We start from the raw sequence: 72089 nt of genomic DNA on the forward strand, positions 1-72089 counted from the left end.
CAGGACATGCAGCCAAGCAAGAGAGCAACTTTAGACAGAGCCCGTGCTGAGGGCTTCAGCCCCTGCAGGGGACTCTGGGCTGTAACTTACACAGAGTTGGTTCTGAGCAAGAGAGCTGGGCGTTTGTACCCCACGACCTTCAGGCCGTTAAGGACCAGCCAGAGGAATGTCAACTCCCACACTCTTCTGGCAGCTTCAGGTTTTTAGAAACAACAACGCGTGGAAGGAGGAGGATGGGTACCAGAAACAGACAAAAGGTACTGGGGTGCAGGTGTGGTCTGAGTAGAGCAGGGACACTGTCTCCTCCAGTCATTTCTTCAGTTCACAAAACTCCCTTATTTCTGTTCTTGCTGAGAGCCCATGAGCAGTCTTCTTCCCCAGGGGACAGAATCCAGGAAACACCCAAGTCTGTATCTCAGAGGTCCCTGTAGTAACGGGTCTAAGAAAACTGAGTTAAGCACAATCAGCTCATCACACTGAGCTGCACACGGGGAGGGCTTGCTTCAGGCATGGCTGCGTCCAGGGGTCCAAATGGTGCATCAGGGACTCTCACTGTCTCTCGGGTCTGCCTTCCTCTGTGCTGCCTCCATCCTCAGGCTGGTACTGTCCCGAGGGTGGCAAGATGGCCACCAGCAGCGCTGGGCAGACTTAAGTCCAGTGGAAGCGAGCAGTTTGCTCTTAGGCCTACAGTGAATTCTGATTGGGTCACACGCCCACCCCTGAATGAATCTCTGATGCTCTGAGTGTCGTGGCCTGGGTCACCCTCGCCCCTGGAGAGGTGTGTGTGTGTGTGTGAAACTTTCCCAGGGAACATCAGGGCTCTGTTACTAGGTGAAGGTTGGGGCTCAGGCCCCAAAGTCAGGCTTTTGGGGCCATGTGGTTGCAGCACAAGGACCTCTCACCCTGCCCTGGTGCCCATGGTGACCTGTCCCTGACCTTGGAGGCTGGAACCAGGGGCTCAGCTCTCAGGGGCCAGAGCCTGCTCTCTAGCATGGAATGTGTTTCAGTGTGCATTCCTTCACTTCAGTCTTTCAATTTAATATTACAAAAGTTACATGTAGGTGTGTTATAAAAATTCAGATAATATATGTTTATAAATATATTAAATATATAACTATGTTGTATTTTAAATATGTATTATAGAAAATATAAAAACAACATTTATATTACTGATTATATATTATTACATACACAGAAGGTGCCCAAAAATGTATACACATTTTTAGAAAGGAAAACTTAAAATTGTAATAATATATACCGATAACAAAAGATGAATATAAGTCACGTTTGACTTCTGCAGTTACAAGAGGTGCTCAGAGAGGTTGCCATCAGCGTCCAGACACTTCTGATTACGGTGAACTACTGCTTGAGCAACGCTGACCAAAGTATTCACTTGTATATAATTTTTTGGCACCCCTGTTATTTACATTTATACTTATAGTTATTATATATATAAAATGGAAACTATAGAAAATATGAAACTCAAATCACTCATAATTCCACCCCCAGTGGAAATCACTGTTAGTAGGTTTTGGAAGTATCATTCTCTAGATACCGTGCCTCTTTCCCCATCTCAGTGGCTTGAATTTCCACCTTTTTCTTTAATATCCAGACGAAACCACCCCAGACCCTGACCTATAGTGACCGCAGGAAATCATGTCTCCCCTAAGTTGTTGCTTTTTGCCCTGTGTCCATCTATCCATTCATGATTATCTATCCATTTTTGCCCTGTGTCCATAATCTATCCATTCATGATTATCTATCATTTATAATTTGTACTGGGTGCCTCTTAGAGCAGGAGCGTGTTGTAGGCATTCGAGCTTCATGGGCTAAGAGGCTGCCCTTGTGGGGTTCCAGCAGTAAACAGTAAACTAAAGATACTAAGTGCTATGGAAAAGGGAGCGGCTGGAGCAGGGTGAGGGGATGGGATGTGGGCTGGGGGTGGCAGGTGGCAGCAGTCCCTGAAGGAGGACCTCACTGGGGAGGTGGGGTTGGAGCAGAGACTTGAAGGAGGGGAGATGGCCATGTGGGGGAAAGTGTCCCAGGCAGAGGGAACAGCCAGTGCAAAATCCCTAAGCTGGGAAAGTGCCTGGAATGTTCAAGGGTGAGTGAAGAGGCAGGGGTGCTTGGGTGCTCTTGGCTTCCTTCTCCCCTTCGGCCCCCACAGTAGCAGGGACCGCTCGTCCATTCTTACAATCTTAAGCCCAGGCTGACAGGGGATGTAGGGACTAAGTGAGCTTGGTCACCATTTAAATAAAATATGGGCATGTGTAGAATGGGTGTTTCAATGCATAGATATGTACGTAGAAGAATAAAAATGGACAGACGGGTATACAATGCTCGGGCGAGAGCAGAAGTTGGTGCACGTAAGGGGAGACATCCGTGATTTGTTTCTGTATGATGGCTTGGATCTTGTAAAAGATTGCAGCCCATCACGATGCGCCGTCTGGGTTTTCAGAGCGCCTGTCATCACCACCTGACTTCTCTTTCCCTCTGCTCCTGCTTTCTCTGGTTCCAGCTGCTGACCCTCTCCGTAAGTCTCTCATTCATTTTCCCCAAGGCCGAGGACCTGAATGGTTCAGTTACCCACCTGTGACCCTATCCCAGGCCACCTGGTAGTAAAAAAAGGTGTGTGCTATTCCAGCTCCTAGACAGTGTGTGAGAGGCACAGTGTCCTGTCCCACCTTCCACGTGGTCACTAGAGGTCTGAATGCATGTTAGGGAAGGCAAATGTGGGTCAGTTCCTTGGGGGAAAATTCTGCTTTGCTTTTTACTTGTAGCCACTGTTCAAAGAATCTGTGGCTTTTCAAGATTCCTTATGCTATATTTCTCATTTCCATTTGTTTAGTCATTCAACAAACATACCGTGTCTCCCTGAAAATAAGACCTAGCCAGACAATCAGCTCTAATGAGTCTTTTGGAGCAAAAATTAATGTAAGATCTGGTCTTATTTTACTATAATACAAGACCGGGTCTTATATAATAATAATATAATATAATATATATAATGTAATATAACATAATATAACACCAGGTCTTACATTAATTTTTGCTCCAAAAGGTGCATTTGATCTGCTTGTCTGACTAGGTCTTATTTTTGGGGAAACTGTATATGGAGCATCAAGGCTGTATGCAGGATGGTGAAGACATAAAGTTAATCAGACAAAAATTAATCAGAAAATTAATCAGAATCCTGACCCATGGGAGAAACATGCTTGTTGGCTGTGGAAAGTGTTCCGCTAGTGGGTTGTCACCATCATCATGACCACTAACATGTATTTTAACTTTTGTAAGCCTTTCACATACATTAACTTATTTAATGATTGCAACCATGCTTAGCAGCAGGTACCATTACCCTTATTTTACAGATGAGAAAACTAAAGCACAAAGAGATTTAGTGACATGCCCAAGGTCACACTACTAAAAAGTGCCAGAGCAGGAATTTGAATGCTGGTGGTTTGATTCCAGCACCAGAGAAGTAGCTATGGCCCTCAGTGAATTACTGCCTCATTCGGTGTTCTGATGGGCACTGGGTTCACGAGGTATTAAAAGAAGTTCCAGAAGGAAAGGGGTTAGTTAAGCGGTTTAGGAAATCCTGCCGGCCTTCTCAGAGCCTTTAATTTGCTAAGGTATGAGTCTCTCGCAGCGGTGATTTACAAACTTAGCTTAGGACCAGTCACTGGACCATGCCTTTGGGGGTGGCAACACCTACCAACATTGCATGGCCCTGGTATGTCACTGAATGCAATTTAAGAAAGGCTGCATTGTGGCTTGCTTTTTCTCGTCGTTCCTACTTGTAGTTTTCGTACTTTGTCTCTCCATGACAACTGCTTGGGTATCCTTTTCCTACTCACTCTGCTCACGTGACCCACCCAGTGTGGGCGGGTGGATTTCATGTGGAGGACATTGTTGACACTTGCTGCTCAATAGCTCTGGTCACTGGCAATGATGAAGCTGGTGCAGAGGGGGCAGGCACTGAGCTGGCCTGGCAGAGTGGCCCAGAGGGCAGCAGAGCACCAGGAGGTCAGCGGATACACCACGTACGGTCTGTTGAAATTCCACATGGCAAGGCAGGCACAGTGTCTGGGGTCTCAGACAGATGCGGGTCCACATTGAGGTTGGTTTGTAGAATCCAGGGTGGACCCAAAGAGCAGGAGACTGTCCACGAAGTCTGCAGGTCTGGGCCAGGCAGTGGCCTTACCCTTTAATGGAGCTCAGGGTTAATCCCGGCCAGAGCAGCTTTGCTCTCTGGCTTTTGGCACCTTCCTGGATTTGGACCCTGAAGGCTGGAAGGTTTGAGCTGATCCCTGTGTGTGGCAGGAATGAAGCAAGATGCAAGTTTTGATTTCGAGTTGCACTTGTAGTCATCTTCCTGGGACAGTTTCCATGCCTGGTTTCTTAGGACCTTCAGAGTGTAGGCGAAGGCTCACGGGGCAGGAATTTACAGCACGTATGTGGTCCTGACCTGGTGAGAACTAAGCTTGAATTCAGTCTGGCAGTCCAACTTCTCAGAATCCCCACTCTGAAGAAGGAAAAAGTGAAGGGTAGAAAGTGAGTTTTCAAAAGAGAGGATGTGAAAACTGCAACTCTTTAAAACTAGAGCAGTGGCAGTACTGTGTAGTCATTTGGAGTTGTAGCTGCTGGCAGACTTCATGAGAGGGGATCAAGTGCAGTCTTCACTGTGGTCAAAATGCTTAGTGGCTCCCAATGTCCACTTTTTCCAATGTCTGTTCTTCAAGAAGCCCTGCTGCCTAGCTAGTCCCAGACTCCCTTGCAGCTAGGTGAGGTCATCTGACTAAATTCTGTCCAGTGAGTACTGTATGCTAATTCAGGGCATGACCTTAAATGGGAGGGAACATCCTTCATCTCCTCTTTCTTTTGGCTGCTTGGAATGCAGACATGCTGCTTGGACTTGAGCAGCCACCTTGGAACATGGGGTGACATGTCAAGGATGGTGAATTTCAAAGACAGGAGGTCTGTCTCTAGACTACTTTTACGTAAAAGAGAAATAAATGTCTATCTTCTTTTAAGCCCCTGGTATTTTCAGGGGGCTGGCTATGGGGAGTTCTCTTACAGAAACTAAAATACATAGCCATAACTCCACCTTTATATCTTAGATGGGTGGTAGCTCGAAAAGTAAAATTCTAGAGATCTGAGGTCAGAGTAGAAAAACTGAAGTCCCCGGGGTGGTGACACATTCTCCTGACTGGCTCAGGCTGCTGATGTCTAGCCTTGCTGGGTTCCTCCTTTTTGGCCAAAGCAGTGAAAGAGACGGACATAGGATGGTGGGGAGGGGAAGCTGTGACTGGTCCTAGAGAGGCTGGGCTGCCAAATGTCTTGTTCTGAAAAGGGAACAGGTCTCACATGGGCAAGATGGAAGGACTGCTTGTTCCCTCTGGAAAGTTCTATTAAAATGACCAACCCAGACACACTTTAATATTAATGGGAAATTCCTCCCGTTGTTTATGAAATCATCTTAGAGTTGATTTTAAAAAGAGAGGAGAGAGAGAGAAAAAGCTGTTTGTTAGCGAAACGAAGCCCAGACAATTATTTATAGATGCATCGAGTGGCTTGTTTTAACATGGAGCAACTGTCTGAAAAGACTCCACTTTGACACTAGTAAGCACCCCTGACACTAAGAATAAATTTATGAATGTCTTTTATGAGAGTCAACAAGCTAGACAAATAACCCACAGACCCTCCTTCACGCCGAGAACCAGAACAAAGACAGTCGTATTTGTCATTTGCTCAGGTCAGGAGCCGGCCAAGTTGCACAGCCCTCCCTGGGCCGGGTGTTCCCCTCCGGCTAATGTGATTTCTTTGGGCACTGCCACGGTGGCAGGCGGAGGTCTGGTTTATTTCCATTCCTCCAATTCTCTTATTTGTTTGGGTAGCTGAATATCTCTTTCCCAGGAGAACATCTGCTCTTTTAAAAGTGGAAAAAAGCAGGAGGACCTCCAAGCTGTTAGACTGGAACTCACCCTCTGGTGAGACAGGCCAGAACCTCATATAATGCGGCTTCTGAGGCCCATGCCACATCTCCAGAGAGGGCTCATGCTACCCGAGGCCCTTGGGGATCCTGGAACTCTACCCAGTTGAATGGCAGTTCAAAGTCAATGCTCCAAAGCCTTAAGCTTATTCACGGCTTTGACCAAGGTCATGTCATTTTATTTTTGCTGTCTCATTTATGGGTGGATTTTTCACCATCAGTAACGCCATGGTTTGTTTGGAAATGAATCCACAATAATTCAAAGGTTAAAAAAAAAGTGGGCAAACCTCAAACTTATCAGTGAAAGGGAACTTAAATGCTTCTGAATGAAAACAGTCTCAGGCTTTCAGAGCTCCTTCCTCGTCTCCTCCTCTTCCTCCCCTGTCCCCTTTCTTCAGGGGCCTTTGTGGCTGTGTGCGGGACTCTGCACTGCAGCTGTCCCGTGGGCCCTGCTGTGGCATGGCTGACCTGGCTCTGGAACCTGTCTCTGGAACCTCGTGCAGGTTCTGGTCTGTTTGTGGGTCACACCAGCATCCACTGAGGTCTGTGGTCTCTCCACTTCCCTTGGTGAGAATCCTGTGTTTGGAGGCAGCTAGTCGCCACCCCCCAACCCCTCTGGAGCCTCTGTGCGTCCACGGATACTCACATTCCTAGGAGCACCTAACCATGCCAGGTGGCATCTCCACTTTGCTTGGCCATTCAATGTTGCGCTGGGAACATTCTTCGAAATGGTTCCTTTATTCGTTTGCAAAGGCTGCCATAACAACATACCGTAGATTGCATGGTTAACACAACAGTAATGTATCTTCTGGGGGCTGGAGGTTCAAGGTCAAGATGTTGGCAAGGTCAGTTACTTCCAAGACCTCTCTCCTTGGGTTGCAGTTGGCGGCCTTCTTACTGTGCCCTCAGTGGTCATCCCTCTGTTCTCACACACACCTGGTGACTCTCCCTCTTCTTATAAGGACACCAGTCCAGTTGGATTAGGGCCCCATCCTCCTGGCCTCATTTTAACTCGATCACCACTTTAAAGACCTTAAGTGCATTTAGAGGTGCTGGGGTTGGGACTTGATCATATGAATGTGGTGGGGGAGGGGGACACCATACGGCCCACAGCAGTTCCCTTCCCCTCAATGTATCTGGGCTTTCTCTGCCTGCTGGACCCTCCGTGAGTCCCAGCCACAGCGCAGGAAGGGGTAGGATGGCTGGGTCCTTCAGAAATCACGAGGAGGGTGATCCCAGCCATCTCATCTGCATCTCTCTGCATCCTTGGTACCACCTTCAGACCAGAGGGCTTTTCCTCCTGCCTGCTACACAGGAAACCTGGAGAACTCCCCTCCTGTCAAATCCTGACTTTTCTAAATGTGGCTACTATGGTTAGACCACTACATACTATTCTTTGCAAGAAGCAGTTTGGAATTTAGAAATTCCTTTTCTCAACACAGCCAGACTTTCAAAACAATTTTCTTGCTGCTGCCATTATAAGTCTTGTTTGAAATTCAAAGCTCAGCGGTTGGTTGGCCCTTGGAAGCAATGGGTGGATGGGCAGCTGCAGGTCAACGTAATGTACAGGGAATGAGAAATGAATCGATATGATATTGTCAGAATTCTGACTTCTGCTTTATTCGTCATGTGACAGATGCATATAAATAGGAGAAATCATAATTCTGAAAATATTTTAGTTCAGTTTTTAAAAAAGTTCATGTTCTTTTCATTGTGAAAAACCACATGTGTTCATTTAGGAAATTTGGAAAAATAACTTCAAAGGAAAAAAATTCAGGGCCGGCCCGGTGGCTCAGGTGGTTGGGGCGCCGTGCTCCCAATGCCAAGATCTCCGGTTCGATTCCTACCTGGGCCAGTGAGCTGCGCCCTCTACAGCTAAGATTGTGAACAACAGCGCTCTCTGGAGCTGGGCTGCCCTGAGCAGCGGAGGTGGGCATGAGCTGCTGTGTGCTGTCGTGGGCTACCATGTGCCGCCATGAGCAGATGGTGGCCAGTGTGAGCGGCCGGCAGCTGGCGAGAGCTGCCGTGAGCTCCTGTGAGCAGCCGACCGACGACCGGTGACCGGTGACCAACTGCCTCAGCTGGGGGGAGAGCAAGGCTCATAAGACCAGCATGGGCCAGGGAGCTGTGTCCTACACAACTAGACTGAGAGACAACGGCTTGAACCGGAGGGGGAGGGGAGAGGTGGAAGAAGGGGAAAAAAAAATTCATGCTTAGGTTACCATCCAAAGACAGCTGCTGTTATCATTTTGGCCTATTTCCTTCCAATCTTTTTTTCTATGGATAATTTTATTGTCAATTTGTATTTAAAAAAAAATTGGTAATACTTTCAAATGGTTAAAAAATAACGACATACAAAAATATACAGTGAGAAATCTCGCGTGCATTCCTGTCTCTGTTCTCCCCACCCTCTCTGATTAATCACTCACACTAATTTTTTTGGGCCTCTGTCCTTCTCGAGTTTCTTTATTCCAATTGCAATCAAACATAGACTCTTATTCCCCCCCTTTCTTACACACAGGCTATTAGCGTCCTGCAGCGTTGTATACCCAGAGAACTTCTCACATCAACACTTCTTTTGTAGCTCCCTGCAGCCCAGCTGTCCTCGTCCCTAGTGGTGACATTTTCCGCAACACCTGCCTGGGTCAGGCTTCAGCAGGGATGTGGGTCTTGGAGCTTTTCACTGCTGCCCTCAGAGGGGCTTTTCACTGCTGCCCCAGACTTCTGGATTTCTCTTCTGCTCGACACCCCCATTCCCTGTTCCTATCCCAGACAGACACCACACAGCATGGTGCTTTGGTAGAAGCAGCCAAGAGGCTTTCATCCTAGTCCTGGATCCTGAAATCCCTCTGGAAGCTGGTGGGCGTGGTGATGGAGAGGTGTGGGCGGGAGTATTTTGGGACTCTTTGTCCTTTGCATGTATTAAAGGCTGGCCTAGCTGAAAATGTACTTTCCTTTTTTTTTTTTTAATTGTAGTTTTGAAAGAGGGTGGACGATTAGTGTTTGTGCACAGGAGCCTCTCTCGGGGTGAAAAATAAGTCAGTGGACATTTCCATGATTGGGCATGGACGATCTCCAGATGTTGAATAAAGGGGCATAGCAAGATTCTTGGCCTTGTATTTTCTAATTTCTTCAGAATATTTTTAATTGATCTGTTAGCTTTAGATGAGAGTCACAGCGGAGACTCTATTTCATTTAGTTTCATCCCCACGGGAGCAAAGACAGTTGATTGTAATCACAATATGTTGGGAATAAGGGACAACTTTTGTTCTGACAACTGGGAGCTCAGCTAGTCAGTAATTGTGTTGGGCTGGTACCTCGAGTTCCAGTCCCTGTGTGTGAAGTCCCCTTAACACCACCCCCTGCTAAACCTTTCTTTCCCATACCTATGATTTCATTCTCTTTTTTATTATATTTGGTATATTTTTATAAACAGCCTTCAAATCCATTCATCTGCCCATTTATCTACCCATACATAACTAATTTGGGACCAGTTCCCTGTATCTCAATGTGATATTGGAGGCAATAAGCTTTAACCCTATAATTAAGAAGTTAAGTCTCATTAATATTCAATCCAACCGTGTTTAGCTAATATCTTTCAGGTTGAGATTAAAAAGCAGAGATTTATTTTTTCTTTTAAAAAACATTTATTTATTGAAGTATAACTGACTTACAATATTTCCTTAGTTTCAGGGTACCACGTAACGATTCGATATTTATATACAGTAGGAAGTGATCACGGTAAGTCTCGTTACCGTCTGTCACCATACAAAGGTATTGCAGTATTATTGACTATGTTCTCTCTGCTGTTTGTTACCTCCCCATGACTTATTTATATTATAACTGAAAGTTTGTACCCCGTAACCCCCTTCACTTATTTTACCCATCCACCCATGCTTTGTCCCTCTGGCAACTACCAGTTTGTTCTCTGAGTCTATTTCTGTTTTGTTTTGTTTGTTCTTTTTTTTTCAGATTCCACATATAAGTGAAATCATATGGTATTTGTCTTTCTCAGTCTGACTTATTTAATTTAATCTCATACCCATTCAGGTCCATTCCTTTTGTCACAAATGGCAAAATTTCATTCTTTTTTTATGGCTGAATCATATTTTATTGTATATATATCACACATTCTTCATCTGTTCATCTATTGATGGACACCTACGTTGCTTCCATATTTTGGCTATTGTGAATAATGCTTCAATGAACATAGGGATGCATGTACTTTTTAAATTAGTGTTTTCATTTTCTTTGAATAAATACTCAGAAGTGGAGTTGCTGGATCATAGGGTAGTTCTATTTTTAATTTTTAAGGAAAGTCCACATTGTTTTCCATAGTGGTTGCACCAATTTACATTCCTACCAACAGTGTAAGAGGGTTCCTTTTTCTCTTCGTCCTTGCCAACCCTTGTAATTTTTGTCTTTTTGATAATAGCCATTCTAACAGGTGACACTGCATGGTGGTTTTCATTTGCATTTCCCTGATGATTGAGCACCTTTTCACGTACCTGTTGGCCATTTGTATGTCTTCTTTGGAAAAGTATTCAGGTCCTCTGCCCATTTTTTAATTGAGTTGTTTGCTTTTTGATATTTAGTTGCATGAATTCTTTATATATTTTGGATATTAACCCCTTATCAGATAAATCATTTGCAAATATCTTCAGAGAGTTCTTTTAAAGGCCCAGTGTGATTTCTTTGGCTTTGAAACACACTCTTGTGTAGTTATGTTTGACCACACACATCTGGGAATAGATGATCTTATGCACACACACATACATACATAAATATAATGCATACATGTATTTGGAATTCTATCATTTGGTATGATTAGGATTTGTGGGGTATTTTGGTGAGTCAGATGTTCTGGTTTATAAGAAATTTCTTTTTATATCATCTAAAAAGTATAATTAAAGTAAGAATGCGATAAAACATCTAACTCTAAGGTTAGACTGCACATACTTGGATCTTTTTAATTCAGGAGGTACTTCAGTCTTGGGAGAATAAATGTAGCTATGGCAGTGGGCTAGAGATAAACTAACTCTGGACTTTCTGTGACATTAGAGGAATAAATACCAGAGATTACAAGCGTGTGATTTTGGGGCTGTTTTAGACCAATGACACAATAGCATAATGTTTGAAATTTTAAAAATGAGACGCCAACATTTAACAATTGAGAGAGTTCACATAATAGTCTAGATTTCAGGTTTCTCTCGAGTGACCGCTGGTCGTGCACTGCCGAGACCCTGCTCATCTTCTGACCTGCCTGATCCCTGTGGCATTTGAGATTGCAGCTCCTGAACAGACCTTCCGAGCTTGTCTCAAATTCTTACTAAGCAGTGATTTAATGATTACGATTATCTGTGTTTTACATCCTCTATTTGGTGCCTTTTATTTTTCAAAAAAGTTTCAAACCCATTAGCTCCTTGCTGCAGCCCTGTGGGCAGGGCAGAGCAATAGCCCTGCGTCCATTTCCCAGATGGAGAAGTTAGGATTCCTGGACAGCACACAGCGCCATCCGTATTCAAGGCTCCCCGATGCTCGGAGATTTGAAGGACAAGTCCATGCTGCTGGAGTCCTAGTTGATTAAAGTACAAGCTGTGTGCCCAAGGGCATTAAAAACATTCCAACAAATCTTTATTGACCATCTTTTATGTACACTAAGCAATATATTGTATAAAGGCAAATATAACACAATTCTGGCCCTTTTTGAGCTTGACCACTAGTGTAGAAATGTGTGTGCGTGCACACACACATCCACGATTAACTATAATACAACATGGTAGGGGCAGAACTCCAGGCAGATGAGTCCAAAGGCAAAATGGTTTTTATTCTAGACTATTATGTGAACTCTCTCAATTGTTAAATGTTGGCGTCTCATTTTTAAAATTTCAAACATTATGCTATTGTGCCATTGGTCTAAAACAGCCCCCAAAATCACACGCTTGTAATCTCTGGTATTTATTCCTCTAATGTCACAGAAAGTCCAGAGGTAAACTACTTTATCTCTAGTCCACTGCCATAGCTACATTTATTCTATTTTTTCCTGAGAAAGTCACATGATAACATTCCTGCAAAGTCTTGTAGGATGAATCGGATTACGGCAAGCAAAGACAAGGACAGGCGTTTCAGATGGAAAGATCACGTGAGAAAGCTTGGCAGGCGGGGCTTTGGGGAGCTGAGTTCTTATCCTGGGGGGGCTAGATCTTAGCAGTGAGACCTGAAAAGCCTGCCTTGGGGAGTGAGTGTGTAAAAGCTTCCTGAGTGTGTAAAGCTTCCTTGGCCGCATCTTTTTCATTCCTGTGGGTAGTAATTTTGCTTATTTCGTGGGTTTGCAGGATTATAGTAGGAAATAGATGTTCATGTGCTTAAATGGTATCTGGTGCAAACGAAGTGCCCAATAAATGTCACTGTGATTATGGCATCTGGTCCCTTCACAGTCCGTCTGAGCCCTCTTTTTGGCTTTAGTTTTCTCAGCACAAGTCCAGTCATCCGTCTGGGGAGTTCTGTGCCCACTGCGCTAGGTGAGTGCTCTGGACCAGCTCCCGCTCCGTTGCGCGTCTCCTTGAGAATTCCAGGTTCAGGGATGGGGGGACATTGCCCGGGGCTCCCGTTATTTGGTTTCAGTGTCTTCACTCTGACAGTTTGTTTCTGGGCTGAAGACTCTTGGACATCAAGCTGGACTTCTAATTTGGAAATGTGGAAAAGCCATATAATTTCAAGTATTTTCCATGAAGTGCTGTAAAATGTTAGGTCCAGGCAATAGTGCTGTCTCAGGGTGATGAAATGGAAAAACCCACTGGTGTGGGAGACTTTGTTTTGCTACCAGCCGTAGCTGTGTGATCTTGGACAAACCCTTCATCTCCCTGGCTTTAGCTTCTTGATGATATTGCTGATGATGATGGAGGAAGAGGAGAACGCCTACCACAGTGAGAGGCACGTGCCAGACTCTTGACATTTCCTGTTTAACCTTATGTACTTCTCACAACAACTGTATGGGGTTGGTAGTATTATCCCTGTTTTATGGCTCAAGACAATAACTCAAGTTGTTTAAGACCATTTCACTAGTAAGTGTCGAAGTCATATTCCAATCCAGGGCCACTTAACTCCAGAAATCAGCGATCCTTACCCCTTCCTCCCTATGCTTTTACTTTGGGGAAAATGAAGAGATTTGGTGAGATGATCTCAAAGGATGCTTTGAACTTGAGAATCCAGTCGATGGAAATGTGCCCACCCCCATCCGAATGTTGTTGATGTTATTGACTATAAGGTGGGATTTTTGTCACAAATGTGTTATTCTAGCCCACCTGGGAGAGCAGGGCAGGGCAGCGTGTACGGAGGGTGGAAAGTCAGTGTCATGGATGGGCATCTATATTTATCCTGCCTTAGAGTAGGAAGGGTGGAGGGTTCGGTTCTTGTCCACGCTCCCGTTGCCAGGTGGGATTAAATTCATCATTTGATTTGGGAGGTTTCGTCGTTGGTGGTTTCAGCCACACCTTCTGAGCTAGTTGCTTTTTATAGATGAGGGAGCTGGGGGGTGTTTTCTGCAGGCACCGGGGAGCCAGCACAGACTCGGGAAAGACACCAGCCCCAAATTACCCAGGTTGTTAATTTGTTGAGCCACCCCGGTTAAGAGAAGCCAGTAGCTGCAGCCCTCCCTGGCAGGATGGAGGCCGTCCTCGGCCTAAGCAGAATTGGATTTACTGGCTTAGTAGAGAAGGTGCTTTATGGGAGGTGTCTTTATTCCTGTCCTCTGGATTCACAAGCCTGAGTTTGAATCAGGACCTGTCACACTGCCTGACCAGGTACCCTGGATGTGCTTCCTGACCGAAAAAGGTATTTAGAACTTCGTGTCAAGGGGCTCGTTATGTTTCCTGTAACAAGCATCCAGAAAGTGTAACAATCTTTTCTTGGTGTGGCAAAATATATATAACACAATATTTACCATTTTAATCATTTGTAAGTCTAGTACACAATTTGGTGGCGTTAAATATACACACACTCTTGTGTATCCCTCGCCAGTATCTATACCCAACCCTTTTCATCATCCCGACAAGAATTCTGTACCCATTAAACAGTAACCCCCTCTTCCTTTTAGTCTCAGAACTAAAAGAAACATTGATTAAAACTTTATTCCTTTTTTCATAGCTGAATAATATTTCACAATACGTATATGCCACATTTTCCCAATTTCCTTTTTGCTGTGGTAAAATATACAAAACACAAACTCATCATTTTAACTATTTTTAAGTGGCAGTAAGTACAGTCACATTGTTGTACAACCATCACCACCATCCGTCTCCAGAACTCTTTTCATCTTCTAAAACTGAAAGTCTGGCTTGCTGACATGCTTCTCATTTTCCTGCATAGACTCGGACTGGACAGCTCAGATGAGCCGGCTTTGTCTGTCCCTCAACTGCTACCGTTTCTTTAAACTCAGTCTGTTTCCTGGCAATGCAATTACCCCAGTTTCAGGTTAAGGCGTTAGGTTCCTGAGCATGAATTTGCAACCAACCCTCACTTCATCTGCCCACAGCTGCCTACTGGAGGATTGTGATTTGAGCCTCTGCACACACTTCTGACGCCTGATTATTACCTCCCCAGCTTTGGCCCCTGACAGAGCTTTCCTCCCTGGGGCCTCTCTCTGTCCTGCTCCCTCTGCATTCACCCCACTGTCTGTTTCTTCCCCCCTTTTGTTGGTGTCTTATTGTAACTCCCAGGGAACCTGCCGGCTCCTTCCTGGCTCCCGTTCCTGCCTCTCCATTTTCCTCCACTGTCTCTTTTTAGCTCTGTCACCTTCTTTCTCTTTCCTTTCAGTCTGGCTGCTGATGAGAGGGAGGGCCTGCCTTTTTCCTTGGTTTTGCTTTAACATTTCACAGTATTGATGGGTATTCCTTCTATTTTGTTTCCATCTGGAAAACCTGGCCATTCGTGCCCAGCCAGATTGGGACCCTGGCACATTCAATCCTTTCTTGTCCGTTTGGGAATGGCCACTGGTTTTAAGACCCAAGTCTCATGTCTCCATCTGCAGATATGGAGTCAGGAAAGCTGAAGTCTAGTCCCGATTCATTGTTGAATTGTTTACGCGTCTTCTCCCCGAAGAGGCAGGAGGTTCCCAGCTCTTTTGAGGTACTTGTGGCACGCCCATGGTGGTCTTCCAGGCTGTAGGGAAAAGTAAACCGAGGTGCACTGACACAAACTGCTCCCAGTGCCCGCAGGACACACAGTGGAGACAAACACAGATTTGGACGCGTGAGGATCTCCTGGCCCTCAGTGCCCAGAGCTGGGAGCCTCAGTTGTGTGCCAGGCCCAGGCCACCACTCTGTTTGCAGACTTGCTTATTCCTCCCCACGACTGGTGGTTGACATCTTAGCCCCATTTCCTAGAAGAGGAAGACTGAGGCTCAGAGGCTGGAACTGACTTGTCCAAGGCCAGAGAGCCGGTAAAGTGCAGAGCCAGCATTTGAATACAGGCCTTCTGCTCTGCTGTACATTTCCTCTTTATTCAGCTATGGATTCCTCATTTCTGCTCTTCAGCTCTCACAGGACCCATCTCCTATGATGTTTGTTGTTGAGGTGGACAGAGTGTTAAAAAAGAAAACAAGAAAAAAGTAAGGAGAGTTGGAGCCTAAAAGAGCCAGCCCTGACCTGTGGCCACTGAATGTGGATGTTGTCACAGTCCAGCTTCCCGGAGGGAGAAAAGGGTTGCTGAATATTATTAATTTATGTCAAGACTTTATTTTTTTTGCATGGGTGGTGGGGCGTGTCTCTTCGACAATGCACCTGCGTGTTCGTTGAGACAATATTTATCGATTTCTATTTGCCCTGGGTAAGCCACACAGTGCTGAGAGCAAAGCCAAGATTTGGGCCGATGATTTCTTGAGATGCCTCCAGTCCAGAATTCAACAGTGGTGATTCTGCAAGAAGGGATGTGATCTTTCTCCTGAGACAAATAATAATAATAATAATAATAATAATAATAATATGGCAGCAACCACTAGCATAGTACATCCTTCACGTCCAGCTCTGTCCCCTAAGACGGGACTAACCCTAAGAGGTAGTTTTGTTACCCCCATGTTTCACAGGTGAGGAAGCTGAGTCAGGAGAAGTCAGTGACTCATTCACGGGCACACAGTAAATTGGAAGAAGGAGTTTGAAGCCCCGCAGCCTGGCCCCAAAGCCCAGTCCCTGAGCACAGCTGCACTGTGCCTCTCCCAGTGCCCCAAACACTGAGAAAGCCAAGTTCACGTCCATCTAGGGGTCTAAGGAGGCTTCTTGCAGGGAGCTGGGTCTGAGCTGCCTTGCAGGGAATGAAGGGGCATTTCCCCGCGGACATATCGGGGGCAGGCACTGTGGGCTGCAGGGCTGGCCTGGAGCCACAGGAAGCCCTCTACCCGCCAGGGCAGGATGAAGCCTGACGTTTTGTTCTTCCACAGAACCTCACCGTGTCGCATAACTATCCTGGCCTTAATGGTCATAAGCCACCCACGCCTTTGAAGCGCCAGCTGCAGCTGCAGTGGAGTCCCAGAAACTGGTTCTGCGATGTATCTGAAGGCACTTCCTCCAGGGCTCCTGCTTCGCCTGCCCTGCACCTCCTCAGAATGGCCTTGGGGACGGGATGGTGATGAGGGGGCGGTGCGTTTTCACTCTAAGGTTTTCACTCCTTAGATCTGGTGCCCTCTGGAGTACTTCCGTTTACCTTTTGATGGCTAAAACATCTGCAGTCATTCTGCCTGAGTCCCTAAGGCCTGGGCATGTACCGGGCATTTCCTTCCTGCATGTATGTGTGCGAGGGGTGTCGCTGGCCCAACACTGTGTGAGGTGCTGCCATGTGGGTGGGTAGCAAGGACCTCAGAGTCCAGGGGGACACTAGGAAGCAGTTGGATGATCTCAAGCTCATGTCATGCCCACGAGGGTGTAGAAAGCACGGACTGGCCAGGGACTGGGAGGGCAGGGTGGGCGCCATGGTTCTGGGGTGACAGGAGGCTTCCGGGGAAGGGGAAGTGTGACTGACTCACAAAGACAGATAGGGTGGGGGTGTATTCCAGAAGTTACAGAATTGGCACAGCTGACAGCAGGCTGTGAGGGGTGACGAGGAGGTGACACTAGGTGGCAAAATGGTTCCCAGAGAATTCTCCCCTGACTCACCACTGGTGGGTACATCCTGTTCCTGACATCTGCTGGGCAGAGCCACTTCCTGCTGGGACAGCCTCTCCACAAATTCCATGAGCAGAGGGCTCACACAAATCCTGTATCCCGGCTTTGGGGGGCCATTTTATGTACTGGTTTTATCAGAAAGGCTTCCTTCTGAGAAAGGATTAAACAGCTATACCATCGTACTGGGCCTTACAGACACACTGCACACATCAGGGAAGAAATGGCCCCAGGTTGTGGCAGCCTCAGCTGGCTCTCAGCATCTTGCCAACCCCACCCTCTCCTGGGCTTCGCTGCAGACTCCTCCGTGGCCCAGAGTGGGGCGCTGATGGGGAAGTGACATCCCCTTGCCCCAGCCCTGGGGACTCTACGATTTGGATCAGTTCTGTAGTTTCTGCAGAACTGGAAGCTGTCACTCAGTCACACCTGGTCCCTGTCATGCCGTTGGTCCAGGCATGTTATTCAGTTGCTCCTGCCATTACCTGCAAGCAAAGTCCATGACCAGCTTGCATCCCCGGGCAGGAGAGGAGAGTGGGTGTTGTCAAGGCAACTGCAATTGGATTCTAAACGGGCACGGGAGACGGGGTGAGATGTCACGACCCTTCACACCTGACCAGGGCCTCTGCTCTTTTCAGAAGGTGCTGCTCCAGGATTCCTGTGCACAGACAGGCAGCGTCCATTTCCTGGTTACAGATGTAACCTGCACAGTAGGGTCCTCCTCTTGTCCTCTGCTGACATCTCTTGCTTCCTACGGGGCAACTGAAGGACAAGGGCAAAGGGCCTGTGGCCCTCTCAGCCTTGGGGACCCCTCTGCAGTTGGTAATCTTCTCTGCCTGGCCTTCCCTGCACGAGGCAGGTGATTCACCAGCAACTGGGTACAGGAGGTGCCGAGCTCCCAGGTATGGTTCGTCCCCCATGACTGGGACCCAGAGGACGTCAGGGCAGGTTCCCCTTCACCCGAGTACTTCTGGGGACCTCCTCAGAAGCACAGGTCAGGACCAGCACCTTAGCTGATCTGTCCTCTGGGCACATTGCTTGGGCATAGGTCTTCAGAGAGGGCCTGCAGTTAAGGGCCTCATTCCCCTGGCACCACTCTCTCCACCCTCCCTACCGTGTTTCCCCGAAAATAAGACCTAGCCGGACCATCAGCTCTGATGCGTCTTTTGGAGCAAAAATTAATATAAGACCCAGTCTTATTTTACTATAATGTAAGACGGAGTCTATAACATAATATGATGTATGATATGATAGCATATATGATATGATATGATATGATATATAATAATACCGGGTTTTATATTAATTTTTGCTCCAAAAGATGCATGATTGTCCGGCTAGGTCTTATTTTCAGGGAAACCCAATATAACCTTCTCATAGCTCTGTTTTTGAGCCTCTCCTGCCTGTTGCCACCTCCTTCTGGGGACCTTCCACATAGAGAGGGATCTTTCATGAGTCTGCAAACTCTGCAGATTGTATCCGGATGTGAGGGGGCTTTCTTCTGCTCAGGATTTAAGAGGATGGATGTAGGGGTGTGTGGTCATCAGGGTTCCGTCAGAGGAGCAGATCTTTTGTGATACAGAGGCAGGGATTTAGTACCTGGATGTGACCTTGTGCAATAATGGGAGCTTCTTTTCTCCCACTCCATGGCTACCTCTCGGTTCAAGGGCAACCTTACCTCTCCCTGAGGCACCTGGTACAGCTCCTAGCTCGCCTGCCAGCTGGGTGGTCTTCATTCCCATGATGAGACCCTTCAAAGGCTTCTCACTGCACTGGGAATAAAATCAAACTTCCTGCCTTGACCTGTAGGTCTCTCCTCCTGCCCCCTCTCTACCTCCTGTCCTCCCACCCCTCTCGAGCCACATGACTCCTTTTGGCTCCTCAGACATTTTGCGCCTGCCCTTCCCTCCTCCTTGACCACTAGATGAAGTGGCCTCCGCAGTGACTTGTGGCTCCTCACCCGTTACGGCCGCCCGGCTCTCCTCAGGCTGTACTTGATTGTTTCTGTATGTGTGTGTCCGTTCCCTATCTCGGTGAAGGCGCAGCCTTGTCTGCACTCTTTGCTGTGGTTTCTCCTCTAGCTTAGCAAACGTGGAAGGCACTCAATAAACATGCTCAAACGGGTGCGTGGGGAACGTGGTGAGGCAGTGGAGGACTCGTGACCAATACCAGTGCCGATCAGAGGGGAAGCATGCTAACGATTCCACTGGTCAGCATGCCAGGGGATGCCTGCTGGCCCAGGTCGCAAACAGGCCCTTGAGAGCGCGCAGTGCAGCTTCTAGTATGAGCGCAAATAGCATAAACCTGACAATCCAAATGAATACCCTGGTTGTACGAGCCGTGTGCAGTTTCTTATGCCAGTAATCGTAATGTGAGCAGCACACATTTATTGAGTGTTTGCTGTGCACTCAACTTTGGCTGCGTAATAAACAAACGCAGACGCTCAGGAGTGCTCAGCTTGCACGTCTGCAGGTTGGCTGGGGTTTGCCTGATTACGTGCGGCTCGGCGGGGTTGGGCTCTGGCCGCAGGCTGGGTCCAGGTCTGCTCTGTGTGACGCTCATCCTCTTACCCCAGCCGGGTCCTTGGGCCGAGGCAAGAGCACAAGAAGGCAGCGCCAGACACACAGGTACATTGCAGGCTGTTGCTAGCATGTTAGTGGCCAAAGCAAGTGACATAGTCAAGTCTAAAGTCAAGGGCTCCTGGAGGCCACGGGGCGTGGGGAAGTGAGGCGGTACTTCAGCCTTTGCCGAGTGTGTCACCTATCCAGCAACAAGCCTGTAAGGGTTATTATGTTAGTATCCTGTTATTCCATACCATACTGTGTCCTATAGGATATAGGATATATACTATCTCTATATAGCATATGTAAACATACATGGCATAATTTATGTACGCATAGTATAACATGGAATAATGTATGCATGTATACATATATGTGTAGTACACCATAACACGTAGTATAATATATGTACATATAATATATAGTACAATATAGGATAGTACCATAACATAATATGTTATGTACATAATATGTACATATTATGTTATGGTACTATGTTATATGTTATATAATACTAGATATCATATAATATATAGTGCTATAACATACAATATAATATGGTATATTATGTATCGCATAATACATATTGTGTAGTACAGTATATATAACAGTATAATATTAATAATATAACATGTGGTGTAATATATTATACTATGTATCGTAGTGTAATATTATATGTAAGTATATATTACATCGTATACTATGTAGTATACTATGGTGTTATAAATATATATTGTATTATACTACTAATGACACAGCATAGATATTTTATATTATATTATTGTAATATTATCCTATAAGGCCTTATTCTTGTCCTCTTTTTGCAGACAAATAAATTAAGAATAAGAGGTGAAGAGACTTACCCAGGGTCACCCAGTTAGTTAGGGGCAGAGCGGGAGTCTGGACCCAGGATGTCAGGCTGCAATCACTGCCCCATGCTGCCTTTCATCATTTTGATAAAAGAAGCAAAGTGCCTCCCAGTTGGGAAGCAGGAAATCTTGACCTACTTCCTGGCACCCGAGGGTGTCCCTTTGTCCGGTCTTTGTATAAAGTGCTCTTTCCTTCCCATTAAAAGGTGCACACCCAAGGCTCCACCCCTCAAGGTCTCTAACACCTTTGGGAGTCAATGGCTGCTAATTGCTTACCCAGGAGATAATCTTGCGTTTTCAAGACCCCCATGTAAAGGCTTGAACCATATGGGAATTTTAGATTCCAGACGCAGTAGGAGACTAAGAAGCTTTTCGAGATCCTTAAATCACTCTGAGATGGGAAGCTTATTTAGGCCCTGGCACACTTTTAACAGAGTCAAGATTTTCCTAGCATTTACTTCCTGTTAATCTTGGCACACGTGCGAGAGATTAAGTGTAAGGAGAGTAAGAACCCTCAGGATTGAGGCTGTGGGCCGCCACACGTAGATGCGCATTTACATAAAAGCATGCCACGCTGTGCAGAGGGCAAAGCTACGTGCGTGGGTTACTGTGGGGCATTTCAGTTTCATCATTTGGCACGTTCTTTAACCAGAGGGCTTTAGCACAAGACCAGCTGGTGGGAGAGGGATCTGCGTGGAGGACTTCATGCCATGCCCTGTTCTGTGTGTATCTGTGTTTGTGTGTTCATAGAAAAATTCAATCCTTAATTGTATGCTTGGCCCGCTCACCACTAATTTCGAAAAGAGACATTCCAAAGCCTTGGTTAGGTTCGCTCGTATCTCATAAAAGCCATAAATGGACTGCGGGTACCCAGAACTAATCCTGTGTGGAGACAGGGGTAGCAGTCACCTGGGAGGGTTTGAAGTTCTGCAAGACCCACTGTGCTGAGAATTATTAGTAACCTTCCCAGCATCCATTTTCCTTCCTCCGTCCCAAAAGGAGCCCAAATGTCCCAGCATGTGGTTCGAGTGGCCCCTTTATCGGTTAAAGGCAGTTCGTTAGCCTGATTCTTGTTACAGTGAATTGTTTCAGGAGTGGAAATGTGGTGTGAGTGGCTCCAACCAGAGGACGCCCAGGAATTCTCGGAAGGAGAAACTCTCCGCCTTTAGATATGAATGAGGAAGATGAACCCCGTTAGCTCTCTGTGACTGTGAGAGGAGTCAGCTTTAGGACGAAGCTGACGCTGGGGAGGTCCACAGAGAGATGGAAGGCAATGAATGCCGAGTGACATTGTTTAGCCACTAGATCAGGCCATGCATGAAGCCTGCGCCACCTCCACAATCTTTGGTTCCCTTTCAATGTTGAAGACAAGGAAGCTTTTTGGGATCCTTAAATCACTTTGAAATGGGAAGCTTATTTAGGGCCTGGAACACTTTTAACAGAGTTTTGGGATTTTCTGTTACTAGGAACTAAAATAACCTGCACTGTTACACCCACCTGGTCAACCTGTTGTCCTTTGCAGACCTGCTCTGGTACTGGAAACACCCACTAATAAAGTTGCTGCTTTGAGATAAGTCATTCTACCCAGAAGACCACAGGAAGTACTTTCAGGCATTACCCGGGAATTTTCACTCACTTCAGGAAGAGTTCTAGTTGTGTGGAAAAGACAGCTATGTCACTTCATGACAGGGTGGCACAATGAGCTCTAGGATGGAGCCTGGATGTGTGTGCAGTTAGCCATGACTCCAGAGCTTGATGGCAGCCCCAGGCTGCCTCCCATTTTCTAGAAAAAAAATCAAAGTTTCTCCAAACTGGGATGCAAACTCTGCCAGAGGACTGAGAGAAGGTTTTAACTAACGATATGTATGCGGCGCCCATCACCCACTAAGCACTGTTCTAGGTGGGGGAGGTGCAGCTTGGGCTGGGAGTGCAAGACCAAAGTGCTGGCTCATTTGGCCCCTGGGGAGGGCTGTCTTGAAGATCGCTGCATTCTTGCTGTGTCCTCACACGGGAGAGAGAGAAAGAGCAAGCTCTCTGGTCTCGTCTCATCAGGGCACTATTCTCATCGTCAGGACCCCACCTTCATGACCTCATCTAAACCAATTTCTAAAGTCCCCACCTCCAAATACTATCACAGTGGGAGTTACGGCTTGAATGTATGAATTGGAGCGGTGGGGGGGGGGAGGAGGGGTGGGGGGGTGGATACAAACATTCAATCCATAACATGGAGTAAGAAAAGCAAAGCCCCTGCCCTCATGGATCTTACATTCTGGTGAAGGAGGCAGACAATGAACAAATAAGCACTATACAGTGGATGAGGGAAGAGAAGAGGAATGCTCTGAAGAAAAACAAGGCAAAGTGAGGGGGACACAGTGTCAGGAGCAGAGGGACGACCTGTGTTAGGGGGTGATGGTGGAGAGAAGACCTGAGAGGACATGGGAAGGTGAAGCATGGAACTGTGATGGCCAAGAGTTTTACTGGAATCCAGCCACGCCCATTCTCTGTGTATCGTCTGTGGCTACTTTCATGCTACAGAAGGCGGAATTGAGTAGTGACAGAGGTTGCGTGACCTGAAAAGCCTAAAATATTTACCATCTGGCCCTTTACAGAAAGTTTGTCAAGCCCTGAGCTAGACATTTTTTTGGAGGGGGTTCTATTTCTTCTGCCTACCTGTTTTGTTTCCTTCTCTTTTTCCCAGCTACACTATACTATGCAAAAAACAAAGCAAAGGAAGATTATTCCTAATGGAACATCATGTTTTCATGGGCATTTTATCAATGCCAAGTTGAGGAAGCAGGAGCAGTTGACGTGTCATCAGAGGTGAGAGCAATTCTTGAAGTAACGACAAGGATAAAAAGTGACACCTAATTCTCATAAAGTATTTATGATGGACCTACTATGTGCCAGGCACTACTGTAAATGTTGTTGAACTTCTCTCGTCTGTAGCGTGAAGGGGTTGAAATGAGGGGCTGTAGATTGAAGGTCTTACTCAGCTCTAACACATTTTAAGCCATCCTTTTTAGAAGCCCCATCTCTAAGCAGATGTAATGAGTACACAAGGGGTACATACAATCGAATGTGCCCAGGGAAGGGACTGCCTTTCTAGATCAGCTACGTAAAGTGGGCTTATACCACAAACATACAGGTACTGAGTCTTAGGAAATGTGGTTTGGCTCTCTCAGCCACAGCAGGGGAGAGAAGGAGCCCTGCATGCTGTCCTGACACACGTGTCAAAACCAAACCCAGCTGACAATCGGTCGCCAGCAACCGGTTGGTGTCGGTGTTGGGACTCAAGCCAGGAGTTGTAGTGTCATCTCCTGGCCACTAGAGGACTTCCTCCTATTTAAGCAGAAGACTGGTTAGGGCCTTTCTATAATGCCCTGGGGGAGGTTGCTCGTCTTCCCTTCACCGAATTCGCCAGTGGCCTTCAGGGTGGATGCTTCCTGAGCTATAAAGCATCGGAGAGTATTCATGACAGACAGCCCTCCAGTGCTGAGCTGCTAAGGAGCTCACCTTCAGCCTGCCTGGCCTGAGACAGCTCTAGAGGGAAGGAGGTCTTTATTGTTTTGGGCACGAATCTCTCTCTTTGTAACTTCCAGCAGTTGGGTCCCTCTGAACCGCCTGAGGGTTGCCCCACTTCTGCGTCACAGTCCGTGCCAAGAGGCCCCCTTGGTGGAGAAGGTGTGAAGAAATGGCTGGTATTTAGCAAACGTTTACATAGCACGTAACTGTGTACTAGGCAACATTCTATGCACTTTACAAATGTTCACTTAATCCTCAGAACCACCCTGTGAAACAGCGGCGCTTATTAGCCCATGTTCCAGATGGGGAAACTGAGATGCAGAATAAATAGTTCAGGAACTCACCGAGGGTCATGCGGCTGTTAAGTGGTAGGGCTGGGATTTGAACCCAGGCAGTGACCCTCCAGCAATCATGCTTCTAACTAGCATGCTCTGCTCTGCTGCCTCCCAGGAGAGGGGCCAGATAAACCATGACATAGTTTTCAAAAAACAGTTTAACCTATTTTTTTTTTTTATTATAAGTACATAACAGAAAATTTGGGAAACCAAAAGAGAAGAAAAAAAATCACCCACAGTCTTACCACACCACCACAGCCGCAGCAAGCAGTCTGGTGTGTTTGCTTTCATTTTTTATGTGCGTGTGTGTTTTTTCATATCTCTGTGCATGCAATTTGTATCCTGCTTTTTCGCTTAACATATAATGTCCTACTGTTATTACATAACTTTCATAGCCACTCTTTTAACTATTATAAGAATGTGTCCGTGTGGTGACATAATGAAAGTGCTAGAGGAGTTGGTAGACAAGAATGCCCAAAGAAGGAAGAGAACAGCACACAGAGTCAAGGCAAGGATGCGGAACGCCCGCGGGACCACTGGGCCCCCACGATGGCAGCAAAGGCCACTGTGCTGAGACATCACGTCCGTGGCACGGTGCTAGGCGGCAGTAACTTGCGAGCAAGTGACTCACAGCATTTGGAGACTTAAAACAGCACTGCGAGGTGACAACGTGTGGCAAAGACTCCGTGGGAGACCCGGGGAGTGTGTTCTCTGTCGTGTCTTGTACCAGCGTGGATTCAGAGACACCCTGAGTTCCAGTTCCAGCTCCATCAGCTGTGTGACCTTGGACACAGCAGTCCACTTCTCTGGGTATCAATTTCCTTCACTATCTCATGGGAACAGTCATCACTTAGGATCTCCAGGTCCTTGTGACTTGGCAGCAGAATGTCTCTCTTAGAAGAAGGTGGGCCATTTGCAGCAAGTTGGTTAGGCCACCAAGGATGATATAACTTCAAAGTGAAATAAGCCCATCTGTGAACCATGAAGAATAAAACAAAACACAACCTGATGTAACAGGCCAAAGTGACAGTAATGACCATCATAAGAACAACAGTAAGAATCAAAACCACAATGAGATAGCACCTCATATCCATTAGGGTGGCTACTACCCAAAACAAAAGGAAACCCCAGAAAATAGCAAGTGTTGGTGAGGATGTGGACACATTCAAACCCTTGTGTAATGCTGGTGGAAACGGAAAGTGGAATCGCAGCCATGGAAAATGGTATGGTATTGGTATGGAAAATGGTTCCTCAAAAACAAAAACTCAAAACAAAATGGCACTGCCATGTGCTCCTATAATTACACTTTGGGGCACATAGCCAGATGAACAGACAAGATACTAGCACCCCCGTGTTCACTGCAGCACTATTTAAAATAGCCAAGATGTGGAAACAACCTAAAGGTCCACTGATGGATGAATATATAAAGAAAATGTGGTGTATACATAAAATGGAATATTATTTCTCCTTAAATAGGATGGAAATTCTGACACGTTTCAACATGGAGGAACCTTGAGGACATGATACTAAGTGAAATGAGCCGGGCATAAAAAGACAAATACTGTATGAGTCCCCTTAAATGAAATACCTGAAGTAGTCAAATTCATAGAGTCAGAAAGTGGAAGGGTGGGGGCCGGCCCGGTGGCTCAGGCGGTTAGAGCTCCGTGCTCCTAACTCCGAAGGCTGCCGGTTCGATTCCCACATGGGCCAGTGGGCTCTCAACCACAATGTTGCCATCCCGCAAGGGATGGTGGGCTGGGCCCCCTGCAACTAACAACAGGCAACTGGATCTGGAGCTGAGCTGCGCCCTCCATAACTAAGAATGAAAGGACAACAACTTGAAGCTGAACGGCACCCTCCACAACTAAGACTGAAAGGCAACAACTTGACTTGGAAGAAAGTCCTAGAAGTACACACTGTTCCCCAATAAAATTTAAAAAAAATTATTAAAAGAAATCCATAATGCAAAAAAAAGTGGAAATGTGATTGTCAGGGGCTGGGAGGAGGGGGAGTGGGTAGTTGTTGTTTAATGGGGACAGAATTTCAGTTCCGCAAGATAAAAATATTTGGATATTGGTTGCACAACAATGTAAATGCACTTAACACTCATGAACAGTATACTTGAACATGGTTAAAGTGGTCAACTTTATGTGCATTTTATCACAAAGAATTAAAAAATATATGAGTTAGGAGCATGAGCTCTAACCACCTGAGCCACTGGGCGGTTCGATTCCCACATGGGCCAGTGGGCTCTCAACCACAAGGTTGCCGGTTCGACTCCTGCAAGGGATGGTGGGCTATGCCCCCTGCAACTAGCAACGGCAACTGGACCTGGAGCTGAGCTGCGCCCTCCACAACTAAGATTGAAAGGACAACAACTTGACTTGGAAAAAAGTCCTGGAAGTACACACTGTTCCCCAATAAAGTCCTAAAAAAAAAAAAATGATAGTAAAGGCTGTGACTTCAGAGGAGTTGGCACTGCCAGTCCAGTCACCAGGCCATCGCTGGAGCCCCAGGAGCTGGAGTCTTTGGGTCAAAGTGAGTGTTGTCTTGGGGGCTCTTTTAGCAAACCCTGGGTTGGACCAGTGGCTGAATCAGCTGTGACAGCTGAACAGGGGAGCACTCAGGGGCCGAGGCTGCACTCATGCCTGACGTGAGCCCCGGGATCTGCACTGCCCATGTCATTTTAGGAACTTGAGGACTCCACGTGGGGAGCCCTGACAGAAGGGGAGCACGTTTTCAGATGGCCCCCAGCTAGACGCCGATGACATTCGGCCTGCTGCATGCATTTGTGGCATCGCTTTGGAATGCAATGAAGGGTAGAGGACCCTCAGTGACAAGATAGGTTTATTTTTTTGTTTGTTTTTTGGAAAAGGAGAGTGGCTTGATTTATTTTTAACTCTCTGAAGTTCAGAAATATTCAATTCAACTTTGTCATGTCCCTGAATCCTGAAAGAGGTGGGGAAATGAAGTGGTGACATGTTCAATTTTTTTCCCCCAAGAAAAATGGAAGGTTAACCACTTGCTGAGAAAATAATAAATGCCTGCATAAATAAATACATGCCGGGCAATATTCCCGACCGACAATGATGGACTTTGCCACTCTCAAACGTTTTGAGTCCCTGGCTCAACAAAATGGTGGAGGCCAGCCACAGAAAGTCCAGGCAAGGAGCGCGAACATTCTGTGCCCTTTCTTCATGTTCAGTTTAGGTCTCAGAGGTGGAAGGAGGGAGAGACGTAACTGCACAGTGTGGCTAACGAAGGGAGGGTCTCATGACCCTTCCAGTGGGGGCGGGAAAGAACCCAGTTCCACTGCCTGAAGAAACAAAAAGGAATTCCTGGGCTCATACACCTGTGGCGCTCAGGGCTTGACTGACTTCAGGCACAGCTGGATCCAGGTGCTCACACAGAGTCTTCTGACATTGGTGTCTTTCCACCTGTTAGCCCTGGCTTGCCTCTGTCTTTGCTTCATTCTTGGATCACCGCTCTGTGAGTGGGGGCTTCAGTCAGCCTAGGTCCAAAATCTTCCCAGTAATAGGGCTCTTCTTCCCTAATCATCGTTCCGACAAAAGTCTCCTGGGTGGCTCTTTGAGTATGGCTTGGGTCACGTGTCAATTCCTGGCCCACTCGCTGTGGCCAGGGTAAAGGAATATGCTGAACGGCTGGGCCAGGCCTGTGAGCCACGCAGACAGAGAGTTGGGGGAGTCTTCCTGGCCCTCCGCGCTGATCGTGAGGGTGCAGCGACTCCCCAGAGGGAAGTCTGGGGCTTGCACCAAAGGAAGGGGAGACGCATGTGGGGCAGGCATTGCTTTCAACAACAGGTGTGAGGAGACATCTCATGGTGGTTTTGATGGAGCACCTTTCCATGTACCTGTAGGCCATCTGCATATCTTCTTTGGAAAAGTGTTTGTTTAGGCCCTTTGCCCATTTTTTAATTGGATTTTTTTTCTTTTGAATTGTGTGATTTGCTTATATTAACCCTTTATGAGATATGCGGTTTGCAGATATTCTCTCCCATTCCATGGGCTACCTTTTCACTTTGTTGATCGCGGTCATCTCTTGAGTTGGGGCAACAGAAGTGCTGCGGTCAGGGTGGGGGTAATGGCATTCTCGGGCAGTGGCAATTCTGTTTGGGTTGTTGCTACCTACAAACAACCACAAGCATTTGGTTCTTTGCTCACAGGCCTGAATCTTAGGTGGGATTGGCTGGGTTTGGCTCCAGGTGGCAGGTTGGACCAGCGTCTATGTGGGGCATGCCTTTCTATGGTGGACCAGGAAAGTGGAAAGGGGCGTACCAAATGGTGCAAGCCCTCAAAGAGTCCCCGTCCTGTCACATCTGCTAATGTTCCTTTGGCCAAAGCAAAGCACATAGCCAAGCCCAGTGTCACCACCGTGGGGGGTACGTTCTCTACGTCCCCCTGCTCTGCAAGGCCACATGGCAGAGGGAGGAAAGGAGAGTGGAAACAACTGTCCAGTCTGCCACGTGTTTCCTTCACGAGAGCGCAGCCACGTCAGGCTTTGTGCACAGCATTAGCTCTGTGACCCGTCCAGCACTTTCTGTCTCTAATGCTGACGATAGGGGAGTTGTCTTTGCAAGAGCTTGAGTTTCCTCTTGAGGCCAAAATCAAGGTTGAGATTTGTATCCTGAGCCTTCTTGGGCATTGTTCCCCTCAGTGTGTAAGGGACGGTCTCTATTATTACCTGTCTGGACTCCCCTGCTGTATAGGCAGGTGATCAGGGCAAGGGTTGGGCTGAGTGCAGGGCTGGGAGAGGCATGCCGAGAGCTTGGACCGCAGGGGGCTGATGGCGAGCTGGGAGAGCCAGACCGACAGCCAGGTGGCCAGGCTGGCTAAGGTGCCTGTCCAGAGGGTTGGGCAGAATGAGATCGGATCAGGGCAATTGGACAGAGCCCAGGGAACAGGCCAAAGCAAGAGGGTGTTGTGCAGGTTGGGCGTGGGGGCTGGAGAAAGTTCCCAAGCACCAGGAATTCTCAGCCTGGAGGGAAGGAAGTATTAATATCTGGAACATGACCCCAAGGAAGGCACAGTAGCTGGACAGACAGTTGTCCCTCTCATTCTTGCCTTGGCAAATTCTTTTAAACTGTTAACATATCAGTAAGAGTAATCGCTGTAAGAAGCTCATATACCATAGAAACATTTGCAAAGAAATGTAGTGTAATAGTTACTTTCCTTTTTTAGCGCCTGGAAAAGGCTGAGTATGAATGGTTACTATTGAAACTATCTTTCCAGCAGCCTGGTGTTTGTTTGTTTGTTTGTTTCCCTTATAATGAACTTCAGTATTACAGAAGTTGGTTTGTTACCTTTGAGTAATGGAGGCACAAAGTAGCCACGGAAATTGCAGGGAAAAAGACACGCTGTACGTGGCCATTTCTGTTGTGATGGACCTATGCTACTTAGTTCGATTACATATCAGGAGTTTGGGGGGCAGGGTGCAGCAGCAGAGCAGATAGAGGGAAGGGAGGGGAGAGCTCTGCGGGGCCTTCTGCACAGCTGGGTGTCCACAGATGGCAGGGATCACATTTTCAGATCTGATGTGAGCGAGGGAGAAGCAGAAAGCCTTTGCTTTCTTGTACAGTTGGAGATTGATATTGGTACATGATGAGAGAGAACTAATTTATTGATAATAATAATACCAAGATCTGTGGGGAACTTATTGTGCACCCCACAGTGGGCTCAGAGTGTTCATACTTTATCGCTTCAAAATAACCCAATATAAGAGGTACTATTATTATTCCCATTTTACAGATGAGGAAACTGAGGGTGAGGGTGATGAAATAATCTGCTCATTGTTACATGTCCAGTAAAGGGCGGAGCAGGAACTGAAACTCGGCCCCACTGAAGCTCATGGCAGTTTGTCTAGTGTAAGCCCCAAGCACGACAGGACTGTAAAAGCCACAGGTCAGGCTTAGCCAGTGTCCCTGGACACAGACACAGAGAGGCTCCCCTGCATAGATTAGCACCCCAAAGGGCTGAGTGCTGGGAGGGCAGCCAGACTAGGAAAGGCCCAAGGATCCTGCATGTGGAGGATCCGGGGGAGGGCCTGGACTTTCCAACCAGGACAGGAGAAGGACCATGGAGTGGACGCGGTGGTTGCTTTGCCAGCATCCTCCATACCCGCTCCCACTGTGGAGCCCCTGCAGGGCTTTGGCAGATTGGCCCTCAGCTTGGATGGGCCCTGGTTGGTCTAGAGCTAAGCCAGTCAGGAAATTCCCATCCCCCTTTGCCTCTGTAACGTTAGGAGATGGGCAGATCTAAGACATTTCCGGCCAATGAGACGCAAGGAGGGGTTTGGTGGGGGCTTCTAGGAAAATCAGTCTAAGCTTTGATGAGGGGGTTCAGGAAGGGACTTTCTCTCTGTCCATCCCTCCCAACAGTGAACAAGAAAGTAGGTAGCCTTGCTGGCTGCTGGCAGCCATTCTGTGACCACAAGGGCAACCAGCCTTGGGAGATGGCTGAGTCACATGTCAATCGTCTCACCCCCCCCCCCCCCCCCGAGCACGCCCACCCCAACTCAGGGCTGCCTGTCAGGTGAGCCTATAAACATCCTTATTGTTAAATCCCCTTTGAGCTGGATTTTATTTTTCCGGAAACTACTGGCACCTTAACTGGCACAACCTGGGCTGCAAGAGGAAGATTAGCTTTATTTCCCGGTCCCAGGAAAGCACTTAGAACTAGGGGAAGCAGATATCCCCCTTGATGGAAGGAACTGCCTTCTGGTGAGTACCCCAGCATTTGAAGCACCCACATAAAGGCTGGGGGAATCTCCAGGAGATTTCTAAGAGGAAGGAGAGACACAGCAGCTGACACCCACCAACAACAAGGTGGGGATGCTTGGACCACGTAAAAGTGGGAGCAGGACTCTGAGGCGGAGCTCTGATGCCAAATGCCCCTCCCTGCTGCAGGACAACGTCTTGAAAGGAATTTAGGGCATCCATTTAGTTTTTCTTGCACCCTCTTCAAAAGGGTTGAAATCCTTCTTTCCAAGTCTCCCACATTTTAAGAAGGCAGTCAAGCTGGTGCTCATTTAATGTACATTATGGCCAACGTATCAGCTCTAGGTCAAGTTGGTGGTGCAGTTGCATTGTCTTTTCCAGTTGCTTTTGTACGTTTTATAGTAAAATGGGAACTTTCATCTACTTAATGTGATTGATGAAGCAATGTCCATATTGTCAGGCCCAGCATGTAAATCCTTCGCACAGTAAACTGTTATAAAAGTTCATGGTAGTGACATCTTTGCTTTCCTGATGTATTAAGAGTCATATTAATAATTTAATTATTGTGAAGTCCTGGATCAGGAATGCCCATCCCTGGCCAGGAGCCCTTGCCAGCAGAGAACTAGAGGAATTAGGGACGTTAGCGGCATGGACCAGTTCCAGGTTTTGCTCTCCAGCCAAGAGGAGCCACTCTGTGAGCACTTTTGTGCACGCTTGTCCGTTTCTTTGACTTTTTGATAACACAGACAGCTGGTCCGTATCAAGGGCTGACTTTGACCATGCCCTCACTCTCTCTCAAGCCTTGAAGGGCCTGTGTCCTCCCTCCCTTGGGATGGAGGAGGGAACTCGTGTTCCCAGGAGGGAGACCCCTTGCCTGGAGTTACATTGCTTCGAGAGGGCAGAAGTGGGATTCCTATCCAAGCACTGTCTGTTGATCTCAGTACATGTAATTGGATGTGCTCTTAAAAAAAACATTGGAGGAAGCAGGAATGTGTTTGCTCTGAGTTCCTTGCCTGTACCCGCGGGCTTGGCTTTGTCATTTCCCCAGGTTCTCATGCTTCTGTAAAGGCAGGAGACACCCCCCTGTTTTCTGTCCTACCGAGGCCCCTTCAGCAGAGCAGGGAGCAGTGGGCTCCCAGGGAAGGTGGTATTCCCCAGGGAGGTGAGGAGGGGGTCATTGGACCTCATTTGGGGAAGGGCCTTGGGGTTGAGAACGGGGAGAATTTGGTCCTTCATATTGTCTCAGGAAAGGTTGGACTGGATTCTGTGTCTTTCGCAGGCATGAGAATAAATCTTGATGAAAGGACTTCAGCCCAGAGAAGGTAAGAAACTGGACTGAGTTTACATTGCAAGAATGCAGTGAGATCCAAGCTCAGATGGGCTGCTTCTCAAACCCAATTTTAACTAGCTCTCTGGCCTGAATCCATGTCCAGTGGTGAGACAAACAAAACAGGCCTCTGCAAGTAAAAAGTGGGGGCTGGGGGAGTAGGCACGATTTCTTCTGCAACCTTGGGATTAAGACAGGGACCAAGGAAAAGCCTCATGGGCCTCCCCCTGCCTCAGACCAGACGAGGGTCCCCAGGCTGGAGGGAGGGTGGGAAAGAGTGGGTGTGGGGCTTAGCTCAAGTCAGGGAGGCGTGACTGGGGTCCAGGCAGAGAGAGGAATGTTAGTGTTGAGAAATATTCAGGGAGCAGCCGGGAGCTGACCCAATCCACATTCTAGGGTGTCCCTTTGCCAGGGGAGCCTTGAAAGCTCTTTGTCTAGTCATTCCAGCAAATGACCTTCTGGTCACCTGTGGATCAACTATCAGAATGACACTTGCCTGAGCCTGGAAACTTTGCCAGGTCCCATCTAAACTGCCCTGTGTGGACACGCGCAGTCTCTAAAGGTCCATTACACCCATACGCCCTGGAGACAGAAGGGAGGGGGTCTTGGCATCCAGAGGGGTGGTGACTGTTTTCCTGAACTTGAGTGGGAACAGACAGTGGTGAGACCCATCCCCTCTTCCGATATTCAAGGGACACATTGACCACCATTCCCTTTCAGGTCGTGGGAGGTCAGAGAAAGTGTTGGTCACATGGACGAAGGCGAGGAAGACTTTTGGGAGGAAAAAGAGCCTGGTTCTGGAAGGACAGACACAGTCACCCAGAGGAGGAGGGAGGCAGGGACACACAGCGGGCTGAGGAGAAGAGGTGAGAGAGGAGGGCAGCTTCGGGTCTAGGCATATGAACTGATAGGACCCTCCAGAAGCCGGCTTAGGTAGGTGACAAGATCTTGTACCTCTAATGTATGGGATAGGGGATATGATGAAGGTCAAGGGGAAGTGTAGGTGACAGGAATCAGACCCGGAATCCTGGTTCTGCTACTTACTAGTTGTGTGATTCCTGGCAAGTCACACGCTCCTGTCCCCACCCCAGCCTGTTTCTTCATCTGTGCAATGGAAACCGTAACACCTACGTAAGGAAGCCATAGTCAGGACTTTGTGAGGTAATGAACATAACTATGCACAGTGCCTAGTGCCGTGCCTGGCACGCACACAGGACTGGCTGAATAAATGGTATTTGTTACTCTCGTTCAACTGGGACGTCTCCACCCACTGCTGCTTTGTGTTCTGTGACTCCCATTCGCCAAAGGCAGCGTCCAAACATGGTGGCACCCTGGTCTTCGGGCCCAGCAACTGGAAGTCGGGCTGAGTCTCTCTGACTTCATTTCTGGAGGCAACTGTGACTCCAGCCTTCCCCAAGTTGGGCAGCGAGGAGGAAATTCTCATGTTCCCAATACTTTCCACAACGGCCCATTATGCGTGGTGACTCACGAATGGGCCCCTGTCCATGGAACAGCATGTGTCGCTCTGCAATAAGTACAGTGCCTCGCTGTATGTCGGGACTCATTTCAGAGGCTTGTCTCTCCGTGGCTGTTCCTTGCCTTCATTTCTGATGGGTCCTGGAAGCTTGTTGTAGCAGAGAAAGCCAGAAAAGGGTTGTGATTCTTTCCACTGGGCAACCGGGCACCATGGAGATGTTGCCCAGGAGGGAAAGGTGGGTTCAAGGTGAATTAAAAGTGAAGTCTTGGGTGTCTTTACCTTAGTTGGCAGGTCAGAGAAAGCTGTCAGGTCTCCCGGAATTGTGGTTGATGCCAGAGGCTTCCTTTGCCTTGCGTGCTGGGGGTGGGGGGAGGACAGCCGAGTATTGAAACGCTCCTCAGACACGCCAGCATCAAGGGCCACTGTAGATTGTCTGCAGAGACTGCTGATTTGCCTGGTGTTGTGATCACGAACTTGGGCAATCTCGTAGGGATCGGAGAACCCCAGGAACCCAGACTCAATTTCTAACATTCCAAAGGGCGGGGAGAACAGTTGGCGTCTACTCAGCCCCAAAGACAGCGTGTCCTGGTGCTTTTTCCTGCTGCCTGGCACAATGCCATTTGCGGCTGAGCTCTGGTCCGAGTTTGAGGGTCTTGTGAACAGCTGGGCCCAGGGCCAGCCTTGCTTGTACCATCTCACACCTCTGCACCATTGCAGATGCACCATTGTTCACATTTTCTCAGCAACCTGGTGACCTCCTGGTCGATTGCCGGCAGCCAGAGGAGTGGTGGTTTTCCTTAGCAAGCCCTCCTGACTGTCTATTCCCTGGGGAACTGCCTCTGGTCCCCACACAGGTTTCCATCCCGACTGTAACACTAAGAATGAGAATTAAAACTCCTTGGCAAGGTCTTTGCCTACTGTCCTGTCTTCTCAAGTAGATTGTGGATTTTCTGAGAGCAGGGACTTTGGCTTTCTGGGTTGGTTACTGTTGTGTCCTCAGCACACAGAACATTTCCTGGCAGGCAGAAGGCATTCAGTAAATGTTTGCTCAAATACCAAATGAAGAAATAAATGAATGGCATCCACAGGTAATTTTCTGTATATGATGAGGCATATTAAGTTTCCAGGATAGCAGAAACGCCTACAATTAGCCATATAGTGTGTCACTGTATTGTCACCAGAAGGCCTCCTTTAAAAATCACATCTGTTGCCAGTGAGCATTCATCGGTACCTTTGCATGAATGAGTTTACAGGATTATAAGGTACCTGAGGAACTAGACTGGGCCTGGTACTGTTTTGGGGTGGGAGGAAGCGAGTATACATATGTGAGGCAATCGGTGAGTAAGAAAGATCTCGGTGGGGCTCTGGGGTGCCATCCCAGATGAAGGCCCGTTATGGGCGTTACACAGAGGAGAGTGTTCTGGAAGAGGAAGAGGACCGGGGAAGGGAAGGCAGTTAGGTCCAGTGTTCCTATTTGCTCTGAGGCCAAGCCCGAGACACCTTACACCTGGGAGCAGGGTGGGGGTGGGGGGTCCAAGGTGAGGTGTTGTTTCTGGCTTCTCAGACAAGGTGTAATTCCCTAACCCACCTCCATTTGTTTGTTGGTTCATTCCTTGCATGGAATCACACCCAGGACCTACTCTGGGTTGTTCTAGATATCGGGATACTGTGAAGAGCAAAATGGGCATGTTGCTGTCCTCATGGAGCTTACAGCCTTGCTGGGGAGAAACCGACACTAAATAAATACACCTACAAATAAATACACCTACACCGACATCAGGCTTGTCATAGGGCAGGCAGTCAGATGGCGGATGGGTGGATGAGCTAGTTTGTATTTCTTCTAGACTGTGTGAGCACAGCTGTGAGGGTGATGGGAACAAATGTCGGGGGAACTGATGGTACAGTATGGGGAAGGGGCAAAGCATTGTGCGAGCTTCCCATTACATCCTCCTTCCTGCAGAAATGCCTGAGGATTGAGGAGAGAGGGGCCTGGCCCATCGCATCTGGGTTCCACAGCTGAGTGGTGTGGCTCTGTGCCAAGCACTTATAACAGTATCCAGCTCTTTGTCCTCACAGCCTCCTAGGAGATAGCACTATAATTGGTTCCATTTTACAGATGAGGACACTGAGGCTTGGTGAAGTGAAGTGACTTTCTTAAGGTGCTGATTCTGGCACCTCCACCCTCGACCCGTATGTTCCACGGTTGGGTCTGTTCCTCAGCCACGTGATCCACAGTTTTGCTACATAGCTCTGGGCCAAGGACTTACTCTTTTAAAATTATTCCTTCATCTGCAGTGGATGGGGCCTGTCGACAGTGACCGGGCCAGCCCTGACTGCTATGCTTTCTCAGCGTGGGGTCTTTATACATCAGCTGCTTCTTGGGAACAGTCGGTGATCTCTTCAGAGAAGTCTGACTGCGTTCACTCATTTCACAGGCGATGCTGAACTGGCATGTGGTGCTGCACAGCCGGCTTTGGGAATGTGGTTACAGACACGTGGAATGGAGAGAAAGGGGAGGCACCTTAGCAGGGAGGAAACAGGATTCACCGAGTGCGTATGACTCACCAGATCTCGTACGCTTCCTCAGTTGTCTCCCCGTCAACTTTGTGAAGAGCGTTTTATGACCTCCATTTGCAGCTGAGGAGACTAAGGAGCTTACTGGTTCTCTGTCTCCTCCTGAGATTTGAACCCGCGTTTCTCAGGCTCCCAAACCCTGCCCTTTACTGGAACGTTCCTACAGGTTCACGCCTAGCAGCGTGCACAGTGTAGTGAGACGTTGAATCTCTATATGAGTAAGTGCACAATTGCTATGCTCTCCAGTCATTTCACAGCTAGATGATTTGCTCAGTCTCAGAGAATGCTGGCTTGTCCCCTACCCACCCCCACCTGTCAGGGAAATGTCATTGCTCAAAAGTAGTATAGCCAAAGGAATTGAAAGCAGGGACTCCAAAATATATCTGCACACCCATGTTCCTAGCAGCATTATTTATAGTAGCCGAAAGGTGGAAGTAACCCAAATGGCCATCAACAGGTTATAGGATAGACAAAATGTGGTAGATATATATAGTGAAATATTATTCAGACTTAACAAGGAAGGAAATCTTAACACACTCTACAACACAGATGGCCCTTGAAGATATTGTGCTCAGTGAAATAAGCCAGTCAGGAAAGGACGAGAAATGCATGATTTCACTTATATGAAGTACTTAGAGTGGTCTGATTCATAGAGGCAGGAAGTAGAAGGGTGGTTGCCAGGGCTGGGGGGTAGAGGATAGGGAGCTGTCGTTGAATGGGGACAGTTTCTGTTTTTCTAGATAAAGCATTCTGGAGATGGATGGTGGTGACGGTGGCTCAGTCATGTGCTCAATGCCACGGAGCCATACACTTAAAACTGGTTAAGGTGGTAAATTTTATGTATATTTTACCACAATAATAATAAGACAAGAAATCCCAGTTGTGGATGAGCAGTTTAATAATTTCTGATGGGAAGGATTTGAGTTTGGCTTCAGGGAACTCACGTTTTGCCAGTCTTTACTAGTTAATGGGTGGGAAATGGGGGTCAGCTGTGGATCTCCTGGGTACTGCTGTAACTGTTGGGTTCCTGGACCATTTTCTCCTGGGTGGCCAATCTCCCTCCCGCCCTTTCTTCCTGCATGTTTACCAAATGCCCACCATGTGCCATTCACTCTGCCAGACACTGGACATGATAATATGTGTTCTGTGCCCAAAGGGACACGCATTTCTCTCCCATCTTCGCTATGTTTTTACCGGTGTATATTGCTCTCAGTTTTGCTTGATATTGGTTTTCTATTTTATTTTCTATGCCGACTTTCTCAGAGTGGAGTGGGACAGTTGCTTCTGCTTTAATTTCTGACGCCTTACAAAGGTCCAGGTGCAGGCTACACCACCAGAAGCTTGGTAAGCTTGGGTGACTGGCTTTGGCCGGTGGTGGGCTGCCGAGAAGTTCAGCTGGGAAGGGCCCCAGAGAGTTGAGTGAGTGTGTTCAGTTCTCAGAGTCTGGCATCGTGGGAACTTGCCTGGCCTGCTGGATGGAGAGAGTCTGATTTGGATTCTACGGGCTTGGAAAGATGGTCAGAAGACTCTTCCCTTCCCTGAACTAGCTGTGCATTTGTTTAAAGACTTGAAACGGTTGTAATGCTGGAATTTCCCTCTGTGTTTATTTTCACATTGGGTGATGGTCTTTTGCCATTGGAGGACTTTTAATGAATCACTTCAGAGATTGCTTTTAATGTTTCCCAGACGAGAGGGGGCTGGCGCTGTCTTTTTTCTGAGCCTTGCAGGGCAGGGCTGACTTGGCTCCCCAGCTGGCGGCCTGGAACTGTCCCTGGGGGTAAGCAGACAGACAGTTTTTGTCTTTCTGGGAATCCTCTCCTGCAGAGCTCCTGGTCGCAGAGCTCTCTTTCCACGTGAGGAGGGGGAAGGCAGCCTGGAATAGACATAGGAGGTAGCCTGGTGTTAACCGGCAAGAAGTTCTCGGTTGCGTTCCCCTCTGCCTTCTCAGCTCTTGCCGAAGTGTCAGGCACTCCAGGAGAGCCGCTGGGGAGGGGGGCTTTCTGCCTGCGTTTGGCATGGGAAGGTGTTGGTTCAGCGCAGGAGCTTTTGATGGACGCCTGTTCCCAGGGTCCTCAGCAAAGGCCAGTAGTGGCCAGAGCCTCTATGACCACATTAGATCAATGGTTCTCATTCACTCTTAGCCTGACAGACAGGCTCCTTTGCTGTCACTGTGCTCTGTGTCCCTCTGTCACTCCCCCTCCCGAACACTCCCCACTCCAGCCACATCTCATGCACTCTGTTGGATACTTTCAAGTTACCCCCACTCCAGACCCACTCTCCACTCTAATCTGCTCAGCCCTGAGCCCCAGGAGTTGGATGACTTGGGGAGTATCATCTAGGGTGCCCTGTCCTGCCCTCTGGCTTCCCATTGGGCCTGGCGGGTGGGGAGTCCCACAGGAGATCTGAGGAGGGAGTGGGGAGAGAGGTGGAGGTATTTATTCCCTGGCTCCCTCCTTGAGGGGTCGTCTCAGGCTGCTGCCAGCCTCAGAAGTCCCAGGTCCTCTCAAGGTGACCCTCGCCGCATAATATTCTCCTCCTGCATTCAGGTGACTGCTACTTCCATTGGTCCTTTGAGTCTGGGGTGGTACAGCCCCAAGTCCTATGTGATCTCTGTGGTCTCCCCATATCTTGCCCACACCTTTGCCCATAGTCTGGTTACTAAACACTTCTTGCTTTCTCTTAACTTGAGTATTCCAGCTGGAACCCAGACTGGTAGATACACTATGTCATTTTTTACACCTGTACCTTTCCCCACGTTTCTTTTCCTCTACTAGGAATTCCCGTCTTCACCTTGGCTACCTGTTGACGTGCTCCTTATCCTTCAAAATTCCACTGAAACACCACCTCTGTGAAGCCAATCTTGAGTTCCCTGTTAGAGTTATTTACTCCACCGTTGGCCTTCCGTCTCTCTTTGTGGTGTCAATCTCGTCCACGTAGCTACTATTTCCATCCTAACCCCTCATTAATCACACATGTCCAAGCTCTCGCTCGTCAAAATTTTAGAGTGCTTAGTTCCTTCAAAGTCTGATTACAGGGCCATCCGCAGTGCCTGCTTCAGTGCCTGACCCAGAGTAGATGCTTAATAAATGATAGCGTCATCAGATTACTTCACACTTAAGTGTGAATGGCTACGTGGTTTAAAGCATTAGCCCTCCCAGGAGCCTCTTTCATTTACAAGGGGCCTTTTTGGTTTCATAGTTCCTTCTATGGATCTGAATCGGCAGAGTGGGGTCAGAGGTGGGGTCAGGGGGTCGTCCCCTGGGGCTTCTCAAATCATACCAAACCCAAGGCCTCTCTGTCTGTAGGTTTGAGGAAACAGAGACTCTCTCACTTCAGGTCAGTCTCCAGCACTCAGACGCTGCTTGGAAAGGGGACAGGTTGCTCAAGAGTGGCCTTGGGGGGAGGGCGCAGGGTCTGTGGAAAAAGACAGATGTGACTGGACACATCTCGGCTCAGCTAATAGATCCTTCCTTCCAGGGCTGTTGGAATGTGACTTTCTAAATTGTGACTGGCCGAGTTTCTTCTCTTGCGGTGGACTTTGTAATAACATGGAGTATGAGTCTAGTTCTGCCAAAGTGGAAAAAAAATGCCATCCAATGGATTTTTAGGGTGGTTCTTCAACATTTTTTAAATATTATTAAAGATGTAGCTCAGTCAGCCTTTCATGTCCTGCTTGGGGGATTGAGGAGCCAAGGCACAGCCTCGTGAGGCTGGGTGTGGGCAGCCAGGCAGCCAGGGGTGCTGCACCTGGGAGGTGCCAACACTGGTTAAGTCGCTCGGTGCAACTTTGCCTAAAAATGGAGCTACCTACGTAAATCCAAATCCAGAGTATTCTGATCGTCCGTGGCGTGGGGCAGAGATCAAAGCAAAGCGTCTCACTCCTCATTAAGTTCTAGAAGCCAGGGAGCCTGCTGTGTTCCAAGAGGTTCAAACACACACTTCCCAGACTCCGGAGAATCACACTCATGTCTTAGGAGGCAGAGGCAGGGTTGTGTGGAACCACCAACTGCAAGCTGGCCTCCTCCCTGCTCTGTGGAGAAGAGCGGGCCAATGTAACGTAGTTTTATGATCGAGATAGTGTATTTTGGGACGTCTCTTCTAACAGGGTCCCACAGATGTTCGTGCAGCTGGCAAGCTGGCAGGATTCTTGGGAAGAACCAAAAGTGGTGTTTGCTGAGTTAAGGGTGTGAATGCTGAATGTGTTGGAGTGGTTAGGACAGAAGGTTTCTCGGGGGGGGGGGTGGTGAGACCCCCAAAGGAGCCAAATGGAAGGCCCCCCGGTCTCTGCATTTGCTGCTCCCCCCCCACCCCCCGGTATCCCTAGCCTCTCATACCATCAACATCCTGAATTCCCCTTTTCCGGGAAGCTGTCATGTAGCCACTGTGAGGTTCCAAAACCAAGAAGGGAATCTTGGGACCTGGGCTGCAGAAGGGGTTTGTTCTGCTCATTCAGGTAGGCCCAAGTTGACCTGCCTGAGCTCTCCATCTCCCACATGATTAGGGGCTGAGTCTTGGGAGGCTCCTTCCATTGATCATAGGTGAGTGATGTACTTGCTTTGTGTCTCTGGCCTCAGGAAGGCGTTGCTGTACTTCTGATTTTATGGCTTGTGGCTATCTGATTCTGGACCTTCTCTCCATATTGCACTGTGCAGTGGGGCAAACTCTACTGAGTATTTCAAAGAACTGCACATAAATATATTCAAGACATTAAAAAATTTCCAGGTCAAACATTTTGGGAAGAATAGCCAGATTTTGTAAAGAAAGAAAAACGGGGGCAGTTTTCCTGGGCAGAGATGTTCTGAGTAATTCTGTGCTTGAGTGACGGTCCAAGTTAAGAGGCTGTTTGACTAGCGTTTTAAAGAACCGTGGTCTCTAAGCTGACTTGTTATTAGAGCATCTTCAGCGGGTCACATGGGAGGGTCCTGGTCATCTCGCTGAGGGGTTGGACCTGTCAGAGAACAGTTGTCCTTTCCTTTCCCTCTCATGGCCCCACCACCCCTGCAGGTTTCTACACCAGAAAGGTGACAGGTGAATGAGATGACAGAAAGATTTGCCTAAGGACTGACTGGTGATGGAGAGACACTGATGGAATATGCATGGCTTTGGTCTCTTTTCCCCTCACACCTGGAGACTAGAATGTCTTTTCTGGAGAGCAATGATAGAGAATCAGAGAGGAGTTTGCTGACTTGGAAGTGTTGGGATGAAACAAATGCCCTTTGGGAAGCTGGCAAGTGCAGTTCCTCTGGTATTCTCCCCACCTCACCTGAGCACACCTGTTCCTGGCTTCTGACTTCCTGTTCTCTAGGGCAGGTGCACTGGGTAAAATAGACCCCCTGGCAGAGATGGTGAAGATAAGATGCTGCTGCCTGCTTTGACATTTCTGGCATGTTCTGTGGCCCGAGGCAGGTCTATTCCCCAGTTTGGTGCCAGAGGCCTGGGCTCTCTTATTCTTCAGTGAGGAGAAGTGATTGTTGTCCATCACATACGATCAACATCCTGGCAATGGATACAGACCCCTCCCCAGCTTCCTTCGCCTCCAGCCCTTGGTCCAAGAGACCCAGAGACCCACTTCCTGGGCCCCTCTGCTGCAGCCTGGCTTTGTTTGGCCAAACCCAGACATGCTGGCTCTGCTACCATGCGATAGTCAAACAATTGTAGATGTCGGCTACTATGCCAGCAGTTGTGAGGTCTGTAGTGTCTGAAGAGCTTGCTTCCTGTTATTTCCTTGAGACCTAACTGCAGCTCAGTGGGGTAACGGTGATAAGTATTGCACCCATTACTCCGATGGGGGTACTGAGGCTCAGAGAGGAGAGGTCATGCTGCTTGGGTCTGGATCCAGGCCTGGGTGTGGCTTCATGCGCTGAGGTTTTCCTGTGGCCCCACAGAGCTTTCACTTGAGCTGAATTCCCAGGCTGTGATGCAGGGACAGTGTGTGTCACTAAGTGTGTGTCAGAGTGATTTTCTGCGACGTGTGACGTGGGCACAGTGTTGAAGTCTCTGGGGGGTTTCAGATGACATAATTTGCTGGTCCTGTGACAGGGAGATATGAGGTGTGGTGCAGGATAACCAGGCCCTCCTTATGGGTGGTGCTCTTAGGACAATGAGGTCAGGTGTGTGACGTTTTATCTCCAGAGGGAAGCAAGCCATGGTCCCTGCCTTCATGGTCCACACATAGGCTAGAACTGGACAACTCTGGGTCAAATTTGGTCCACATGGTGTTCACGAGAGAGTTTTGTTCTTTTAATTTGGATTGACAACACTTACCAATTATGGACACATACATAACAATAACTTTTTCTAGCTTACCTTAAAAAAATCTGAACGTCTGGTCAAAGCGGGTCCCCATGTGGGCATGAAGCAACAGGCCGGCACTGAGGGGAAGCTGACGCCTCTTCCCAGTTCTCCCCCGTCCCCACCATTCCCTCTGCCCTTCCCCTTCCTGAGGCTGGGTGGCAGGGGCCATTTCTCATCCTGCTTGCTTTGTGGCTTTCCGACACCAGACCCACTTCACCCACTATCTGCCCGTCTCCTGTGAGCATGTGGATTTGTAAACAGAATAAAACCAAATAGCTCAGAGGGGGCACCTCTTTATTCTTTTCCAGAAGGGACCTACAACTCCGGTCATTTGCTATCTAGGAGATTCAAAGGTGGGAGTGTTCTGTGACCGGAGGCTCACCTGTCTACCTGGGAATATTGGGAAGGCCTGTATTTCCCAGCTTGTCCCACGCCAGGTCTCACAGAGCTCAATGCCCTGGGGACTGCTGTGGTTATACTGATGCTTTCAGCTTTTGTCTTCTTGGCATTTTCAGCACATACCCCAGCCTGGCCTCCAATTTCCCCATGGTTGCCCAGGGCATTCCAAAAGCTCCTCCCTTCTGATTATGCAGCCTGTTTCCCAGGCCTCAGACCTGAAAGTGTAATCCTGCTATCTGGTAGTGGTAAGACCAACACAGCATTTCCCCAAGTGGGGCAAGCATTTAGCGGATCTGCGAGCATTTTTAAAAAATGTTAATTGTTAGTATTTATTTTCATGAGTGCAAGAAAAATACAGCAGTATATCTAGTCTATGATTTTTCTTTTCTTTTCTTTTTTCCCCTTCTTCCGTCCCCCAACCCTCTCCGGTTCAAGCCGTTGCTTCTCAGTCTAGTTGTGTAGGACACAGCTCCCTGGCCCATGCTGGTCTTAGGAGCCTTGCGTGCCCCCCACCCCCACCCCAGGCAGTTGGTCGCCAGTCATCGGTTGGCTGCTCACAGCAGCTCACTGCCAGCTGCTCATGAAGGCTGTCGGCCACTCATGCTGGCCACCGGCCACTCATGCTGGTCACCGGCCACTCACGCTGGCCACCGGCCATTCCTGGCAGCACATGGTAGCCCGCAGCAGCACTCAGCAGACCGCCGCAGCCCACGGCAGCTCACGCCGACCTCCGGCTGCTCACGGCAGCCCAGCTCCAGGGAGAGCTGTTGTTACAATCTTAGCTGTAGAGGGTGCAGCGCACTGGCCCGTGTGGGAATCAAACCGACGACCTCAGTGTTAGGAGCATGGCATTCCAACCACCTGAGCCACCTGGCTGGCCCAAGTCTATGATTTTAGGAATATTATTGCTTAAGGGGAAGCTAAGTTTTAAAAAGAATCATTTTTTCAATCATATTTAAGACTTTATTTATATATTTTAGAGCAGTTTTCGGTTCACAGCAAAATTGAGAGGGAGGTAGAGATTTCCCATATCCTCCTTCGACCACACAAGCATAGGCTCCTCCACTGTCGACATCCGCACTGCTGTGGGACATTTGTTACAATTAACGAACCTACATTGACACATCATTGTCACCCAGAGTCCAGAGTTTACCTGTGGGTTCACTTACAGTCTATGGGTTGGGACTAATGTATGATAACGTCTCCAGTGTTGTAGTAGCAGGCAGAGTATTTTCACTGCTTTACAAATCCTCTGTGCTCCACTTTTAAAGTCAATTTAAAGAGAAATCGTAAGTAAATGCAGCTATTGGTGAAAAGTCACAGCAGAAATGCACGGTATTGACACATAAATGACTGACGTTTGGGAAAAACTGCATGGAGCCTCTGTTATCCTCCCCCCCCCTTGGGTCAAGTCCAGGGGCAGGAGACCAGGTCGCCCTCTCTCATCCCTTGCTTTACCTCCATCTCTTCTCTTTCCCAACCTTGACCTGGGGAACCTTGGCCTGGATGTGGGGTGGAATAGAGACGATGGGGAGCTCGGCTTCTCCTGTGTCCATTGTGTTATCCTTACAAATAGGCCCTTCCCTGCTCTCGAAGGACTACACTTTTGAAACTTAGCACCGGGAAAGATTCTCATGCACTGTCATCTCTTGGAATAGAGAATACAGAACGCCCTTGATGTTGCAGGAATGAGGGGATCATTGTGGGGTAATGGGAAACAGCAGGAAAAAACAAAACCAACCAAACAAAAACTTTATTAGTATTGTTGAAGAAATATCTCACCAAACGTGGATATAGCAATCCTATGGATGGACAACAGTTGTTGGGAAGAACATAAGGACTGAATTTAGTAAATGAACTTGGCCAAATTAGTTCATCTCTCTGAACCTCAGTTTCCTCATCTATATAACGGAAATATAAAAACCACTTAAGTCGAAGGGTTGTTGAAAGGACTAAATAAGATAGTGTATGCAGAGTATACCTCTGTAAGTAAGCAATAAATGGTAGCCCATATGCTGCGGATGATGGAAGGACTTCAAGGCACGGTCTTTCATCCGATGTTGATGTTAATTTAGGGAGAAAGAAGAGCTGCATCTTCAAGTTTTGCGTTGTAGTTTTTGCCCATGAGAACATCTTGACAGAGGGTATAATCTGTTGGCATATTAATAGCCATGCCCTCGGGCCCCCATTTTCCTATGGCTTTGTTTGGTCTGTGGGGACAGGGAACATTCTGTTCTGTTGGTTGGAAGACAAGGCTGTAGGAGTGGAGAGCAGCTCTGGGCACTTGGCTGCTTTCTAAACTGGGTAAAAGCCAACGAGGACCAGCCACAGCCCATTGGGTCGTATCCAGTAGACGCTTCTTCCCACCTGGCTCCCATGCATGAACGCACAGTGGGAATGCGCTGAGTGTCAGCTGAGGGTTCAGTCGAGGGAAGGGGCACATGAGCACATTACCTTGAAGGGAGAGCACTAGAATTCCTGCCAATACAGCATTCGCAGACAGGACAGAAATGGCTTGAAGAGACTAGCTTGGCTGCTCCGAGGAAGAATTCCCCATTGAAAATAGATGACTCTCTTTGGTGGGTGTTGATGTAGGTTTCGGTTATTTCCAATGACTTCCATAATACCCACATTTTCTAGTTTCTGTATTTGAGGTTCCCAAAGGATCCAGCCCTGCTGACATCTTGACGTTAGCCAGTGAGACCGTTTTCAGACTCCTAGCCCCCGGAACCGTAAGAGAATGAATTTCTGTTTATTTTGTAAGCCACGAAGTTTGTGACAGTGGCCACAGGAGACTAGTGCACATGGCTTTCCTTCGTTCAGTGAACCGTCTCTGCTGCTCATGTTCGGTGAGGTGTTGGCCATCCTTTCTCTACACAGTGCTTCTGTCAGGGAAGGACCAGCGGGACAGGCCACATCCCCTTCCCGCCGAGTCGGGGCGGATGGAGGGATGCTGAGCTCCCTGGTCTTCAGAGGCTCTGGCTGGCTTCATTTCATAGCAGCGGGACTCTGAGTCGGAGCTCAGGGGTCTCCTCGGGGGAGAAGAAGGGCCAGGGTGTCCTAGGAGCTGTGGGATGCGGTGGATCCATGCACGTGTAGCTTCTTCCCGACCACAGGAACCAGAGCCGGGCTTAGGCTGAGCAAGGGAGCTGCTGCTGGCATCTTGACCCAGGTGACCTGATTTAGCTTCCTGCTGCCTCACAGGTAGTGGCTTAACATGGCACAGATTTATTCTCTTACACTCCTGGAGGCCAGAAGTTGGAAATTGGTCAAGGTGTTTGTCTCCTGGAGGCTTTAGAGGAGAATCCGTTTGCCTGCCTTTTCTACTTTCTGGAGGTCGCCTGCATTACTCGGTTGGTGACCCCTTGTCCCATCGTCAAGGCACATCATGCCGGCCTTCGCTTCTGTCATCACATGCCCTTCTCCTCTGCCTCCCGCCTCCCCGCAGCCCTACGTAAGGACACTGTGATGACATACAGTGAGCCCACTTGGATAATGCAGGGTGCTCTCCCATCTCAAGGTCCTAACTTCATCACAACTGCAGGGCCTCCTGTTCTGTGTCAGTTCACATTCACAGCAGGAGTTAGGAGGATGACCTGTTTGGGAGCCATGTCAGCCCCCCATTGCACCCCCTCAGAGCAGGACATTGTGAATACCTTTTGAGCTTCAGCAGAGCCCTGGCCCCCAGCGCTCTCTGGAAGGCTGAGGAGTGTAGTCGGGCCTGAGGCCAGACTTTCTCTGTGTACCTGTGAACACCACTCGATTTAAGGGCCACGTGTGCTGGGGAATGGGTTCTTCAGTGGCCTTTCCTGAAAAGAACAGCGAACTGGATTCAGGAGATTTTGTAGAAAGCGCTCAGTGACGATGGTAGGCGTCGGGTCTTAGCCGGGTTTCAGCAAGCTGTCTGGAAAGAATTCAGGGATGCCCGTGACAGGAGTCCTGTGGGTTTTCTTTCCGTGGCTAGAGAGCTGCCTTTTCCCTTACAGCTTCCTCACTTCTCTGAAGCCACGTTGAACTCGAGTCTAAAGCCTGAGGTAGGTTCATGTTACCAGGACTCCAGGTGGCACCCCCTGGCCGGCCACCACAGGAACGTCATGTGCAGCAACTGGAATTTGGGTTCCTCTAAACACAGATCATGGGCTGTAGTGATTGCACCAGATTCAAAGGTCCGTGGGGTCTGTGGAGGCAGGTGGGGTCCGCAAACCGCTTCCAGTCCATCGTAAGTGGAATGAAGGGACAGAGAGCACTGTGAACACTGTATCTTTTTAAAAAGAAGCAGCATTTAGAAAATGCTGAGGGGTGGATGTTGGGACTTAAGCTATTTCTACACTGCCGTGATTGAGTGGGTTATGTGCAGGAGGGGAAAGCTAGGTAGGGAATACCCAGGCAGCCTTGACTTACGAATGAGCCAGGACGTTTGGTTGAAAATGATAGAGACGTAACTTAAACTGGTTCATGAAAAAAGGGAGAAATTTGGGCTCAGATATCTTAGAGTCCACTGACAGAGCCTGCCTTCAGGCATAGCTGGGTCTAGAGGCCCAGGTGTGTCCTCCAGGCTCCATGTCTCAGTTCTGCTCCCTTCCCCTTAGCACTGTGGTAACTCTGGACTTGCACCCTATCAGCTAAGCAGCTTCAATGCAAAGGGACAGTGTCTTTCTGAATAATTTCTATGCGAGTGGTTGGACTGATTCCCACTGGCTTGGTTGGGCCACGTGACCATCCTTAATCCAATTGCCACATGGCCAGGAGGGTGTTGTACTCTGATTGGCTGCGTCTGGGTGTTATGTCCCTCCCTGCTGCCGAGGCCTGGGGTCAGACCTAACTGAAACATAAGCCTGAAAGTGGAGGAAGGTTGTCTCCCCAAGGAAAATTGGGTGCTGTTCACAGAAGATGGAGGCGTAGATGCTGGGGAGACAGAAATAGCAGAATGTCCATGGCAACTTACGAAGTCAAAGGTTTGTTAAAAGGCAGCAATTAGCTGTCAAATTACTTCCTACTAGGGAAGGAGCATGTGTGTTGCTTTTACAAATCTTTCTGAGAACATTTATATCATAATCCATAGATAGCCCTGCTCCCCAGATGGGGGTCATATTCCATTAGATTTGAAGACAACTGGGGTTTATTTCATGAACCCTACCAAGTACAGAACAAAATCACTGCTTTTGTTAAAAGAAAAAAGAAAAAAGGGAAAAAAAAAAGCATTTAGAGGTCCTTAAAATTCAGAGCATTATTTTTCCCAAGAGAGCAAAATTTTCAGGGGACAAAATTAACAAAAAAATGATTATTTAAGTACATAAATTGTACCCAGAAATGTCAACTTTCTGGGTACATTGGGAGATGTCCATTAAACATCTCCCAATGAGAGACTCTGGGAAGGTCCTAATACTCTCGGACATGCAGGCTCTGCTGGTGCTTTTAATAAGGGGAGGCTTATTCTGGCCGGTTGTTCTGGCCACCATCCAATGAAGCTTGCTACATTTTATCTCCCAAATTCCCCTTCAATTTCCTGTGGAATTCTTCCCTTTTTTCTCTTCCCTTTTATCTTTTCTTTTTTTTTTTTGGAATTGTTAAAATTCCTTTTCCAGCCTGAATCTGCTTCTTGGCTATTTATAAGAGCTGTGTGCCACCCAGAGGTTGCCTTTTTTGCAGATAGACACGAACATTTTGTCTTTCGTGTCCCTCCTCAATTTGAATGTGGACTGAAATGTGGACCAGCCCCAGGGTTTGGACAGGTGCCACCACATCTAGAGGACAAGGGGTTGGGTGGGGGTAGCATTTAGGATACTTTGCTTTGCAAGTAACAAAAAAGCCAACTCAAACTGGCTTCCATGCTACGGGAAGTTATTGGCTCAGGTAACTCAAAGGTCTAAGGATTATAAGGCTTCAGGCACAGTTTGATCAGGCTGCAGCAGACTTGTCTCCATGAGGGCATGCATTTTCATCTGCATTATTCACTGATGTAACAACCTAAGCACTTAGAATAGTTTCCATCACAATAAATATTTTGTGAATGAACAAAACTACCTCTGCCTTTCTCTGTGGGCTGGTTTGGCCTCAGGCAGTACAGATCTGTGGGTGAAGAGGCATTATCTTCTGTCCCTCTCTTTCTTCTTTCTTTTCTTTTCTCTTTCTCCTTTTTCTACCCTCCCCTTCCTTCCAGTAGTGCTCCCACTTGCATTATCTTCTTACTAAACCCTCACGATTGCCCAAGGTCTCCAGCATTTTACAGGGAAGGAAATTGAGGCCAGAGCTCTGAAAGAATATATGTTTGGACTGTCCTTTCGCCCTCCCCCAAAAGACCAATCGCAGCTATTTCTCCTCTTATTTCTCAGTTTGTACCTTCCGTTTACATTCCAAATGTTCAACTGTCCTCAGCCAGCTGGACCAGGAGCTGAAATTCATTCTCTAGTCCTGCTGGTATATATATTCTTCTAGTCATAACTGCTGTTTGTAAAATGGGAACACGTGGCAGCTCCACTACTCCACGGGGAGAGCGGAGAGCCCTGTACCACCCAGGGGTGAAGCACTGCCCTCCCCGCCACCCCCCTCCCCCAGGTCCGCTGAATGCCAGGTCTCTGGGACACCGATGGGGTCTGCTGAGTCCAGCTGTTCTGAATTGAAAACCTTTTAACCTCTGGACCATCCCAGAGAGACAATGTCCTTCCTCAAACGACTACATACACTTTGATTATGAGTTACCTGGGTTTCCAGTTATTTATTTCAAACGTTTTTTTTCATCCTCTTATTTGAAAATGTTTCCGGTCCTTGGGCCGAACCTCTTGACAGAGGAATGAGACTGTCTGCTTCTTCTGCCATCCCTTATGGACTGTATATCAAGGACATGGCCCTGATGACAGTCGGGCCTGACACCCTTCTGGAAAACTGAATTCGATGAACTAAATCCAAGGTGGGAAGGAGGCACGAATGCAGCGTGTGACAGACCCCACGTAGTTGCCAGAATTTTAACAATGGGTGTCTCTTGCCAGGCTGAGAATCCACAGAGGCTGGCCAGAGATACCACTGAGGAGAAGCCAGAACTTTCTCCACTTTTGTGATTTGCGACAGTGGCCTGGGCCGGGGTCCACAGAAATGCACGCATGCTCCAGGCACCAGGTCATGTGAGCACATCATGTTTCCTAATGCTTTGTGAACCCACATGAAGAGAAGATGCAATTAGCACCCTGAGTGCCCAGCTGTACCTTCCTTTCAACCCCCCATATCAGGTGTTATCCTTCCAGGTAGGATGGGCAACTGTGTGATGGAAGGTAGAGCAGGTAGGTGGATGGGCCCCCAGTTGAATAACCTTTTTTGATATATGAGTGGGGACCCATCTACGTTGAGGTCCCTGGGTCAATGAGGGCTTTCCTTATCCATTATTTTCATTCATGACCTCAATAAAGACATGCAGATGAAACAAAGCCAGGACAGGAAGGCAATTCTATAGGTGACAGAAAGCAAGATGGAAAGTTCTTAGGCTCCAACAAAAGTGTGAAAGGTAACAGACATCAACGTGAAGTCACGTTTAGATCCGTGAAATCAATCGCATCATCTCCATATCACTGGGAAGGCCTGCCGTTACCTCCCTCCCTGAGTTGCCAACTCTGAATGTCTTCCTGTTTGCCCCTAAAGGTTCCCTTTGGGTCTGCAGACCTTTCCCACGGATTGCTTTTCTCCCTAAGTGTTTTCTGCCGGTGACCCCATGCTCTGTTCGCTTCTGCCAATACATTCCAGCTCTGAGGGACCCACTTGGGAGACAGAGCAGGAACAGGGGTTCCCACAGCCACACACAGGACATGAAACTCCATGGATGGGGTGCCAGGCAGAGGCCTCACCAGGACTTTAGGGTGGGCTCTGCCACTGAGCAGGAAGCGGCCATGGCATGTGCTGGAGTCGCCAGCTGTGGAATGGGCCTTCGTGGCTGCCATGAACGCTGCTGCTCAGCACTTCCTGTGTCCAGACTGCCCCCTCCCCAGCCTCGGGACGCGGGGGCTCCGGTCTCTGCTGGCTCTGCTTCATTTTCATTTGTTTCTTTCAAGGTCTTCATCTCAGCTGAAGATACTTTTAGGGATATATATATATATATATATATATATATATACACTTTTAGGGATATACTTTTAGGGATATATATATATATATATATATATATATACACACACACACACAGAGGGTGACAAAAAAAGTATATACATTTTAAGAAAGGAAAAAACTGTATTAACTGTAATACTCAATATATACCGGTAACAAAAGATGAACACAACACGTTTGACTTCTACAATTACAAGAGGTGCTCAAAGTGGTTCCCATCAGCCTCCAGACACTTCTGATTACAGTTACTTCTGATTAACATTTGAGCAACGTTAACCAAAGTGTTAATATGTGTTAAAATGTGTATACATTTTTTTGGCATGTCCAATATATATATTTTAAATGTTCTCTGATAGTTCTTTTTTCATTTATATTTTTTCTCCCCCAATTTACATATATATATATATATATATATATATATATATATATATATATATATATAAATATTCACAGTCTTCTGTGAATATTGGATATGGAATCAATAAGTTGCAGTCATTATTTTTATATAACTAGAGTTGAGGACTTGTGAATCAATTCCATGACCATTAGCAATGCATGCTTGAGCCAAGATTTTTTTTTCTTCATTTTTTTAAATAAGACTGGACAGTGTCAAATCCTTGGGGGGAAAAAACAAAAGAACACTTTTTTTTTTTTAAGCTGACGGCACATTCCATCTACTCAGCAGTAGAGAACTAATGAAGATGTAAATGTAAGAAAACCTATAATTGAATCCAGCATGTAGCGAGCATGGTTTAACACGAAGCACACCCAGCTGAGATGGCATGTGCTAGCAGTCCAATCCCGTCAGGGCGGCCAGCATGGTGGGGGGGGGGGGATATTTCTGGATCGTGTCTCAGGCAGCATTTGCTCTCCACAGAGCCAAGGCACGACAAAAATGGCTTCGAGCTAAGTCAGGGAACACCCGAGGTACCTTTGATAAGGTTGCCCTTTGGTTGATTATTGGAAAGGTAAGTGGAGGAAAAACAATCCTGAGAAACAGAGTTATTTTGGACTAGACCTCTAATTCTAATTCCATTTCCCTTGACGGCACTTCTCAGCTCCCTGCCTGGTGGCCAATTCCTCACATCGCAGAACTGGGCCAGTCCCCCAGGGATGTGCCTTTTGGTCCCAACCCTGGGGTTTCCAGCCTTCAGGGCGAGTCAATCAGCCCAACTGACTAGTTCTCTGCATCTGAGGACCCGTTTGATGTGGGGGTCAGCGTGGGAGAGACAAGAGTGGAAATATGTGTTTTCCTTTCAGAATTCCTCGTTGGTGATTCACTTCCAGGCTGCTAGGTGTCCCCAATGCCCAGCTGTTCTGTCCCTTGCAGTCACTCCTGTTGCCTTGTCACTGGCCCTGCATTGACTTCTGGCTGGGGGGGTGGGGGAGGGAGAAGAGCTGCTTGGCCCCCAGAAACTGCGCTCCAAATATGCGGCTGCCAAGAGAAGCCATGGAGTGTTCCTTTGCAGGCCTCTCAGACCAGCCAGCCACACAGGAGAGCACCAGGCGAGAAGCAGTTTGCACTTGAAGGCCTCTGGCTGGTTCCTCCACCATCCACCACTCTGTCTTGGCTCCTGCTCAGCCAAACATTGACTTAGTTATTTGAGTCCCCTGCTGGGCCCCCTGTGGCAGATTTACACAGTGACACCCACCACCCAGTTGCCCCCACCACTGTCTCTGGTCCCTTGGGCTAGGGCAGGCTTCGCGGCACTGTTGCCTGGTCCGTGGAATTCTGCTTATGGTCCATGGAGGGTAGTGTGCCTTGATGCTGGACCCGGGAGAACTGGGGCAGATGTGCTGCCCAACGGAGTCCCCAAGGCCTCGAAGGTCTGAGTCTGGAGCTGCAGCAAAGTTCCTGGGTGTCTGCTGAGCAGACGGCCCCTGTCTGGACACCCAGTCCTTTCAGCTGCCGAGCCCTCATTGGAAGAGGCATTCCAGGGACATTCTTTCTGTCTGGAGCAGGGACTTACAGTGAAATATGAACAAGTTTGCTCAACCTCGAACGAAATCCAAATATTTTTCTAGATCACTGAGAACCGAACCAGAGTTCTGGGGTTTGCTTTGTTTTCCCGCCAGAGAACATTTGGTGAACAAGGCTGAATTGGAATAGGACCCACCTCTCCCCTCAAGCGACCGAGAGGGAACAAGAAGACGACGTCAGCTTGGATTTGGGACTCATGTGGTTCATGGGCAGGAAAACAGCAGCAGGCAAAGTTAGGTCTGCAGAGAACTGCACCAGGTCGACTCCAGGGTGGAGGGGTAGCAGCCCTCTGTCCAGAAGAGAGGGAGAAGTCACAAACCCACACTCTGTGGATGGCGCTGTGTGATGTGGGTAGCCCAGAAAATTGCTACCAGCCAGCCACGGTGAATACAGGGTGCCAAAGCTGGGTCCAGCAGCATACAAAAGGTAGGGAGCTCAATCAAATGACAGATCTGTTGATTTTTTTAGAATTTTTTTTCGGGCCTGTTCTGGGTCAGTCGGCATTACATAAGTACTTGGCACCATGTTGAAGCAGATCCAAAAGAAGGACAAAAGCGTGATCCCTTTCTTGGAGCCCAGGGTATACTTTGGGGCATCTGTGTGCACTACACTGACTGAAGAGAAGCCACAATGGTTTAAGTAGTGTAGCCCCCAGATTCACATCCACCTAGAAACCCAGAATGAGACTTATGGAAATAGGGTCTTTTTAGATGTAATTAGTGAAGCTTCGTGAGATGAAATCGTCCTGGGTTTAGGGTGGACCCTGAACTCAATGACTGGTGTCCTTATAACAAGGGGAGATGACACAGAGACAAAGGGAGGAGAAAACGATGTCATGACAGAGGCAGAGATGGGAGTGAAACAGCCACAGGCAAGGAACAGATGGGGCCACCAGAAGCTGGAAGAGGCGGGAAGGACGCCCCCACCCCTCGTCCCCCGCCCCCAGTCCCACAGCCCTGCTGATGCCTTGATTTCAGACTTCTGGCCTCCTAACTGCAGGAGAGTAAACATTTTAAGCCACCCAATTTGTGATAATTTGTATGGCAGCCACAGGAAACCAATACAGGAGATGACACCAAAATCCTGCTACACCCACACCTCCTTTCTGAGGAAAAGTGGTGTCTTCTTGATAATTAACTACATTTGTGTCTTCTGACTTTATCATCCTGATCACACATGATTGGACCAAGAATTGGCTGGACATGTGAAGACATGCTCTTCCTTTGGGAAAAAAAAACAACTATGACAAATATGGCATAATGTTAAGATGATAAAATGGGTTAGAGGTTAAAGGTATGTGTGAATATTCTGGAAACTTGCCTATATGTTTGAAATATCTTATAATGAAGCTTTGTTTTAAAAATACTTGCAAAGAATGGTGTTGGACTGAAAAAAAAATTTGCTGTGTTGAGAAATTCTTTCATAACATGTCCGTTCAGAACTTGCCCCATGTAACGGGAACCTGCGTGTTGAAATATGCCATGCGTTTGAATGACTGGTAGCCCTAGCATGTCATTGAGGTCAAGGTGAAAGAGATTTTTCTCCAAAGGGAGCCACACGTCTCACCCTTTGACACATTGTAGATTGAAGGATTGGAATCTTGGGGCATTCTTTGTGGTGGTATTTTTGTTCTTTCCATCCAGAGTCAGTTGATTTCTCAGGATCGTTCCTGGATGAGTAAGAGAAGTATCTGTGCATCCATGGCTCATGGTCAAGACACTTGTTCCCTGAGGTCCGTAGCCTGTGGGGAGCTTGTGCGGTTCCAGGACGATGCTTGTCACAAGAGGGTATGTGTGAGGTTCCAGAACAGCTGTGTGTCTCAAGAGGCCCCCGCACGCTCACCTCCTGTACTTGGGGTTGTGTGAATGTCCCCAGATCTCGGCCTGTCGGTCATGGACAGTGCTCCCCCTGAAGTCCCGCGGAGCAGTGGGGGTGGAGCAGGGCAGCGAGTTCATGTTCAGCCCTGAGACAAGCTTTAGTTTGCTTCTGAGATGGCTGAGGACACGGGCCGCACTATTTATGGTGCCTTGAACTGCTTCATTATGACCCAGTGCTGTTCAGATGTTTTTTGTTTCTCCCTCAAGGTATGTCATTACCCTTTCCTTGGCTGGGAGCTTTCAGGGCCTGGAGAGGCCACATACACAGGGACCTCCTACAACCAGCGGTGACCTCTTAGACTCTCTCGGAGGAGCTGCCTGGTGACCTTAGCCAGTGCTGCGGGCTGCCACAAAGGGCTAAGTAGGGTGCAATGGAGTTCCGAAGTCAGAGAGGGCTGTCATGTCTTGGGTGTGTCTCGCCCTCGCCACTTGAACCACTGCCTTTTTCTCATCTTGGTCATGGTGATGGTAGTATCCAAATCAAAATGTTGCTGAGTAAAGGAAAGAGCCCCGGTGGCCACAGCTGGAAACATTTGAGCCAAAATATAAAGTAGTAGTACATTATAACCCAACGTAACGCATGTGCGACGCCTCTTTGTCATGTCTTTGCAGGGCTCATTCAGTCACTTCCTTCCGGTCTCTGGTGCAGTGTCCTTCAGGACCTTCATATATAAAATATCAAAGCTCCTTTCCTCCACAGCCCTCACCTCCCTTACTTTGTCATGTTTCTCCATAGCCCTCACCACCCCCTGCTGTATTATATTTTCATTTGTTGATTTATTTACAGTCTGCTTCCTTCCTCTATAAAATCTGAGATGCAGGAAATTTGTTTTATTCACCGATGTATCTCCAGAACCCGGATCGATGGGTGGCATATAGTAGGCCACCAATAAATATTTATGGCATGAATGAATGAAATGCATTTTCACAACAATCCTGGGACGTTGACAAGGTCGATATTGTCATCTGCTTACCAAAGAGGAAACCGAAGCTCGGAGCGTGGAGGTGATTTATAGAAGCCACACAGCTGTTAAGTGGCTTAGCTGGAACACAAACTAGTCTCTTTCTGCTCAGTTCAGGGCTCATTCCACAACAACACATATCTCAGCCATGACAGATTCCATACTGACGGCCAGTGATGACAAAAATTGGAAAGTGAGGGTCAGGCAGACTCTGAAATCTCTTTTGCTCCAGTTTCCACAGATCAGCAGTACCAAAAAAAAAAAAAAAAAAAAGGCCTGATAATACATGTGGTTTCTTCAAAGTTTGCCGTGGGTGGCGACGAAGTGGGAGCTGCGTGAGTTAGCACTAGGGAGAGGTGTGGCCGGCGCTCAGAGACGCCCTGCGAGGACCCGGGAGGTAGGATCATATATGATGAGTCAGGGAAGATCTTTCCAACATCTCATATCAACTTCCTAAGATTTTAAAACTGAAGGAAAAGTCATGCATTCATGCAACAAATATTTATTGGGTGGCCTGCAATGTACCGAGCAGGTCCTCGCCCACCCCCAGTGGAGAAAAAGAAAATCTAAGTGAATTATCACCAGATGATTGAATTGTAGAAAAACATGGGGTTTGCTGTCAAGAGCACATTCAGTAATTTCTCAAATTACCTCTTTGTTGAAAGGAAGGACTTGTAGTTAGAGGCCAGAATTAGGAAACTATGAGAGGTCAGGTTGGAGACGTAGCTGCATGTACATATGTCAAGCTGCAGAAGGAGAGAACGAGGGAAGGATACCAGTGGGAGCGATGAGAAGTAACTGGTATTTGGCAGGTCCAATTAGAAAAGCCAGAATCCTCTCACTATCGAGAAAAATCCATATTGCCCTCCTGCCTGGCATATATAGACGCTATTCCGTTCCTTCCCTTCATATATGGTCACACACCAGAGTTCTGACCCGTAGAGTCTGAGTGGAAGGCATGAGCACTCCTTCCCGGGTCGACACCTTAACACCTCTTCTGAGAACTTTCCACTGTGGCAGAACTGCCACCAGCCGGGACCCCGAGTGATGATGGAGCAGCTGTTGCTGACCTGAATCCCCACCCTAGATCGTGACGCAGAAAATATTCGACTTCATAGTCCACTTTAGAAATTGGGAATTTGGGGAGTTCTGAAATTCTTTTAAAAATATCACAGACTTTTTGGAGGCTAAGAAAGAAACTTGTAGTATATTCCCTATATAGTATATATAAACTTGTAGTATATTCCTCTATATTCCCCTGCTTTCCTTGCAGTTAGTTTGGTCATGTGGCTCAGTTTTGTCCAATGGGCTGTGAGGAAAGGGATATATATACTATCGGTAAACCCAGGCTATAGAAATCTTCCCTGTAAAACCATCCATTCTCTAGCTTTGATATTGGGGTACTCCTGGCAGGGCGAGAGCCTTTTCTCTAGGTTCTTTCTCTATTGTACTAGTCCAGGATTCTCACTCCATTTTACTTTATCTTTAAATTTTATTTATTTTAATATACAGTAAAATTTATACTTTTTGGTGATCTATGAGTTTTGACAAATGCATAGAGACATATAACTAACACCACAATCAAGACACAGAACAGACCTATTACCCCCAAGGAACTACTGTGTGAACCCCTCCTCCTCCTGGCATCTGCTAATCTCCATCTCTATAGTTTTGTCTTTACTAGAGTGTCATAGAAATAGAACCATGCAGTGTGCAATCTCTGAGTCTACTTCTTTCCCTCAAGGGCTCAATGCCCTTGAGATTCTTCCATGTCCGTCTGTGTGTAGCAGGAATCCATTGTATTTTATTGTTGACTAGTATTCTATTATTGGATATACCACAGTTCGTTTATTCATTCAGCAGTTGAAACCCTTCTGGGTGGTATATTAGAATTCCCCAGAGAAACAGAACCGATAAGGTGTGTGTTTGTAATATATATTCGAGAGAAAGATGTCAAGATTCGGCTTATGCAGTTATGGAGACTGCAAAGTCCAAAATTTGCAGGGTGGGCCAGCAGGCAGGAAACCCGTTCCTGTTGAAGGCCATCTGCAGGAAGAATTCCCTCTCGCTTGGAGAAGATCAGTCTTTTGTTCGATTCAGGCCTTTAACTGATTGGACGAGGCTCACCCACGTTATGGAGAGCAAGCTGCTTTGCTCAAAGTTCACCACTGTGAATGTTTATCTCATCCAAAACACCCTCACAGAAACATCCAGCATAACATCCAAATATCTTGGCACCCCATGGCCCAGCCAAGCTAACACATAGAATTAACCATCAAATGATTCCAGCTTTCAGTGATTAGAATTAAAACTACTATAAACATTCATGTACAGGTTTTTGTGTGAACGTAACTTTCCACCTAGGAGTGGGATTTCTAGGTTACATGGTGAGTGTCTGACTTTATCAAAAACTGACAAATTGTTTTCCAAAATGTGTGTACAATTTTGCATTCTGACTGGCAGTGTCTGAGAGTTCTGCATTCTCCTAGGACTTGATATTGTCAATTAAAAAGTTTTTTTAAGTCATACTGAAAGGTGTGTGGTATATCATTGTGATTTTAATCTGTATTTCCTAAATGACTAATGCGATTGGACATCTCTTCATGTGATTATTTGCCATCTATATATCTTCTTGGTGAAGCGTCTGTTCAAATCTTTGGTCCATGCTTTATTGGATTGTTTGTTCCTTATTGAGTTTTGAGAATTCTTTATACATTCTGGATACAAGTCCTTTGTCAAGTAAGTGACTTGCAAATATTTTCTTCCAGTATGTGGCTTGTCTTCTCATCTTCCTAGCAGTGTGTTTTGAGAAGCAAACGTTTGAAAGTTTGATGAGGTCTGATATACCCATTTTTTTTCCCTGTATGGATTGTGCTTTGGGTGTTGTATTTAAGAACTCTTTGCCCAATCCAAGATCCCAAAGATTCTTTCTTATAATGTCTTCTAGAAGTTTTATAGCTTTAGTCTGTGATCTGTTTTGAGTTAATTTTTATATAGGTGTGAGGTAGGAGTCAAAAGTTCTTTTTTTTTTTTACACGAATGCCTGATTATTTCAGTACCATTTGTTTAAAAGACGGTCCTTTCTAATTTCCTTTGCTTCTTTGTCAAAAACAAATTGCCCGTATCTGTGTGGGTCTGTTTCTGGACTCTCGAGTCTCTTCTGTTGATCTTTTTGGATCTGCTACTCCACAGCTTAGTTTCCATTTCAGCAGCTGCTGTGCAGTTCCTGCACTTGAGTCAGGACGCAGCTCTTCCCAGCCCCCGGGATAGACATGGCATATTGTAAGGATGTGTAATTCCCATATGAGCACACAATTATTTCTAAATAACACATGTCAACACTTAAGCATTTTTATATTTCTCAATCCACAAAATAAGTTGTGAAAGACATACGACTGTTTTCCTATAGTGGCTTCATTTCTTTTTAAAATTCCTCATTTTATGAGGGTTGGAAACTTAATCTTAGTCATTTCTCCCAGAGTTGCTTCTATTCAGAGGCACTTAGGTTGTGCCTTGGCCTCAGGAGGGGAAGAGCCCTCAGCTGTCATGTGCCAGGAGGCAACCTGATTCCTATGCGTTTTGGGGGTGCAGTCCATGCAGTGCTCTTACAGTTGCTCCTGGTTTCCCTCTTCCCACCTGCCAGCATTCTGGGACACTTCCATGCCTCTCTGGGGGGCCTGGGAACCGGACGATACTCCTACACCCCTCTGGGATGTGGGAAACTTTGTAACACGGTCTTGAACTCTGCCATTTAGATCTATACCTCTCAGACACCTCTTTGGCTTTGGTGCCATGCCAGCAGGGTAAGTCTGGGGTCTTGCCAGCTCGGAGCTCTTTCCCAGGAAAGAGAACACAGGTGCTTTCTGTGCTCGGTTCATCAAACCCATCAGGCAGACAGTTTTCTCTGCCCAGTGTCTGGACTCTGCTGGGTGGCGGGCAGGGTGGAGGGCCTCTTCTCAGGCACTTGCCTCATCCAAACCCTCTTTCCCCTCTTTCTGGGTCATTTTTGCCCCACCAGGCGTGCTGGCTTTCTTCTGGAACTAGAAGCCTTACTCTGCTATGCATTTCTATCATTGCACAATTTTCTGAACCTGCTATTCACATCCCGAGTCTTCTTTGCCACCCCCTTTCCTTGAAGGCTTTGAATTCCCTATGAAACTCACAAACTAAGAATAAGTTTCTCTATTGCTAGGTCAGAGCTACCCAGGTACAGCTACCCAGGTTAGTCCTCATGCCTAAACAGAGAGAAGGGTCAGGGTGAGAGGAAAGATCCAGAAAAAATATGTAATGTGTACTATTTTTTTTTTTACAAATCTATGTTGCTGCTTTGAGATTAAACAATGCATTTTCATATAAGTGCTTATTAAGGTCCTAGAACCTCATCGTCATTATGTATTTTCTCAATTAATGCATAATAACACGTTAATGATCATGTTGGGTGACATCTTCAAATGTTTGGGCATTACAAAGAGATATGCCTTGGCAAAGAGCTGAGAATTACTATCATAACATATCTCAAAATCAAATGATTGGTGGAGGGTAGTCTGTGTGCGCATGTCAATCATAATGCGCATTAGATCATGTATTGCATGAAGCTGGAGCTGTGTGTGTGTAGAAAATTGTGTAGATTTGCATTTAAAGAGCTAAAATGCTTTTGAGGATGAAAGGAGAAACCTTGCGTATTTTAAGTTTTATGAGGTATAATTGACTTATACCGAACCACACGTCTAAAGTGTATATTTGATAAGCTTTGACGTATATGTAATCCGTGAAACTATCACCACAGTCAAGTTAATGACCGTATTACCACTAAGTTTCCTCACACCCGTTGTATTCCACCCTCCCACCCCTTGTCCCCCACTCCACACCTGTGCGCCCACCCCCAGGCAACCACTAATCTGCTTCTCTCACCACAGACTAGTTTGCTTTTTCTACAGTTTTATGTAAATGGAAACCTACAGAATGTACCCTATTTTGTATGATTTCTTTCACTCAGCATAATTATTTTGAGACTCATTCATGTGTTGCATGTAGCAACAGTGCCTTCCTTTATATTGAGTAGAATGCCATTCTATGGATATACAGCAATTTTTGTTCAGTCACCCATTGATGGACATTTGGATTGTTTCCAGTTTTTGCCTATTACAAATAAAGCTGCTATAAACATTCGTGTACAAGTCATTGTTTGGGAGTAAGCTTTCATTTCTCTTGGGGTAATAGCGAAGAACAGACAGACTGAGTCATCTTTCGGGTGTATGTTTTAACTTTTTAAGAGCTGTTTTCCCTAGTAGTTGTACCATTTTACACTCCCTCCAGCAGTGTGTAGTGTTCCCGTCGCTCTGCGTTCTTGATGACACTAGGTACTATCAGGCTTTTCCATTTTGACCACTCTAACATGTGAGTAGTGCTATCTCATTATGGTTTTAATTTGTATTTCCTAATGACTTCTGATATTGGATATCTTTATGTCATGGTTAGTGATCTGTGTTTCTTGTTTGGTAAGTGTCTATTCAAATCTTTTGCCCATTAAAAAAATAATCAGGTTGTTTGAGTTTTTGTCTCCTCCTTCCCTTCTTCCTCCTCTGCCTTCTTCATTTATTTATTTTTAGCATTCTTTGTATATTCTGGATGCAAGTCTTTTATTAGATGTGTGATCTGCAATGATTTTTCTCCCAGTATGTGGCTTATCTTTTCTTTATCTTAATTGTCTTTTGAAGAGCAAAAGTTTCAAATTAAAATGAAGCCCAATTTACAAATTTTTTCATTTATGGACCATGCTTTTTTAAAGTATCTAATAAGTCTGCCTAATCCAAGGTGACAAAAACGTATACACTCAATTGCTTTTGCACCTCTGTTGAAAATCAGTTGTCCATGTATTTGTGGGTCTTTTCAAGACTCTGTTCCACTATCTATTTGTCAGTCTTTATGGCAATACCACACTGTCTTGATAACTCTAGGTGTATAATAAGTCTTAAAATCAAACAGTGTTAGTCCTCCAAAGTTATTCTTCTTTTTGAAAGTGGTATGGGCTATCCTAGATTATTTACATATGAATATTAATTTTAGAATCAGCTTGTTAATATCTGTGAGAAGAATTGCTGGGATTTTGCTTGGAATTGCAACAAATATGTAAAATAATTTGGGGAAAAATTGGCACCTTAACAATATTGAGTCTTCTGACTCAGAAACATATTATATCTCTCACACTAGTAATTTTTAACTTTTAGTGTAAAGATCTTGCATACCTTTATTACAGATTTAGCTCCAAATATTTGATACATCAATGTAATTGTGAGTGTATTTAAAAATTTTCACTTTTTGATAGATCATTGCTAGTATATCAAAACACAATGAATTTTTGGATATTTATCTTGTGTCTTGCACCTTTGCTCAACCCAATTATAAGTTCTTCTAATACCTTTTTTTTATGGGTATATTCCATTAGATTCTCTGGATAGATGGTCATATCTGCAAATAAAGATAGCCTACTTTCTTTCTGGTACAGATGCCTTGTATTTCTTTTTCTTGCCTTATTGCACTGGATACAATTCCTAGTACAAAACTGAATAGAAATCATGAGAGTGAACATTCTTGATTTGTTCCTGATCTTAAGGGGAATGTATTTAGTCTTTTGCCATGAAGTTTGACGTTAGCTATAGGGTTTTCATAGATGCCCATTAGCAAGTTGAGGAAGGTCTTTTCTATTCTCTGCTTTCTGAAACTTTTTCCAGGAATGGATATTGGTTGGATTCTTTCCAATGCAGTTTCTGCATCTATTGAGATGATCATATGGATTTTCTTTTACTAATATGGTGAATTACATTGATTCTATTTGTATGTAAAGCTGGATTCAATTTGCTAGTGTTTTATTGAGGATTATTGAATGTATACACATAAGAGATATGGGTCTCTTTTTTGTAATATCTCTGTCTAGTTTTGGTTTTAAGGTAATACTGGCTTCATATAATGAGTTGGGAAATATTCCCTGAACTTCAATTTTTTGGGAAGATATTGTGTAGAATTGGTATTAATTCATTCTTAGATGTTGGTAGAACCCACCAGTGAAGCCATTTGGGCCTGGGTATTGCTTGTGTGAAGGTTTTGCCAAGCTATAGCCTGGAAATGCCCTCCAGGCAGGAAGCTGGGACAGTCATAGGGCTCACCTCATTTGTTTCTCGTCTTGCTGGGGGCCACTGTCTTTTGTTGTGTGGTATCCAATGTCTTGAAAACCATTGTTTCATGTATTTTGTTCAGTTTCATTGTTGTTTCAGGCAGGAGGGTAAATCTGTTCCTTATTATTCCGTCATGGTCAGAAGTGGAAGTCTTCACTTGTACAGTTTTGATTTTTTTGGACTGTCTGGATACCTGTTCAACTCTGGGGTTGTGTTGATTTACAAAGTCCGTGATGATCAGAATTAAGGTTTACAGTGCTCACAAATACTTCAAAAGTGAGTAAAGAAGACACACCAGGTCACCTTTTATTTTCTTCAGCTACTTGTAATTATCATTTTTCCATTTTAAAAAAATTTCCAAAGTGTAATAAGGATTGTATGGAGCCCTGAGAGAGATATAGTTTCAAGCCAGTGAATGTTCTAATGGAATTTTATCATGAGAAAGAGATTTCTGATCTTAGAATTTTGCTTTAACAATAAAAGCTAAGCTAGTTTATAAAGTTTTTAAATAACCAAAGGAATACAGAATCATTGTAAAAACACTTAAACCAATGGAAGTATATACAATTAAAAGTAAAAGCTCTTTCCCTCTCTGATTCCCCAAATCTCACTGCCCCAAAGTCATTATGGCGACGTCCCTGAAACTTTTTTCTATCGCTGAATTGTAGAAGTGAGAATTTTTAAGGTTCATTCTGTTTCTGAAGGCCACTGGCTATTCAGTGAACTTGGCGTATAAGAGAGAAATGGTTCTCTGTTCTCTTCACTGCCTTGCTGTCCACTTCATTGCATGAAGCTTCTGATCTTCTACACAGTGAGGGCTCAGACACCAGCCCCTTTAGCCAGGACCCCTGCAATGTCCATCTCTTACGACCGGCACTACATCACAAAGGAGAATGGGGTCTTGTAGATGGAATACTAGAGTGATTCAGAGGCAGTCTGTGCTTTAATTGATCTCATCTTCCTGCAGATAGGCTGAGAACCAAGAGAAAAAGTTGAAAAAGTTTTTTGGAAGTGCAAAATGTCCCAGAACAATGGGCGTCTTTCTCGCCATGGTAATCTGCAGACCTAGTCACCCTGTCAGAACCCCAGCAGTTCCATGTCGGGGTGCATGCTGATTCCATTCCGAAGGGCTGCTGGGGGGTCTCCATTCATCAAGGTCTCACTGCTCTCACCAAGTGTGCTCCTTTACCCAGGATGTGATCACAGACAGCCAGAACTAAATTCAGCTTGTCAAAGTAAGAAAGAAGACTCCTTTAGAAGGATGGATTATCCCAAACTTTTCTTGCAAATGGAGACATCTCCCTGTTTCTTGAGCATGGTAAGAGCAAGGGGGGTTCCCTTCGACCTTTATTTTTTTGGCCATGGCACCTAAATGAATTGTGGCACATCAGACCTATGGAATATTACACAACTACTTACAAAATGCATTTGGTTTTATCTATTGATGAGGAAAGCTATGATGCCTTGTTAAGAGAGAAATGCAAGCCATGGGTAAGTGTGTATTGTAGGATCCCAGTTTAGCAAAAACTACCAGCCCCAACCCAAAGGCTACCTTTGCACACATTTGCATATGTTTATGTGAGCAAGAAAGGAGGAAGGTTATACCTCAACCTGGTGTAGGCATCGGAAGGGCAGATGAAAACGGGGTGGGAGAGGTGAGTGTTTTCTTTCCACCTAGTCCTACTGTATCACCGAGTAGGGAGAGCACATGTTATTTTTGTAGAATTTGAAGAGGAATTTACTAAGAGAAAAGAAAAGTTTGTCCCACAGAAAGGGTGAACAGAAAGTAGAGGCGTGACCCATTATCAAAATGATACTAGAAACAAGGGGAATGGCAAATGTGGTGATGAGCATCAGGAGGAAGCAGCCCCCATTGTATAGGAGACACTTTGGAAGAGACTCCTGACTTCTAAGTGGGGAGGCTGTGTGTGCTGGGCTCAGGGCTGGAGGCCTTTTCCATAAGTACCTCAGCTGGAGTGGGCAGGGTGGCAGGATGGCAGGTATGGCTGCGCCTCCGGGCTGGAGGAAGAGAGAAGCACCAGCAGGAGAGCTCAGAGGCTGGGAAGTTGCCCATCCACAGGGCTGCGGCAGGGAGGGGGCACCAGGAGGGGCAGGGAGGCCTGCGAGCAGCTGTTGACCAGGTCATCCAGGGACCAGGGGAGCGCAGCAGGTGGTGGTGCTTTTACAGACCCCCTAGAACAGTAAATCCTCAGGCCCAGGTCGGGGCTTGGGGACAGAGGCTTCCAGCGAAATCGAACTCCAGTTCCCAGAGGCTTGTGCAGAACTCATTCTGTTCGCAGCTTGCTACAAATCATCTCTTCACCTTGGCAGACGCCTCTAGCTCCAGTAGGAGGTGGTTGGGGTGTGGGGAGAGGCGCCTGCCCTGTGGAACAGACTTCTCACCATAGAGCCCATACGTGGTCCAAACCCGCTGACGTTGACCGCCCCCTCCCCGGACAGGCACCTGGGGAGATTGCCTGGCCCCTGTTTTCCTTGCTCCCAGCTGGCTCACAGGTGAGGGACGTGAGCTTTTCCTGGGACCCGAGCCTTTCCCCTGAGCCTGACTTCCTCCTAGCCCACCTCCTAAGTGCTTACCCCTTGCCTGACAGATCCCCCTGGCTTGGTGTGTGGGGCCCTGGGAGGTGGGGGGAAAGCCTCCCTGCTTCTCTACAGGAAACAGTTCTCCACACAGAATCACACTCTTGCTGATGGCGAGTCGGAACCCTGGTTTTCACTAGCGCCCCTCAACCCAACTCCCTGCCTGCCGAGGTATTTTTTTTCTTTTTCTTTTTTTTCTTTTCTTGGTTCCTAAAGGACCCAAGGACCTGATTACCCTCAATTTGGCACGTGTCCAGCTGGGCATTTGACAGCTTCCCCAAAAGCCGAGTGGTCTCTAGTAATTGCCCCCATTGCTAACTCAGATCCTTGAAAGATTTCAGGTAGGAAAGGGACCCCCACCCATATGTGGCCTGGATTTCCGCAGCGCCATGCTGTCGTTCTTTTTCTGTTCATCTAATGGAACCTATAGAACATGGCCAGGATGTGGGTGCTTATCCTCAGTGCAGTGGGACTTGTTGGAGGGTTTTGAACAGCAGAGTGCCATGGGTCCAGGGTGGGCTCTACGATGACGGCTTCTGGCTCCTTCCACTTGCTCAGAAATCATAGAGGATGTCTACCCACATCTGCCCAGTCTTTAACGACCAACGTGCTAAGTGCCCCTCTGCGACCCTCTTCCCCCCTGTAAGTACTAAGACGTTCATTCACTCGTTCATTCAAAAACACGAAGTGGGCGCCTCCTGAGGGCTGGACTCTTTCCACAGAAGAGCCTGTACACACATCTCCTCATAGGAGCAACCCTGTGAGCTGGCAGACAGGGTATAATGAATCCCCGTCCCAGATGAGGACAGCGTGCGGTTGAGGCCATAAAGGAGGAAAGTGAGAAAGCCAGGATTTGGACCCAGGCCTTCTTTTCCAAACCCGCTGCTCTTTCTGCCACAGCCCATTACTTTTTCTCCACATCCTGGGTGGGACCAGGCTGCCGCCTTGGGCCCCTGGCTGACACTTCTGGCATCTGATTTCCAGGAAGAGGGCACTCATGCTGATGGTGTGCGTCCTGGCGGGCAGGCCCAGTGGCAGAGAATTCTTTGCTTTGTGCACGTAAATAGGGGCTTATAAAACTGGCTGAGCACATGCTGTCTCTGTGCTGGAGTGTCAGCGCGCAGAGCACCGAGGAGCTATGCCAACCACGTCTGGCCCTCTCGCCCAGCTGGCAGCTACCGCAGAAGGCAGTGTCCTGGTCATCTATTTCAGTGATCTAATGAAAAAGGCACAACCAAACCATTCTGGCCACCTCGTACCTACTATTTGCATTTATGTGCAAACATGCTGTACTTTTCTGGTACTGAAAGTTAAAAAACCTCTTGGCCTATTTGAAGAAGACAGGAGCCGTGGGGAGAAGCCTGCTGGAAGCATGTTTGCGCTGGCCTGGGAAAATATGTCTGAATGTTTCTCGATGGAGGCCTCGGAGGCTGAAATTCCATTGACTTGAACAGGAAGTCTCGTCATTTCTGAACCATGGACACAATTGGGAGCCATTGCTTCCGGCCAAGCAGCCATGCTTTATGCTGCGCTGATGCTTCCAGGAGACATTCTGGGGGGCGCCGGGTACCTTCTCTGCAGGAGGAGAGGTTTTGACTGTCCCCTCTGCAGCCTCCAGAATGTAGGCTCCTCATGTGCTTGCGACTGAGAACAGAAAGAGTCCCCTTTGCCCAGGGTCTGGCCATACCTAGACCCCCTTCCTTGAAGCTTGGGCTTTCAAAGTCAAGAACAGCACACGCTGCTTCCCTCTGATGTGGCTACGGTTCCAATAAAGACGCTCCATGGTCACTTCCACCTGAAAGATGCATCATGGCTCGTGATAGAGCTAACTCAGGCCTGGGGTCCAGTACCGGCTCTGCCACTTTCTAGCTATGTGACCTGGGCAAGCCACCTTGGTTACTTCACCCTTAAAATATCGGGCTAATAGCACCTTCCCTCTAGAGTAGCAATCAGACAGTAGCTGGTACTGACTACGGGCGAAACTATTCCCATGAATTATTTAATTAGATATTCACAAGAGTTCCATGATTGGCATCATTTTACAGAAGAGGAAATGAGGCTCAGAAAGGTTAGGGAGCTTACCTGAGGTCACACAGCTGCCAGGACTCAAATCTGCCAGACCTCGGGGCTGACCAGTACAATCACCAGTCTCCTAGGTTTCCTGTTGAACTGTTGTCAGGATCGAGTGTCACTCAAGGCCTGGCTTGGGCTCAGCTCCATTTTCACTAGTTCTTGCCCTGTGCCCACCTTCTGAGTGAAGAAAACAGAAGCAGACCTTGGCTCCCCACACTGCATGTCAGAGCTGGCCGGGAGCCCTGGGGGGCTCAAATTCTGGTGAGTACCTGTGCAAGTCTCAGGGGCTGGCTGCCCCCGGGGCATGGGCCACCTCCCGGGCCTTCAGCCCTGCTCTGAGCAGCTTCAGTTTTCTCAGGCTTGAGCAATAGCCTGAGGCAGCTTGGCACCTCAGGCAATAGTCCTGGGCATGGTAATTTGCCTCTCTGAGCCTCAGTTTCCCCATCTGCACAGGGGGGTCATGATAGTTCCTATTCTTCCGGGCAGTTGGGAGGCCCAATAGGATGGAGCATATAAAGCGCTTAGTGTTGTATGTGGCACATAATAAGCACCCAGTATCATAGCCTTTGTTATCTTACATTAAATACTCCAGATGAAGGGCAGAGTAAGAGTGAGAAACTGAGCCTTCGTTATGAAAACCCTATATGAAACAGTAAGTGTTTCAAACACTACATGAAACAAAAATCGAAGAAAAACACAACAGTAATTGAGTTGTATGTATAAAAGACCTAGCAGACCTCCCCAGTCTTTCTGGCCTTCATTCTCTGTATATGTTTTGAACCTTCCTTTTAAGTATCTCTGACTATTTCTCAGATGAAGCAAGAAGTCCCATCCCCGCCCCATCCCAAGGGAAATATGAAAGATCCTAAAGAGGCCGCCGGTGTCCAGCTTCTGCTGAGAAAGGCGGAGCGTTACATCCTGAGAGCACGGGCTGTTCTGTACCCTGAGGCCCCTGGTCAGTTTGCTGTGTGTTGTGTCGCAGGCACATAATTACTTGTGCCTTTTCCCCAAGACCTTTTAAAGAAACACTTACATTCCCACAGAGTCCATTTAAATCCTCTAAACAATGAATTCTTTTTGCATTAACCTTAAGGGTACTGAGGGGTTTGCAGAAACATCAAGAAGCAATCATTTTATGGGTGCTGTGCTCTGTCATGGAGCCCACACCACCAGTTCCCCCCAAAAGGGCAGCAGATTGATGTTGCCCCTGGATGGCAGACACTGCTTATGCTGACACACTCTCCATGCCCTCTTTCCTTGCTGACAGCACCTGACTTTGTTCTGAGCAGCAATGAACTCAGCTCCCAATGATATCCTCCCTTCGCAGACTTCCTCGCAACTAGGGGCAGTCACGTAGCGCGTTCTGGACCCTGAGACGTGTACATGGGAGAGCTTTGGCAGATGTGCAGTTTCTCCCGTCTTCCTTCCTTCTACCTTGAGCACAAACACGGTGGGCGGAGCCATAGCTGACATCGTAAACAAAATGGAAATGTGAAGAGAATTGCAGAGGCAGCAGGCCTGACGTCATTCACCGGGACAGCCCACCTCCAGCTGTATCACGTGACAAAAACCACCTGGCTCCTGGTGAGGGAGCGGCCTGTGGTGGGAGTTGGATTGACCAGATGACTGACTGCTCTGGGGCAGATACGAGAAATGTGGGCCCTGTGGGTTAGGTGTGTGGATACCCCCAGATACCAGCATTGACACCGCAACCTGGGCCTCCCTCTCCCATGGGGGGGAAAAAATTCACATCACTTTTAGTTGACTTTTAGTTGACTACTTTAGGTGAAAATAGTTGACTTTTAGTTGTCGCTATTTTTTGAGTGACAAGGCTGTTACTTGCAGCCTAAATTATTCCTAACTGATAAGCAGAGTTCCGGGTAACCTTTGGGAACCCAGATAAGGCAGACTGGGTGGGAGGATAAATTCAGGGTTGGATTTTACTCTCTGACCGTGGTGTCTCCACTCTTTCTGGGTTAGAGCTTGGCTGAGTGAACACTGGGAGAACAGCAGTGTGTGGTCAGCAATCTAGATCAGGGATTCTAGCTGTGTCCCAGACAAGGAGAGAAACTGCAGGGAGGGTCCCTGGGTCATAAACTCATCGCCTTTCAGGGGAGGATGTTGTCTCAGAGAGCACCGGGTTCCTCACCCTCCCACCCCCGAACCTCTCCTGCTGGGTTCCCATTCAGCTTTGTCAAATTACTCACCATTTCCTGAACATTCTGTGCCTTGGCAGATCCATCTTCTTGGCTCTAAAGTTCTCATCTTCTCCTCTTCCACTCCCCTTTTTGGCTTATCTTTCAAGGCCCCACTTGGTGACCTCTTTTGTCAGGTCCTTCTGACCACCCTCGTGCCTCTCCACCCACACAGGATTCTCTGCTCCTTCTGCTAGGTCATCTCAGTACTCAGACATCTCTTCCAGCCCTCCCGCATCCAACAAGCGTCTGTCCCTTGGCACCAGGCTAGGCACTTAGCACATGACACTACAATTCATTGTAGACATGTTTATGTCACCCGCCAGAGTAGGATTGTTTTTTGAGGGCAGGATCCATTTATCTTAATCATTTACATTTTTTCCAGAGCCCAGAATGGTACATGGAAGACAGCAATCAGTGTCTAAGTTTTCATGTCTTGTGCTTCTTAAAGTGTGTGCTTTGGAACACCGGTCTCCCAGGACAATCTCAAGAATTGCACACCAAAGGGATTTCATGGTCAAACTGGTGTTGAGAATGCCAGACTATGAGATTTCCTAAGACTTAACCACGTTGTGAATCTCCAAGAGGGATGATGAGTATGCAGGCTTTCTTCAGTGGATTTGACCAGGAGATCTCTTTCTTACGGAGAACCTTGAGGGACTGAAATGTTGAGAAAAGCATTTTGGAAACCCCAATCAGATAACTCCTTTATTTTAAAAGGAAAGCATGATCCAGTGCCTTTTTAAGTCTACTACCGTGTTTCCCCAAAAATAAGACCTAGCCATACAATCAGCTCTAATGCGTTTTTTGGAGCAAAAATTAATATAAGACTTGGTCTTATTTTACAATAAGACTGAGTCATAATATAAAATATAATATAATGTAATATAATATAATATAATATAATATAAAATACTGGGTCTTATATTAATTTTTGCTCCAAAAGACGCATCAGAGCTGATTGTGCAGGTAGGTCTTATTTTCGGGGAAACACGATAGCTCGTCGAAGGCATTGATAAGACCTAACATTGGGAGTCTTTGAAGGCTCACCATGGTCACCAGACAGAAGGTCAGTGACTGGGGTTGAAAGGCAGCAGTTTGAGGGTCAGGAAGATCTGGGCTCAAATCTGGATTTTCCACTTACTACCTGAGTCATCATAAGCAAACATGCCACCCTCTCTCAGTCTTAGGTTTCTCATACTTAAAACTTAGCTAGTAATGCCTATCTCACATGGCACTTATCATATCTGGGCGCTAACATATAACAAGGCTCAATAAATGGTTGCTATGGAAGCCAACAGCATTCTTCAGACTTCCTGGGATGTGAGGAAAAACCCTAGAGATGCTGGAGGTAAACACCAGAGTGGAGTTCACAGCACTTTCGGACACATGCCAAGGAGACATAGAGGTACGGCCAGGAAACGTTTCCCAGGTGAGAGTAGGAACTTTCCAGCCCAGTATTACCAGTGGGACAAGGGCCTGGTTCATTCTGGAATCTTTCTTGCTGCATCTGGGGACTGATGCGTGAGACAATATCCTAACGTCCCTCAGTCCTGGAAATCAGCTTCTTGTCCCACCCTGGCGGCCATCTTTCTGTGATCTTCCACACCCAGGAGTGGGCAGCAGATCTACCCACTGCGCTGACCCTCTGTCACTTCCCGGCACCCTCTGAGCTCCTCCCGCCCACCTTAGGGCCTTTGCTCATGTTTGTTTTCTCTGTCTGGCAGCCTTTCTTTCTCTTGGCTGGTCTGTCTCTTCCGTCAGATCTCATCTCAAACTTACTACCTCAAAGACGCCTTCCTCTAAACGCTACCATGACTTGTCTCTCCACTGTTAGGCATGCACATCGTTTCCTCTCCTTTTCCTTCATGCCGAACACTATTCGTAATGATATATTTATGTGATTAAAAAAAATA

This window comes from Rhinolophus hipposideros (assembly GCF_964194185.1).
Source record: "Rhinolophus hipposideros genome assembly, chromosome: 23".
Classification (NCBI taxonomy): domain Eukaryota; kingdom Metazoa; phylum Chordata; class Mammalia; order Chiroptera; family Rhinolophidae; genus Rhinolophus; species Rhinolophus hipposideros.